The sequence below is a fragment of the Chaetodon auriga genome, chromosome 18 (genome assembly GCF_051107435.1).
Source record: "Chaetodon auriga isolate fChaAug3 chromosome 18, fChaAug3.hap1, whole genome shotgun sequence".
Classification (NCBI taxonomy): domain Eukaryota; kingdom Metazoa; phylum Chordata; class Actinopteri; order Chaetodontiformes; family Chaetodontidae; genus Chaetodon; species Chaetodon auriga.
The window spans coordinates 7,230,122-7,287,960 of NC_135091.1; the positions used below are offsets into that span (position 1 = coordinate 7,230,122).

At 41.7% G+C, this 57,839-nt stretch overlaps 1 protein-coding gene across 1 annotated transcript; it reads right to left on the reverse strand.

Moving 5' to 3' along the window:
• Positions 1 to 12,155: 12,155 nt before the first annotated feature.
• kcnk3a (potassium channel, subfamily K, member 3a) lies at positions 12,156 to 43,747 on the reverse strand. The gene is made up of 2 exons (XM_076755557.1): positions 43,360 to 43,747; positions 12,156 to 14,777 (listed from the first exon to the last, which is right to left on the reverse strand). Exons 1-2 carry the CDS (start codon positions 43,640 to 43,642, stop codon positions 13,858 to 13,860), a joined length of 1,203 nt encoding a protein of 400 aa, XP_076611672.1. The 5' UTR covers positions 43,643 to 43,747; the 3' UTR covers positions 12,156 to 13,857.
• Positions 43,748 to 57,839: the final 14,092 nt, after the last annotated feature.

Consider the following 57,839-nt stretch of genomic DNA (forward strand, 5'->3'; position numbering starts at 1 on the left):
TAAGATCACTGACTGTTTCAGAGCCCGAACAGAAATACGAGATAACACATAATGATGCAAACGTTGCTATTTTTATCAGTATGTGTTGTTATTTTTGTTGTTATCAGAATGAAATATGCTGCTGCTTTAGTCTCATTTGATTGCCCAAAACTGACCCCTTTGCTGAAGTTATGATTGAATCAGGTATTGATCGAAAGGCCATTTTGTCTAATGCAACAGTCGCAATGATACTTATTGTCCATTAAGAGATGCTAATGGAAAAACAGACAGTACAATCTTTACTTTCCCCGTATGACAGAAGATCCTCTCCTGGAGCTGACATCAAACCAAACTTCTAATAATTTAATATTCTGACTACTTTTTATTTTGCTACTTTAAGTTGGAAAGTTGCTGCTAATATTTTGTATTTTACTCAAGATTCTTAATGCACTTTTACCAGTAACAAAGTATTTTTACACCATGGCAAGATTAATATTTTTGAGTGTTTATAACTTACTTTAAAATAATGATTTAAATGTCTGTTTGTCCGTTATTTTCAGCTTACAATATTACTGTTTACTGTACTTTGGTTAATTATTTTAACATAATATTCATTAGCCTATTTTAATTGTTTATCCTTTACTTTTTGCTAATGATTTCAACTGTTTATCTGTACTTTTCACTGACAATTCAAATTATTTCTTCATTATTTTTTAGTAATTTCAGCTGTTTCCATATTTGTTACTTTTAGCTAACGATACCACCGAAATATTTATTATTTCAACTGTTAATTTAAATTGAAGTTATTTGTCCATCATTTTTTTGCTAGCAATTTTAACTCTTTACCACATTTATTTTTAGCAAACTTTTTAAACTGAATTTACATTATTTCATCTGTTTTCCACTACTTTTAGCTGAAGACTTCAGAGGTTAATCCACACATTTAGCTGTTTAAACTCTCCTGGTTGCTGAGTAGAGCCACTGTAGGTCACAATGAGAAACTGTCGTTCAGATGTGACTGTGGTGGCCTGCCCTGTTGAAAGAGTATTACATTTACTGGCACCATTGCTTCTATTGTTTATATGGTTTTAATGGGCTGAACTTTATTGCATGAGCGGTAAATACCATAATAGAATAAACAACAGCTACCCTGAACCCTGCAGGCACAAAGCAAGACCAGGCAGAGCTATTGCTTTAAATCTCATTCTTTCCATTTGAAAGATCAAATTAAGGCAGAGCTCGAGTTAATTCAGGAATAAAGTTGAAAAGGTTGCATATCTGTAGCCAAACTATGAATGGGAAAACTCATTCCCAGGAAGTTTGAAATTCAGATGCTTGAGATATTATTCTCCATTGCTCCATGACGGAGTGCAGCTCGCAGCAACACAAGTGAGGTCAGAAGCCCGAGTCCATATTTGGCAACACTAACACAAGGACAGATTCTCTTTGCATGAGGGTGAGCAGAGGAGGACATCACCATAATTTGCTGGACTGTAAATGTGTCTCAACAGCTTCCCTAATTTAAAAACACCTGAACGGAATAAAAGAAAATGCAGCTATCAAAAGAGACTCATTGCAGGAAGCAGTCTCTGTGGCAAAAAACTCAATGAAAAGTCACCAAATCCGGCGTAATTGCATGTTTTTTCATCTGTGACACAAACTGCAACCTTTTGTCTCATCGCCTGCAACAACTTTTCTGCCGGCTTCGCAGAATGTTCTTTGATTTGTTGTGCATTTTAAAATATGACTAAATGTCTGACGCAGACTCGCCTGACCTGTGAACCGCTGTCGTCCCCGTCTTCTCTCTAACTATTATCTACTGTATCAGCAGCACACCAGGACAGTTGTCGTGATTGTGCATCAGCCGCTGAGGGCTGTCATCGGTTACGCAATCGCTCTCCAGTGGTGCTCAGTGTGCTAGTAGCCGGAACCGGTGCCCTCTTAAGTCTCTGAGTGGCCTGAAGAGGCCATCAAACACACGAGGCTTTAGAGAAATTATAAAGTAGCTCGACCCTTTGAGAGATTTCAGCAGAGCAGGACTGAAATGTAAAGTATTCTTGACACAGAAAGGGAACACACCCTCCGATGACCACTTCCCTTGTTTGTTTTACCTTCAGCCCACTCACAATTAATGTCAAGAACTCAGAAGTGTTGTACTCATTGGTTTCCGAACCACCAGCCTCTCGGATCTCAATGCCAACCCTTACATGACCCTGGACGTCTGTTCTTCACTCACCTGGTTGTGGAGACATTTTCATGGATGAACTCTAACTTGTGCAGAGAGAGTTCAGGCAGAGTTTTTCTCCCCCATATTCATGCTTTAATACATCCTTCTCTTGTGAGATGTGTATAAAAAAAAAGTGATCAAAATAGCTGCATAAAAATGATCTCTCTCTGCACATTTTCAACCCATGGGGCGTTTGAGCTCACACACTTTACGATCCTTTGTTTATATGTATTATCTTGCACATAAAACCAAATCCTCTTCAGCATAAAACGAGATCTTACAGCAGTGTTTTCCTGTTTCACACATAAAGAGTGACCAGAATGTTTTGTGAAAATGTATATAGAAGGAAATGGGATTAAAGTTTGATGAGGGTTTTGCTTTGTTCCTTTTACTTTGTTTTTGCATCTTTAGGTGCAAATCTGCTACTGAGCTAAAATTGGCCCATTTCCATTAAAATATGTCATTATCGATTCATTTTCCCCAGTAAATAAACAAATAAACAACACGATAGTTAGCATAGTTTTGTGCCTCATGTGGTTTGAGGGTGGAGTGTTATTCCCTGAATTTAAAGTGCAAAGCAGGATGTCAAGGCCTCTTTAAATGCAACAGTGGACTTTGTTTTCTTCTGCCAACCCTCACGCTTCGTTACAGAAAGCTTCATCTTCACTCCAGATTTTTAAACTCCCTGAATGCAGCCTTTATTAAATCCAAACCCCCCTGTGGTTACAGTGGTTTTGTTCCATGAGAAATATTGTTGGATATGTTGATTTTGAATACAATTAAAAGATAAGTCTAAGAGTTATTAATATCACCATTAATCTCTCTACATTTCGCCGTCTGGAATCCATGTCACGTTCTGTGCTGCTGATCTTACACAAGCTCTTTGTATGGATTTCACAACAATCACTTCAGCTCATATCTGGGCTGATTATCTAACCTTCGAGGAGCTTCGCGACAGGGCCGGAGTGTGCGGGGGTACGGAGGGCCTGGCAAATTTTCCTGCAGATCTTCTTGGAGGACACCTAATCACAAGTGACACGGGGGCAGCACTGCAGATTTGATGTTAATCCATGCTGAAGTCAGAAACATTTCAGAGGCTCTCAGCGATTCCTTCTAGATAAAAGGGCACAATTGAAATTGCACCATGAAGGCTGTGATGTGATACCTATTTCAATCATTTACACACACATTAGCCTTGGAGTAAGGAGTGAAAAGACTGGACTGTATGCATCCAGGAAATTTGCTGTCTAACTTTGAAATCTGAAGCAGCACACGGCGGCTTGTATCTGCAGGGGTTCCCTGATCCTCTGACATGCATGACTTGAATATAAGGTTTCCTTGATCTCTTACAGTATCGTAACAGTATAAGGTGCTAATATATCCCCAAGATGCGCATTTCGCCTATTTCCTTACCTGAATCTACCCTTGACTGCTAAAATTGGGTATCCGCATTATAACAGCGAGACATGTGGCAGGGACGCTGAAAGAAAAGGATGAAACGGAAACACAATGAACTATTTTTTTGGCTGTCAAAGCAGAGATGAGGTTCCAAGGTTGACATATGACAGAGCCTCCCTGAAGCTCTGTCTACTCTTGTAAAAGAGGGTGTTGCTTTTTCAGTTTTGAACTCGATGCACTGTGACATTGGAGAAAGAAAAAAGTCTCAGAAGGAAAAGTACGAACATTAAATATATGGAGACTGGGTATGAATAAAAGATGAAATGTTGTTTTTTTTTAGTAGCAGCAGTGAAATTAGGCAACTGGTACTATCTGTACCAAACACCAACTCCTACAGGATGACTTAAAGCGAGACAGAAAATAGCAATGGACAGCTTGAATTCTTCCTGAACAGCCTCAGTCCTGAAGGGAGACATCGAATGACTGGCTTCAGGCGTAAAGGTTTGGTTAAAATGAATGTACCTTTAGATTGTTTTAATGCAGGAGGTGCATGTTCTCTGATGTGAAGCTCTTTTGATTGTCCCTCTGCACTGCTGCTGCTCTATCAAATCAACCTGGCAGACGTCCCCATTAGTCACGTATGAGCTGTGACTACAGAGGGACCCACTGATGATCCAACGCCAGATACTTTAATCAGCAAAAGTCTCACGTGGGATTCCGCACGAAGACCTACGCGGATGTTTTTCCACTATTAATTCAGCTTTTCTTCACCAGGTTTGGTGGGCTGAGACAGCAGCAGCAAGTTTAAAGACAGAAACAACACAGCTTAGTATAAACAAAAGATTACTGAACAAGGAGACAAGAGAGGAGGGAAGAAAGAGCAGCAGCACACACACAAACGGTCTAATCGCTCGTTCCCTGGTGTGTATACACGATTTTAGTCTTTTAAGTTTGAATAACTTGCAGTTGCATTGATTTTGTGGTTTTCTGAGCCTCTCCAGGACTGCCTCCCCGGCACTGAAGGGTGATGGTGCTGCAAACATATGTCAGTTACAAATTCAGTTACCTGCAGAAACAGAGTTCACGTACATTGACAAGTTCAGATAATGCTGCATCTTATTAAGACCAGTGCATGCACCAAATGTCAAGTCTTAAATTATGAATGACCCCCCCCCCCCCCCCCCCCCCCGTTTCGTCCAGTTATCTGCAAGAATTAAAGGCAAAAAAAAACAAACAAAAGGAAAGTGTGAAAATATCAACTTTATTTAGCAGAGCAGAAATTTGTTATTTCTCCTTTTCTATCCAGTTTATCATCCTGTGTGACCCTCTCTTCGGGATCCGCACCTCCATGGTTGGGAACTACTGTTTTGGAGAGTAAACTGACTGACACTAGCATACTGTCCTTTTTTTAGGCCAACATTTGGGATTAATTAGTGGCAGCTGTGGCTCAGGAGGTATAGCGGGTCATCCATTTCTCACAGTTTCTTGGTTCAGTCCTCGACTCTTCCTGTCTACGTGTCTTATCTAAGTGTTCTTGAGCAAGATGCTGAACCCCAAATCGCTCCGGATGGCCAGGCCAGTATCCCAGCTCTGCCGTTAGGCTATGAATGACTGGATAACTCAAGATATAAAAGCATTTTGTCTGCCAAGGTGGAAAAGCCAGCCTGTCCTCACCAGAAAAATGTCTGTATAGGTTGACATCTGGTGAGATGTTGTAAGGAAGAAGTCAGGTTGTGAAGTATAAAGAGCAAGAAAGTCCACATTTAGAGGAATCTGTGATGGATGGATGTGTCAGACAAACAGGAGTGAAAGTTTTAGCCAACATTATGTTAGATCACGGTGTGGTCGAGTTATATGAGGATATATAGAGATACAAACAGCAGCAACACCAGTGAAGTGAATCATCCAGCATTTTCTGCACCGAATGGCCACTCAGAGAAAACACAGTTCACTTCCTTATGATGGTAGCGGCTTCATGTTAGTCACAGACTGGAGATCAGAGGTCACCCATCTTCATGGTTTCGCTGCAGCACATCAGTGATTGTAGTGAAATCAGCAGCGTGGCTCCTGGTCTGATTCTGCATGCTTCGGCTAGTGTTCCCACTTGTTCTCGTCTCAGCTGACAGCATCAACTGATCTGAGGAACATCTCGGCAAGTGCCAACAGCTTGTTTGGCCATGAAGCCATGCAAGCAGAATGATTACAGGGGAGGGAGGGGAGGGAGGGGGAGAGTAGGGGTGGTGGGAGGGGTGAGGAGGCAGCAGAGCCTTGCCGGAGGTCACAGTTATGTAACAGCACTAATGTCAGACCATCACATAAGATGAGACCCTCCCCAGCATCCCTGTTGCTGGATGCCATTTTCTCTTTCCATCAGTTAAAATAATCACATTACAGCCGATCTGGATCGCAGGCACCGGCCAGCGTGTCCACTTGATTCAGGTGTAAAATGAAGATGGAACAGAGTCACTGTGTTCTGGCTCCAGTGGAAATCTTTTAGATTTTTACAAGTGTGCCATTAAATCCAATCAATCAAATCTGTAGCGCCTGTTTCTGATTGATCCAGACACGCACACACCCAGTTGTACGGCACATGGAAAGCATGCTGATTCCTCCTGTGATTCACCAGTAACAGGAAAAACAAGCAAGAAATCGGAGTAAGTAAGAGGCAACGAGCGAGAGGGAGGAAGTCACTTACCTGCCTTTATGGCAAATATCCCAAAATTTCATCTGCTGACAGGGAGAGAAACGCTCCAGGTGTTAGTGGGAGAAAATGAAAACGGCGTCAGTCTTTCTCAAATCTTTGTCTTCAAATGTCACCAAACAGAAGAGAAACCATCCCAGCTGAGAACACCTCAAATGTTGCCTCATTTTTGCCTCATTAAAAAACACCCGCATCCCTTCGAACATCCTGCTGTATATTGATTTTAGTTGTAATGGATGTGGTTGACAGCCCGCAAGCATGTGTTTACATTCTGTTATGTTGCTGATATTTAAAGAGTCTCTTAATTGCTGTATTGTATTAAGTCGGCTAAAACTGAACAGGAATTGAAATTCAAAGATACAGACAGATGAACAGCCAGAGCAGGGTTAGGAACTTTTTGGCTTCATCTCCTTCCTGCTTTGCTTTAGTGAAGGAGAGGAGAGGAGAGGTGTCTCTGCACAGTGAAATAAATCACATTCGAGCAGCTTTGGGATGTGAACAGACATCAGAAGCAGAGGACACTCAGGTCCTGATTTCACAGCAAGATACCGAGAGCACCGGAGGATGATACATCGTCTCAGTTTTGATTTGGCTTCATTTACGCTGGCTTTTCGTGTTAATGAGGGCTCAGCATCTGGACATCATCAACATGTTACAGCAATGCCAACATCAGTCAACTGTCAGAGCTTTCTGTCAGCAGACACTAAAACGGTAACACTAAACAGTAAAGCTAGCCCTTCTGTCATGGCTAAAGAATGCAGAATAAACCGCTCATCTTCACTCAAAGGAATACTTCATCATTTTGGGAAATATGCATATTTGGTTTCTTGCTTTGTGTTAGATGATAAGATCGACACCGCACTCGGATTGGTCCTGTAAATAGGAAGCGATAGCACGTTAGCTTAGCTTAGCATAAAGAAGGGAATCGGGTTAGGGTCAACAGGGCCTATTTTCAGCACAGTCGCCAGGATAAAATGTCGGCATTGTCTTTTCACGTGCCATCATATACAACCCTAAGCAAGTGGTTTTTGCAGCTGAACCTAATCAGACGTGAACCACAGCGATGTCAAAACATCAAATTAAAAACTGAAATGTACTGAAATGTTAAGTTTGAATGTAAAGAGGCGTTTCTCAGCTGTCATGGAGATGGTTCAGTTATCTATTTATGAAATTTGGGTCATGTGCTAACAGTGATGACTTTGTGTTGGGAGTTTTTCTGTGAAGCAGGACCCGGTTGGTGCTCTGGGGAAGGCCTGTATATCAGCAGTGATGTTCAAATGAGACGAATCTCGACAGACACTTTGACGATGTGCCACTCATTTCAACTTTTAACTTTTATATGACCTCTCATATGCTGCAACATTTACGTGAGACAGAGGAGAGTAAAGAGAAAAGAACAGAACATAGAAAATACGAAAGTTTCCAGCCAACGAGAAATAATGAAAAGACAGAAGGACACAGAGGAAGAGAAAGTTTCCATTTGACAGACTGGGATTGACGTGTGCAGGTCTGTTTGGTGGCTGACATCTTGTTGTTGTTGTTGTTTTTTCATAAGTGGAAACAATTAGTGTGATATTTAAGTGTTTTTTGCTGTCAACCTCAAGAAAGCAAATAAAGTGGCTGTGTGCTTGAAGGATCAAATACCGCACACTGACTGACGAGAAGAAAACAGGACGGGAAAGAGCGCAATTTGTAATGTTGACACTGACATGTCAGTTCATAATACACAACATCTTGTTACTGTCCTCAGGAGAGATGGTTTTCAGCACATAAAAAGACATTTCCTCTCTATGTGATTAACAACAGAGAGTGGAGCGGGCCATTAATGGCATTCTCTGGTTGTGAGATAAAGGTCCTGGCAGACAGGCGCATTTTCAGTTTCCTGTGAAAAATGGCTTGGCTTAATGCAACGCAATGGTACTGAGATATGAGAGGAACTGAACACCGGACATTCAGAGGTGGAGGTTCTGGAAAGATTAGAAAAGCCATCACCCACTAAACAACCGCCGTCATCCTCCCCACTTTCATTTATTCCTGTGAATATGCCCCGCTGCCCCTGAAAAGGCTCATTCTGAGATTAATCTGTGGAATAATGACGGTGTATTCCACAAGTTGCCAATCTCAGGAGACAAAGGAGTGACGGGAAAAAGCATGAAGGAAATGAAGGAGGGGGCGGCTGTGTTTTTAAACGCTGGTTGTTCAGTTAAGGAGAAAAATGAATAAAAGGAAGTACGGAGAATTCACACCTTTTCAGGCACCTCAGGTACCTCAGATGTTTTTCAAAAATGGCCTCGTTTATGAGGAATGTAGTGTTTCTTCTCCTGCCAGCCCCTTTCAAGCCTTCTTGTTAAGTTACAAACACTTGTGCTGCTTCTTCTCTCAAAGTCGGTGCCTTGATTTGACACCATGCTGATTAGTCAGTGTTCCACTTTAATGAGGTAAAGACCCTTTATTGATGGTTTCCTGGTGACAGAAATGGCTTTTTCAGTCCGATTTATAGCAGCAATACTGTAGCAGAGACCACTCCATATAGCGTAACGACTCTCTAATTACACTGGAAAGCATTTAGTCTACATGGATTTGGCCCAAAAGCATATCATTTTTCTACTCATCTGTCTCTTCCAAGAATCCCTACTTTTCTCTGATGGGAGGAAAAGCCTTATATAACAAAACAGTGTATCCACATCAATGTCTGCAAATTCTATTGAGTTGTCATTAACCTTTTCTGGAGTTTATGGAAGTTAAGAGTACAGCAAAGTACGTAACGTAAGCATCACTTCAGATTGAAATTTTCCTCAGGTTATTGTGTAATCCTTGGCCATCCAAGCACGAAGAACTGCAGCCTGTCAGATGCCATTTGCGTCGCTAAACTCATAGATCCATGCATTTTCCTCTGTCATTTTCTTTAGCTTCAGAAGAGTTGAAATGGTACTGCAGCACTTGCCTAAACAGTACAGAAACGAAAGTGACTGGACACGTCAGAGACTAGATGAACTGACAAAAACATGTTTGTGTTCAGCGCTGTGGCGATCAGGACAGAATGTTCTCAGGATTGTTTTTAAGGAATTTGGGAAAGCACATTGAATTTTGAACAAATTACACATTGTGATTTTTTTTGTTGAGCCAGTTTCATATGTTTTTTTTTAGTCAGTGTTGTTAAAGTTGACTGTTTCAGGCCAAAACCACTAGAATTTCATGATGAAATAAATGTTTCACACTGTTTTCTTAGGAGGGAGGGTTGCACAGGGGGACGTCTAACTCTTAGTTTCAGTATTTCCAAAAACCCTGGACAGAGTCCTGCCGATGATGTCTCATCAGTGAAGTATAACTGTGCTGAAAACATGTATGTTCATTAACCATAAAAGATAAATTATTGGTTAGAAATGCTCATCAGTTGAGCTCATCGGGGTTCAGGTAAGGCCTGCATCCTTTTCTTGCTGATGGCTACCAAGGTATTCAGTAACTAACTTAATGGTAAATTAATCCCCTCCACCCTGCAACAAAACATGCCGTGACAATATAAAGTATATATCTTGAGGTTTTTGTCATTTCATTATAGACGAAAAATGCGTTGTGTTTATCATTTTATCATAAGTGATGAAGGGAAACTTTTTTTAGCATCAGTGGGGCAAGTGTTTGTTTGCATCTGGATCACAGTTTGTTCACACAGTGTAAACAACATCAGGATTTAGGTCAAGAGCATCCAGAAGTGTCGCTGTCTTTGTTTGCCGTCTTTGTTCACACTTTGCAGAACAGAGCACGTCACTGAGACTGAAGATCATTTCCTCATGATTGAGGTTGTCTAATGAACTAAAATATACAATTGTTCGTCATCTGCATAAAAGTTGTAATTGAAAATCTGTTGCGTGATGTTGCTGACAGGATGGAGAACGCACTGTACAAAGAAAACAGAGCAGGGCCAAAAATGCTTCCCTGAGGAACTCCATAATCAATATAAAGTGTATGCAACATTTAATCCCCGAAGATAATGAAAAAATCTTCTGCCTTGGGATATCAAGTCCCAGGCTGAGGTCAGCAGCTACTGTTCGTGCCAGTTACTCATGTTCAAAGATAAAAGAAAAATCCTACAACTCTGGAGATTATTACTCCTCCATGGTCATGTGTGTGCATGTCATAAATCAGAGCGACAGGTGATGTACAGATAGAGATGAGCTGTAGGAGAACATTGTGTAGCCGCTGATCTGCAGAGCGCTGCTACACGTCAGGCCTCTCAGGGTGAATGATGAAAGGTAATGCAGAACATCGAGATCTCAGCTGATTGTCGGGGAACTTTCTCCTTGGAAGTGGAGCGGAAGAGTTTGCGGTTGGCAGCTATAAAGGTGCAACCGTGACAGTTATGTAATAAATATCATAACAGGGGTGAATAAACTTAGTCACCCCATCCTAATTTTGGTTATGTAACACGGCATCAAGGCTTCGCTGAAAAGTTAGCCGTGATGAAAGCTGTGGTGACACAGCCGAATATGAATCCAAAGATCTGCTGCAACAGTGTCTGAACAGGCCAGGTCACATAGCAGGTGCACGTTAGCAGAAACATCTCCTGCAGAAACAAATAAGAAAAAAAGGGTTTTTTTTTTTTTTTTTTAAGTAGAATTAGTAAAATGATGACTTCCAGGCTCAAAAATGTTTTCTGAAAGATGTGACTGCTCAGATCATCCCATATCCACCCAGGTTTGCTGGAAAATGCAAACAAAATGCATGTTTTCAGAAAAGGAAGTCTGCACCACAGCACCTTTCTAATGTAGCACCGAGATGGAAAACGTTTTTTGTTCGGTTTGTGAAAAGATGTTTTTATGAATTCCACACATCTCCAATTTTGAGCCAAATGAGAGTCGCTTCTGTAACGCCTGCGATTGGTGAAGGCATCTCTATTTGTCCAATATTAATTCCCTGATGGCAAAGGGCTGAGATTGCTCATTTCACCTGTAATCTGTACAGCGCTGCGTGCTGAATGTGTGTAGTGTGCCATACATAAACTGCAATCAGCAGTCTGTAATGCTGTATGCTATTACTGAACCACTGATGATGATGTTTTAGACTGTGTGCATGTGTGCAAACAAGGCAATGAGTCTCTTAACTGCTAAAGGCGAGCTCGACACCGCTAAGGCACTGTTTATAATGTGGAACACCTGTTTCCTACAAAACTCCTCTCTTGCTGAGTGTGTTTACATGTGCACGGCAACGCTGGTTTAGAGCCTTATCCCGGTTTTGATCTTGTCTGTGCAGTTGTGATTTTTCAACATCTCTGCCACTGTACCGACAAAGACTGGACGAGGTGTTTACATGCCACAGTATCCTGGTTTCTGTTGGAGCGCTCCAGGTAGCTTGTCCAGGTTTCTAAAATGAATATATGATGTTTACAAGTGGAACACATAAACAGGATACCAGCGCACACATAAACGCACCACTTTAGCACAATGTGCAGAACTTGGCTGTGATTATAGAAGCTCGACAGCGTCAAAATATTCTGATGAAGTTCGTGTTTATTGAAAAATGAGACAATACTAGAGAAAATTGGCGCTTTTTTTCTTTTTGTATGGCTCTGGAATAAGATTGACAGCAATCTTTTGGCAATCAGTGTGCGTTTATTTAGTAAACGACGGCTGACAGAATGACAAATGATTTAAACCTACATGTGATCAACGATTAATGCCAAATGACGTAATGCAAAAATGTCTGGCGTCCCCTGAATTTTCATGTAGTTTTCCGCAATCCATTTGAATGCCTGATTTCTACAGAGTGGACAAAATAAACTTCACCATATATTTCACCATTAATGACAAGATCGGAATCATCAGACCAGTTGACACTCAAATGAACTATTGTTTTAAATTAAACCGTATTTTATTATGCTTAAAGAAAAAAACAAACTGTAGATGTATAGCCACACACACACACACACACACACAGCCAACTGCAGCCCCTCTTTCAGTTTATGAGAGATGCTGAACACTGTTAACAGGCATAATGCAGAATTAAATGTTCCAGTAGAAAAAAAAAAAAGACGAAAACGTGACTGAAATGAGCGTGTTGTGACTAAAATATCCAGACACAGTCAAACTACAAAAATAAAATACAATAAAGATGATGTCAGAGAACTCCTTCAGAGGTCTAAAACAAGAACAAACACTGCATAAAGACCTCAGTTGGCTGAATCAAGTGTGTTTAGGTGGGGCTGGAGCAAAGACCCCCTAAGTGCATGAGGTGCAAACTCTGAGGCCATTTATTAGTGAGGTGTACTGCTATTATTCTCAATCATTAGTAACACAGAGTATCAAGTCAAACAACTCAGACTGAAAACACAAGTCAGAATTATTTAGGGCTGATCATTTACATAACAAAACATAGTGTGATCCCATTAAATAAAAAAACAAAGTAAAACAAAATAGTGCACTGATTTCCAGTGTCCTAAAGCATATACAACAGTTTTCTAAGGTGCAGCAGTGAATAAGATATGACTCTACTATGCACAAAGTGAGCTTACACGCTCTTAGTTAAACTATCAGAGTATAATTGTGCTATATGAAAACATATGACGAGCAACAAGGAAAGGAAAACTGTTCGATGTACAGGAAGAGACTACGAAAAGGAACTTCATAGTGATTTGTACAAAACACAACAGTGAGGTCTGAAAGGGTCGGCAGGGAGGCCTAGTGTTGAGAGACACCGTCACGCGTTTGATCCCCGCAACATTTACAAGTGTCCCCGTCCTCCAGCGAGACATTTCAGCCAATCATTCTCATTTAAACATTTAATTGCCAGTAATCAGAGTTTTCCCATCGGAGGAGAAAAGATGAAACAGAGCAGAAAGTTTGGCTTAAACCTGAACTTCAGTTACAGACACACAGGAGAAGACACTGAGAACATTTTTGAAAAAATAGGCTTTCCCTCAATAACTCCTACTGGTGTCCAAATATATACACATTTTAATTTCACAGAAGTGAGTGTAATACTTACAACCACAGAGTCCTTTTGGAAAGTCTTTCTGGAAAAAGTGAATTGAAGATTATTCAATAAAATATTTCTTAGCGGGGCATTTATATACAGTTAATATATCCCTCTTAAAAACATATCTCACAGTGTACTTTGTCCCTTTTCGTATTAGAACATGAAATTCTGTCTTATGAACAAAGAAAATCCTGAATTCAATGTCATGACATTTAACATTAGAATCCAGAGGTGCAGAGCGAGCTGCTCGTGTGGTTTTTTTTTTTCCCTGTCTTCTAACAGCAACAGTTTCTGAGTTGGTGTAACGAATGCTTATTAAACAACCATTAGCATTATTACTCAGTGACATCAGTAATGGTGCTGGTCCTACATGGTTTGTGCTTAGCTAATGGAGGTTAAATACACGGCTGGAGTCTGGAGGCTGCAGCACCAGGCTCTTCAGCGGCAGAAAGAAGCAAACGTCAGGAGTACTGCGTCTCTTTAGGACTGGAGCTGTCGCCCTGATGTCCACAGCTCATCTAGTGCCACAGAGAATGGCCCTCTCTCACCACAAGTGGGATTTGGTGCGTGAAGTCCTCCTGGATTAGATGGAGCTTCTGCGTTTATTGAGTCTTCTGTAGGTGTTGATGCTGTGCAGACCAGTGGAAACTGAGCTGATGCCCGAGTGGCGCTGAAGGCTGCACACGCAGCCGTTAGAGTGCAGGGGGTTGGAAAATGCCTCTCCCTGCTCCATGTAGGTGTCCGAGGTGGAGAGGTCACGCGGGATGATCATGGGTATGGAGTATTGCAGCTTCTCTCTACTCTTGTACCAAAGGCAGGAGCACATGGACTGGAAGTGGAGCACCTCAGCGTAAACGTTACGTAGACCCCGGCTCGCTGCCCCTCCCCCGCTACCTCCAACTGCACTCCCTCCGCCGCACCCAGGCGGCGTTGAGGAGGGGGAGGCTGGGTCTACAGAGCAGTGGATGTGTCCACCCGCCTGACCGTTATGAGCGAGCAGAGCCCTCTGCTCAGCATCCCGCTTCTCGTCCTCGGCGTTCATGGTCATGAACCGCAGCACCGCTAAGTTTAGGAAGGCTCCGATCACAGCCAGGCCCGTCAGGATGTAGATGAAGCTGAAGGCCACGTAGTCCGGCTTGGTCTGCAGAGCGTGCTCGTTCTGCAGCGCCACATAGTCCCCGAAACCAATGGTGGTGAGCGTGATGAAGCAGTAGTAGTAAGCATGAAAGAAGCTCCATCCCTCAAAGTGGGAGAAGGCCAGCGCCCCTACGCACAGTGTGCTCATGCAGGATATGAAGCCGATTGTCACCATGTTGGCCATGGAGACCTCAGTGCGCCTCATGCCAAGGCACTTCTTCAGGCGGTGGAGCAGGTACCTGACAAAGGTGTTAATCCGCTCACCAACGCTCTGGAACATGACCAAGGTGAGAGGAATGCCCAGGAGGGCGTAGAGCATGCAGAACACCTTCCCTCCATCTGTGCTGGGGGCTGCATGGCCATATCCTGAGGGGAAGAAGGAGAAAGGAGCAGGGTTACTGGGGCAGAACTAATTAAATCTACAGTGCAGAGGACAGGGGTCGGAGGAAAGAAGGCTGGAGGCAGGGGAAGATAGTCAAACCTGGAGTAGACAGATATAAATGATTTGTATTCCATGAGCAGCACTTCTGATAAATTCAAAGACTTTTCATTTTGCAGCGGCAGAATGCAATCGAAGATGAGAATGCACAGCAGTGTGGCGGGAATGGCCAAGTATTGATGTCGTGAATGGGAGAGAGAGCTTGAATAATTTATTGACAATTGGTCTCCGCAGAGTGGCTCCAACTAATGAGTACATTTGCACCTAATTAGTCCTCTACATTTTCCCAGACCAAATAAACAGGACAGCGTGAGCTATTTGCATATATCGGTGCTTATTTTGTTTATGCAATAAAATCACTCTTTGTCCTGCGGTCCTTTGAATCTTCAGAATGAGAAACCCCGACAGCATAATAGAAAAAGTCAGAAGTGTGGTTTGTACGTGCTCCACAGAGTCCTCCGAACAGCGACACAACCCCAAAAAATAATAAAAAATCCCCACAAAGCTCAGAGTTAATTAAGCATGTCACGTCAAAGCTCGAAGGAGGAGATTTTTATTCGTTTATTTCCCATGAAGCAGACAGCAGCCGATGAACCATTTACAGTACACACAGACTGTGCTGTCAGTGACACGTGCACATGCTGAAATGGCCGTGTGGAGAACACTATTGAGTGCTCACCTCCAGCCAGATTCAGATGTGGCATGACTCATACTGACTCTGAGTGATTTTAGATGCACTCGCACTGTAGAGCTCATGAATTTCGGGAAGGATTTGAGCTTCCTCCTGGCACATTTCAGACTGAGTGTCAACCTTTTGTCTCATAACGTCATCCTCTCTCTCGTCCCACAGAATACGGCGCCCTCGCATGCATCATCGTTACCACCTGAAATATATTCCCCACACGCGGACCTGTTGCGCACGGGAGCTGAGAGGTGATGTCCCTGATAACAATGGGATCAGCGAATGGAAAAGGCTGACTTATAGTTTGAATGTAATTACTCCGGGGGTTGATTTAATTCTTTGGGCTCTGGTTTTATTGTCACACTGATCCATGTGGTTGAGCCATCTGTCCATGTGGTGCCAAATCTGTTTAAAGCTCTCCCAGTTGTGCGGCCAAAATGAGACCCATTACAACTGATGAATCTCCTCGTGAAAGGAAAAACCTGACCCACTCACTTAGCAGAGACACACTGTGCTTCTTAGTATATACAGTAGCATTGCCTATTCTTAGTCTCACCCCCACAGAGAAGATGATCCCATTTTCCGATGACCGAGAGATGACTGATGAGTTCTGATTCCAGAGAGACTGATTCTCTGGACCTTTGGTTTACTAATTAATTGTAAGCTAACTATTTCAACTATTTATTCAACCAACTTTAAGCTAACTTTGTCAACTGTTTATCCATATTATTAGCTTTCTGTTTAAACCATTTCTCATTAGCTAACTGTCAACCGTGTATACTTTTAGGTACCATTTTTCTTTATGTTTACAGTTGACAGGAGCAATGGATCCTGCACACTGACTCAGACAGCAACATTGATTAACCCTTGCTAGCATATGATAGATGCCATACTAGACTAAGTGAGGGCAAAATCCCTGAGGATATTAAAATGAGCAAGGGTGAGTTATATTCCCGATAAATTGAACTTTTCACATTTAAGAGGAAGACAGTGTTATTTCTTATCAAAAAGGTTAATCTAACCTAGAATTTAGAGCTACATGCTATGTGCGCGCCTGAAAGTTCGTAAGGTGCATGCACTTATTAACCATTCATTACAGAAAGAGCAGGGCAGTGTGTTCAGGTGAGCAGAGAGGCTGAGCTGCAGGCCTGTCAGGAGCTGTCAGCAGCAGAGAGCAGCTTATCGAGACACGAGGACGACCGGAGTGACAGCAGCGCTCATCAAGCGCAGACGCAGGAGCTGGAGGCGACAAGGCCAGCAGTCCCGCCACCATGTGAGAGAGTGGAGAGGCCCGCATGACAAGCTATCCTCCCCCCTCCTCCCCGAGCCTCTCCCGCTCCCCACAACTGTGACAAAGTTATCATGAGACAGGACGCCTCCACAGCTTGTCCTGGCACGCAGGGGATAAAGCCACCAGGGCCACTCGCTCTGTTTACATGGATTACAGTCATTGCCACTGGCAGAGGAAAAGTGCAGCCTCATCACTCTGAGAGGTGAAAAAAAACAATGGACAAAGAGGTTTGATTGACATCTTAACAAAAAACCCAGACTCTGACGTATTAATATTGAACATGTGTGGCTGCAATTATTTACACATATTTTATTGATAGAAGAGGAAAAGCTCAGAGGACACATCTGGGAAATTACAAACTATGAGGTTTTTCCAAGGAAAACAGTTATTCCCTGTAAAATGAACTCACTTTCTCAATTTGTGTAAGGATTGTTGTAACATATAAAAGGAGTATCAAAGTCGATGACGCAACCCCGGGGCGATTGTCTCATAACCTAATCATCATGTGAAAGAAAATATGAAAACTGCACAACTTTGAAAGGTGATAAGAGCCTTTAAAAGACTTATTAGGCAAAACTAACTAGTAGGGGAGGCTTTTAAATGTCAGCAGGACACAGGTGGACCACACTCTCATAGACTCTCATTCCCTCCGCTGTGCTGCCTCTCATTAGGGAATCATTATTTACAGCCAGTCGTTTTAGCTAAAGCCTCTAGCAACAGGCTAGTCCTAATTTAAAAATCATTTCACAGATGGGAGAAATATTTCCTAATGACATATTTGCTATTCTGTAACACTGACAATATTTTGTAATTTGGGGATTTGATTTCAAGTCTTCAAACACATTATTACTGTCTAATTCATTTCATAATTTCGAATTTTCTTATTCATTTTAGCAGATGGGCGCATGGCTGTACCATATAAACCCTCACTCAGATTTTCTAAATGAAATGTCTGATATCCTCCAACACTGCTCATCTGTACTAATGCAAATAATGTCACTGGCGCTGGCTGTCGTTTCACCTGTTGATCCAGCGGTTGCTAATTTGTCTCCAAAGATGACAGCTCATTGTATACAGGTCCTTTCAAATGGCACAGCATCACCTACTGCATCCAAAGTCTTCATTATCCTGATTAATTAGGTAGGAATAAAAACAGGCTTTGAAAATACATCAAAGAATTGTACAATGTGCCCTAACAGGCGCATTGTACAATTCTTTGATGTATTTCTCTGTCACTCAATTAAATTTTCATTGATTACCAGGCACAATTTGTTCTCGCCAGCGAGCCGAGGACCATGAACCATTCATCAAGCGCGCCACCTCACCAAATGGGGCAGCATTCTCAAAGAGGTGGTGCATTTATCAGGAGCTAATTTATCAAGAATTTTCTAAATGGAGACGCTGTCGGAGCCCACGTGTAACTGAAGAAAGACCTCAAACGTCCACGACAAGCAAACAAAAGACCACAAAGGCGTAAAGTGTGTGCTGAGAGCTAATATGTGGAACTGTGATTACAAATCATTTTAAGAAACATGCCATGTTTCACACACACTGTATATCTAACAAGATGGAAAGTGTCCACAGAGTCTCAGGAGTCTCTGGAGAGGATACTTCAGGATGTGGACTCAGTAACAGAAATGCTGGTGGCAGCGCTGCTCTCTGGGGTTCAGCGGTGACTGATAATGTCCTCAGACATCTCTGCACCCCGGAGACCAGACGGTGCCACGCTGAATAATACAGTCATCAGCGTGCGTGGTGCTGGGTTTCACTCCAGACTGAGAGGCAAAGGTGAAAACAGTAGCCTGCTGGATTCTGTTGTCTTTGCATAATTGCACAGGTATAATGGATGGATAGCATATCATGTGGCTGATTACTTCTGGAGAGAAATCACAGTGTCTGCTGATGTGCCAAAGTGAAAAGGGCAAATAACTAATGATTTCTTGTACGTGCAGTTTTCATTGACATTTCAGTTTTTCACATTTTTAGCTGAGCTTTTAGGTTTTAACCAATTACAAACTCATACTATGGACCTTTCATATATTTTAATATTCCCATAGGTGTCCAAATATACCAGGGTTTGGTGACAGTTGTTTGAATGATGAGCAGTGTATTTAGGATATGTCCACTTGACTGAACAGTCCAACCACTGAAACTGAAACTATCGAGTCTTTGGCTTGAATATGCTGTACAACACTTCGTGAGCACTTAAAAATGGAAATTATATAGTGAGACAGTGAGGAAGTACATGAATCCATTCATCAGCAACAGTAAAGAAAATCAGTAATCAGATGCACAAATGATCTGGCTTATATACAAATTCTGATGAGATTTCTTTGCTTTTGCTCATTGCAAAGCATTGACTGCTGCTTGTAAAGCTTACTGCTGTCAGTGAACTGTAATACCTGAAGGCAACATTTTGATCAACTCAGAGCTTCTTTCATCTGGATTATGGCTTTTATATACTGTGAGGACGCTGTTTAAAGAGATTTAGGTGAGTAAATCACACTATAATCATAAAAGCAAGGGGGACAAAAGGGGAAATCGTGACCTTGAAATAGAAACACTGATGCTACATAGATTTGAAAACCAAAGCACAAAGAAAAAACAGAAATATAGAAAACACACATTCAGGAGAATCAAAAAACTCCGAACTTAAATTTTAAATACGAGCAAGCTCCTCGAAGCTCCTACTGAAGCAGAGTGACTGGAGTACTTGGAATAATTTACTGCTAATGATTGATACTGTGTGTATCACTGTAGTGGCCTGTAAACAAATTCCTTCTGCGATGAATGCTGACGTGTGCTCAGAGGTGTTAAACAGAATCACAATATTCAGCCGTATATGGCCAGCCCAGTCCTTCAGCATACAGGTGGCCTGAGCAGCCGGCCCGGCGTGACGTCACTCTTATCTGCGTCTGCGCCATCCCTGAAATGCCGCGTAGATCTGGGAATGTTCTGTACAACTGTGCAAATAAACAGTGATCATGTCATCCGTTTTGTACAGGCTGTGTTTGAGCAGCAGCCCACTCTGCTTCCCAGCACGCCTTCTACGCAGCTCGCTTTCATCTCCAGCTGTGTCTGGCCAAAGATATCATTACACGACCCGACAAACTGTAACTCTTGGCCACTTGTAAGCATCAAGCATTTCCATGGATGACACCCAAAGACGTTACATGAACAGTCGACTGTTATCCTGCATTTCCCACGAATTATGTCCCATCTCTATCTAAGATGTGGACCCGCGGACCCCCATCAATTCTAAGTCACAGACACCTCAAACTCCACATGACCCTGTGATTGTTTATTCAGGCGCTCAAACACAGCTCTGGTCCTCCAGCCTCCCTCCATTACCCCGTCCGGCTTTTGACCCAGAAGGCCTTGCTGACAGCTGCTGCGTAATGTCCATGTGTTTGAAAGCAACAAATTCTAGGAAAATGTTTTACAGAGGGGCGAAAAAATATCAATATTTAAAGTCAATGATGGCGTTCATGACGCTGGAAAAAAAAAAAAAAAGAAAAGAAGCATGGTTGATTTTTTTCATCTCAGAGTTATGGATTAGAAAGAAAGTCTCCTCTGTTCTTTTAATGACTTGATGTAATTTCAGTGCAGTATAATTCAGTAGAGAAACATATGGTATATGTTAGTACCATCAGTTAATCAAGTTAATTCATAAATCAAACAGAATGTTATATCTTGCTAATCCTTTTAACATATACTCAACTGAAAACAATATAAAGACAATAAATTTAATGTTTGACCTCATCAGCTTCATTGATTTTTGTAAATAAACGATTGTGTTCTGATTTAATTTATCTTTTACACAGAGTCCCTGCCTTTTTGGAATTGTGCAGGTAAAATCACCTGATTAAGGTTAGGGGACGATCATAGTCATAGTTTAAAGAAACCGATGCCATCAGTGCTCACCCACCCATTGTTGACCCTACAATCTACCCCAGGCCTCGCCCCAACAGTGAAGACCCACTGAGCATGATGCAACATGGCACAAAGTTTGCCCCCATTTGTTTTCCTTGTGACATTAGCATGAGCAACTTTATGCAGATGAATAAAAAAAGGAATGCAATGGTGGACAAGGAAGTTTAGCCTTTGGCAGGTTGGAATAAATATGGAGGAGAAGATTATTATTTCAGTTCCTGAGGTCCTTTTTATATGTCCCTTACCTCCAAGATTGCAGGTACAATGATGCACTTTGTTTTCTATCATTGAGCATTTGCTGCACTAAAACAACACCATGCTGCTTCTGCTTTTGCTACTGCATGACCCAACGTTCTTTGTCTCGAAAATGTAAATATAGTATTGTGTATTCAAACAAAGGACCAATGCTGCTGTTTTTCAAAGATTTAAAACAAGCTATGTTTAGATTGTCATGAAAGAAATCAAGGCCAGACATCATGTGATGGAAGAGCCCTGTCCTCCCAAGAAAGACGACAACAGTTATTTTAGCAAATGGCCAGAAACGTTTCTTACCATCAGTCAACTTTGGTTTCTTTTAGCCATGACCATGATCTTTCTCTAACCTTGAGCAGGTAGTTATTTTATCCCAAACCATTATATTTTCCTACACAACAGCTTAAATCTAACCAAGTTTCACAATGTGGCACAGTTAAAGTTGTTTTTATATTGTTTTTATTGCATAAAATTGATATAATGAGTATTTAGCAGGTAGTGCAAGCCATTAATAGCATGGATCCTGTATACGATGTGACATGATTAGGACGAGCCTGCTGCGTCTCACTGCCATTAGTGTGTGAGTGTGTGGGTGCAAAGGGGTGAATAACCTGTGGATATTTATCAGTAGTACCTCTAAATGATATTGGACATGAGCAATTTTGGCACTAAATGTATTGTCTTTTCAGAATATTTGCAAGGATGTCCTTTGTTATGTTCAACCTCTTGTAGTAATGTCAGCTATGTGGACGTCTAAATTATTCGGGGCTGTCAGCAGCCTGTAAAATAGTGAGAATAATCTCTCTAATCAGACTTTCATTATATGCCCTGGCAGTGAACAACGAGCCTGTCCAGCCAGTACAAGAGAGAGGAACACGGAGAGAAAGTGGGGGATACGGGACGTATTCATCACAAGCAATCTGATGTAATGCCAGAGGAGACAGCACATTGGCAAAGCGTCTGTCTGGGTTCACTTTAACTCAGTTACCCCCGTGTAGGCTCCAAATCGGGCCTGGGAGCATGTGCTTTCATCCAGCTCGCAGCTGAGGCCCGAACACTGAAGCATCACAAGCCTGAAGACCAAAGCGACCAAAGGTTAGACCAGAGAGCTGTGACTCGTCCTGCCAGTGCCCTGAATGTACCTGCGTTGTGGTAAAACCCTCTCATCATCACACAATACACCCACAACAGTCACACGTTATCTACAGAAGCACTTCATCCTCCATCAAAAGCACCAATCTCTGCTTGTGTGTGTCCGACCATCCAAGTCTTATGTTTTGCTTTTGCTGTGAAAAAAAAAAAATCCCTATCAGGGTCTATTTGCAAAAGTAGTCCTTAGGTTCCTTTTTAGGGGATATGAGAGGAAACCTTGGCAGGCCGCAGTTTTCCATGAGGTCAGTAAGCAAGGCATTCCAAGTGGAGTGTGAGATCTCTGGGAGGGTTGGCTAATTAAATAAATCACGTGATTTATGTACCTGATACACAGTTGATATGGACTTCTTTTAAAACTCACAACACAGCTGCACTAAAATGGGGTTCACATGTGCAGATACTGTACACAACTGGGGTGAGCAGGAGGGATGAAATATGGCAGGGAAATAAAAAAGATGAAAGCTTGAGAAATAAAATTGAATGGAACCGTAGATTCTGAATACATAACTCAAGCGCTATGCTGTACTACATTTATTAAAAAAGACGCATTAGTGAGGATAAGTCACATGTAAAGCTTTAAAACTTAAGTCAAATGGTAGGAAGTCTTTAATTTGTAGTCATTGCTAATGTAGGAACTCCGAGTTGGGATTTCTTTCCAGGCTTTTAGGAGGTCAACTCAAATAACAGACGTATCTGTTTCAAGTGCTCCATTTGGGCTATCTGCTTTAAAAGTGTGCCTGAGTGGGTACGAAGAGAGAAAAGGGAAAGAGAAAGTGAGAACATGTTTTGTAATACGATACTGGAATTTCAATTTGTTTCTTTTGGGAACAGATACTTATCGGCTGTGGTAAAAGGCCGGCAGGAGTGCAAAACATAAAAAAACACTTCCTTTCAGAGCCAAGAATGATGACATGTTAAGTCAAAACAAGAGATAGAGATACGCAGAATAATGACATGATGTCTTCATAATGAGCCTAGGCCAGTGAAAAGCTTTTGCTAAAAATAATGGATAAATAGTTAGATGGCTAGCAGAAAAATGAAACAGATGGTGAAAAGTATTGAACAGACAGTTAAAAGTTAGTTGGCAAAAGGCGCTTCACATTTGCAATAGTTACATTAGCTGAAAATGGTATATCAGTGGTTGCAGCAAGCCAAAAATAATGAATAAAGAGTAAAAATAGTTAGCAAAAAGTGATAAAGTAACTTTGGCAAAAAGGGCTACACAGTTGAAACAGTTACATTAGCTAAAAATAATGCATCAATGGTTATAGCTAGCTAAAAATAACGAACAAACAGTTAAAACACCTATATACAAGTAACGAAGCAGCCCATAGCTAAAAGTAAGCTAATGCAAATAGTAAAATGGATAAATGGATGGATAAATCATTTAGCTAAAAGTAATAGAAACCTCTGAAATGTAGCCTTGCTGAGTATTGGAACAGTTAGCTAAAGGCTAATGTTAATAGCTAAATAGCTAAAATAGCTAACAGAATTGAATAAACAATTGAAATCGCCAGCAATAGTTCTTGACTAATTGCTGCTAAAGCTAAAGAATAGTTTAAAATAGCTAAAAGGCTAATATTTGCATACATAGCTAAAAGTGTTTAATAAACAGTTCAGATAACTAGAAGTGTTGAAATAGCTAAATGTAGTGGATAAAGAATTGAAATGTTTAGCTAACATTGTTTGAAATTGCTAATGGATAAGCAGTTTAAAATTGCTAAAAGTAATGGGTAAATGGTGACAAAGCTAAGCATAGTGCACAAACAGTTGAAATGGAAAGCTAATAGGCTAATGCATAAATGGTTGAAGCTTTCAGGTTCTGATTGAAATCTAGTTTGAAATCACTTCAAAAGAACAAATTAGGAACATGACGTGGCATTAATGAAGGAGCTCAACCGACAGACAAAAAATGTTGGGAAGCACTTGCCTAGACTACAGTATGCATAATTAGACACAGATGTCACTGCTGGTGATGGTGGTGAGGAAGATGGGCATAATTTTCTGTGGAATATAAAAAGAGCAGAGACACACTTACATCTAGGCTAGGAAGTGGGCCAAGTGTGAATCAGGAGACGACTGCTAAAATTCACACACTATTAATCCATCTGCGCTCCAAACAGCTTTTTGTTTATGCCACACGTGACGGTGAGCAGACAGCTGATACTGGAGAACATAAACAACAATTTTGTGGTTGTTAATCCTGACGCCCTGGATGGGGTCTCTCTGGACGAGCATATGAGAAATTGCATGTGAAAATAGTCCAACTTGGTGTCATTAAAAAACAAAACCTATGTGACAAGCCTGCTATAATTTGACATGGTTATTTCACGCCTGCCTTGTGATTTCTGGTAATTTGGACTGCAGCCGGGAAATGTTTTATTCAGTTCAGTGCTCTTTTTAAAAATAGCTTCTGCTTGTCTTGCTATCTTGTTCCTCCTTTCCCTCCTCACATTTATTTTCTTTCCACTTCTGACTTTCCATCCTCCCCTCTCTCTTTGCATCTCTGTCCTCTCAGCCTCTAATTCAAAGATGCTCTTTCTTTGCAGCCTGTGCAGCACTGTCACCTGCCTCTGTCACCTGATTCCACTGATATATGCATGCACGCTCCAGCCCCCGTTCAGCTTGTTCTGCTGCTCGCAGGGAGCAGATGCTGTCCTAAACTGACATGCGCTGGTGAAGGGGTGGCATACTTAGTCTGGCACATAACAAACAGGGATCAGTTTACTCGGTAAAAAGGAAGACAATGTGAGAAAACCCTGGATTAAATGAGAGGACAGAGGAGCACACGGAGGCACAATGTTAAACATCAGTGCCCGGTTGCACAAAGAATTTTAATTAAAAAATATGACAAGAATTGACGTGTACATATTTCTGTGTGCTGTGTAACTTTGTCACCCGTATGCTGCTGTCAAATAAGTTAGGGCTTTCACCAATGTTTTTAAGAAAAACAGTGTGGGAAAGGTTTCAGAAGTGGGACCAGTTAGTAACGGGAAACTACCACACAGCAATGCCAAAGATATTACTGACGAAATTCACAAACAGTCCATCACATGCTTTGTCCACTGAAGACATATATCTGGATCACAATTCTTTAATACACCAGCTGATACATTGATTTTTAAAAAAAATCAGTCAAATATATAATGACATTGCTATTGGTTTAGAATTCAGTATCAGTCAGATTATAGCCTATTAGTGCCATTTGAGAAATTCCTGACCGAGATTTAGTCGAGAGGATTTTTGCCATTGCATCTTGTCTAGAGTAAATATGAAGCTGGAACCAGGAAATAGCTCACTTAGCTTAGCATAAAGGTGAGAAACTGGTGAAAACATGTCATTTTAACCCTTCAATTTTTCCATTGATGATGGATTGATGATCAATAAGCTTTACAGGTGCAGGTAGGCGGATTTTGTTAAGACAGAGTCAGGTTAGCTGTTTCCCCCTGCTTCCTGTCTTTATGCTAAGCTAAGCTAACAGTCTCCTTGTAGCTTCATATATACCGGACAATTCAGTGCAAGAAAGAGAATCAGTAAACTGAATCTAAAATTTTGAAACTTGGCAGCGGTCAAGTAAGGTCTCACTGTACAATGAAAACCATTTAATATTAACACAGTTAAGGTGCATTTATTGTGGAATATGTTGAATAGTTTTGTTTATTTTTGTGTTTCAATTCGATAACAGCTGCTCCCCTAAATGTACAAAAATATGATCATGAAATATGGTTAGATTCGGTTACATAAACTGTCACTGAAGATACACACAAGCACAAACCCACATGAGGAGATGTGTGGGCGCTCTCTGCAGCTCATCAGCACACAACACAGAAGTGTGTGTGTGGTCCTTTGACAATGGCTTTCTACTAGAGACATGAGTGCCCATAAAATGTCCCGACTGAACTGTCTAACCGGGCTTATTGCCACATTGTAAAGCTATCATGTGTCATGTCATGTGATGCATGAGACTAACACTGGCACCTGGCTTAATGACCAGATGCAATTAAATCAAGTAATGGATCTTATTAAGGTGTTATACGAACCCCTAACTGCCCTGCCTGCTGTCCCTGATCCTCCTCTGTCCTGAACAGAATGTTGCCTGTTGTTTATCTTCTCATTATGTTATTTTTCTGGTGCAAGTCTGACACAGCAGTCTGAACAAAATAGCAAAAGGCTGTTTGACTGAAGGCTGTTTCACAAGAGTGCTCCAACTGTTTTTCACAGCATGCACGCAATGCCTTGACTGAATTGGTTGCAAAAGCTGCAAAGTTAAACATTAAAAATAAAGGTGAGGCAGGGGTCAGCAATGGCAGATAGTTGATTTTTAAATTGCATCTTCACATTTTCTGTGATTTTGCTCTATTTCTTAAATTTTGTATGCATCCTTTTGAAGCGACGTTGCCCTGGCTGCTGTTGCTTTTCAGTCCATAATGTCCATCCAGTCCATGTGTAGAGTGTTGTAACTTTGTCCAAACTGTTACTGAATGACCATCCAGTTTTAACTGTGTGTCGGGTCTCCTTGTCCCCTCGGTGAGGTAACCGCTGCCTCGGGCTGCCCATATGGCGGGAGCAGACAGACAGGGAGCAGTGCATCAGCTCCACCTCCGCTCAATCTGCAGCTTCACCTTACCAGACATGGGTCACACAGTACCTGCAAATCCATCCGTAGCCTTTGTTTTAACCTACTTGGAAAACTGGATGGATGATGTTTATTGCATTGGCGCCATGGTGATTTTGATATATTTTACGTAGGATTACTATATGTGCCAAGCAGGTCATTTAATGCAACTTACATGTTACATTTATTATCATGTATATACACAGTAGTGTACACAGTAGAAATATCCCTGGATAAGTCTGTGTTATTCAGTGATAACAGTCATGTGGCAAACTCAGACAGTCTGGGACCTGCAGAGACTTAAACCGCCATAACAAGGACACAGAAATGTCACTCCACTCAAGTTTATATTCCAGCCTGATATTCATCAGGAGCCCAAACAGTCAGACTGTCCCACTGATTCACTAGATGATGGCAGTTCAGCAAAACAAAAGATAGTGTTGGAACTCATCTTTTGGTACACTCACCAGTTATTATTGGCAGTTTCTGTAAGGCAAAAGTCTTGCAGACGAGCTTGTGAAAGGACACAGAAGAAGCCCACAGTGGGTCACATTTTCCACAGACTGGCATCGTTTCATTCTAAGACTACAGACTGACACAGAGCACAATAACCAAAGACAATAAATATCACTCACTGTGACTTTTTAACATTGTAATGACAGCTGGTAGGTTTACTGGCAAGCTCGTGTAAATGTCTATTTGGTGACGTCTTTTTGTTCCAGCACCAAAGAAGGAGTTCAAAAACTCTCTGCTTTGTATTTGGAACGCTCCAAAGTGGGAGGTGCTGCCTCATTAGTGGAGTAAAAACAAATACATTGCTCAGAGGCATTATCAATCGAATTTGACCAAAATTGGACAGAGGAAAAAATATCTAATTCTTGAGTAGTTCTCCACGGTAAAAAGCTCTATTCTTAGTTTACATCCATTAAGTGAGCTGCAGCTTACAGGAACTGACTGCTGGGCAGAGATGAGTCCACTTTCAGAAAAAATTCTATTCTACTGTTCTGATGGTGATGAAAATCATCAGGATACCAACAACCACAAACAAGAAAGGTCCCTCACTGTGATGCTTTAATGTCGTCTACACAATGCTCGTGTTCTGCGCGTTCAGTTCCATTGTCCGCGGTGTAAACACCAACAATTTCCCCGAGCTCCGAGCTCTTGGACCGAGCAGACTTAGCAGTCAACTAACAGAGCCACTAGCTGCACGGCTAACTGAGCTAACTAGTTAATGACAGCTAACAGCTACAGCCATAGACAGATACAGCAAAGAGTACAGAGAGGAGCAGTTAGAGGATACTCTGGTGATATGCTGCCCTCTGTGTCCTACATCCACCACCGTGACTTCCATGCCCTTCGGAGAAGGTTATGCTAGAAAAGAACCAGTTTATACGAAAAGTAAGCCTTCAAAGTTGTGGCTCTGTCACTCCACCTTGACTTCCTGAATCATATTTCATGCCCCTGTACCTGAAGCAATAGTTTCCCACCAATGTATGGCACCTTTCAAAACACAGAAAGAAAGTGTTTTACAATTAAAACCAAACCAATTTGAAACACAAAGAGAATAAGTTTTTAAAAGAGACCAAGTTCACAGCCCTGATCTCAACCAGGCAGCTCAAAAAAAGCTTAAGAGCCCCAACTGCAAAGGCTGTATTACCTTCAAGCATTAGGATAACAATGCAAAAGAATGCAAAAGAAAACATGGCAGCCAGTGTCATTATTGGTATTATCAACACAGATGGCATGTTTAAAAAGCATCTTTGACCAATCCGATCGCTTAAGCACCCATTAGTGTAAACTGCCATGAACAATAAATACTTTGGCACTGTTTTCAACCACCACGCATCCAGCATGTGGATGGGGAGCAGACACATCTTTGCTGACAGCTGTGATATCAGGATGATTCCACAAAAAATAGGTTAGCAGCCTGTTGTTTTAGCCCAAGGCTGTCACAGGGTGGGTTTTTGTATGGATATTAAATGTGTACTCATAAGCTCACGCTCCAATCACAGCCCTCGGGGGTAAACATGACTCACCTATCACTATTATTGTTATTATCATTAGGCCCCAGTGTATGACAGTCCGCTTCATCCAGGTTGGCTTGTTGAGAGATTAAGCAGATGCTGCAAACAAATTGGAAAACAAATTCCCCTGGGAGACAGTATATATGCCAGGCAAGCCACAGTTGCTTGGCTCTGTCGGACCGAATCATTCCAGTGCTCTGAGCCAGTTTGAGTAGCGTAAAGCTAATACAACGCCCGGGTCACCAAAGCATTCAACACAATCCCCCTCTCTGGTCTCGTCGAAGGCTGGAGTCGCCAGCAGTCAGTGAGTTGTGAGAAAATCACTTCAGGTTGTTATCATAAGGATGGCAATGAGAGCGCTCTGTTTTGTCTGTGAACCATAAACACACAGTATTAACTTCTCACCTCTCACCTCAGTGTTTAGACACGTTCCACACTGTTGAGGAACCTACCAAGCTTGATTTGGAAAGTTTTTTCTTTTTCTTATTTTCAGTAAATGGACGTACAACCCTGATCTCCAAAACAGCTGGGACATCATTGCTTGTGCACCGCTGCTACAGATGCAACTGGGCCTGAGCTCATCTGAGACGGACGGATGCAAAGTGGGAAGGTGTGCATTGGTCTGACTGCTTTTGGAAATCGTGCACGTCGTGTTTTATGAGCTGAAGAGGAAAAGGACCTTCCATATTGTGAGCAGCACAAAGTTCAAAAGCCAGCATCTGTGATAATGTCGGGGTGTGTTAGTGCCCACATGAGGGGTAACTCGCACATCTGTGAAGGCTCCGTTAATGATGAAAGGTGCATACAGGTTAGGCAGCAACATATGCTGACCATCCAGACGATGTCGCTTTCAGGGACGTCCCTGCTTATTCCAGCAAGACACATTCTGCACCTGTTAGGACTGCATGGCTTCATAGTGAAAGAGATAAAAGGCAAAATACAAGGACCCCAGACTGTTGAGCTGCTGAAACTGTAAATCAAGCAAGACTGGTAAAGAACTACACTTTCAAAACGTCAACAATTAGTCTTATCTTGTGTTGTTAAAAGAAAAGGTGGTGTAAACACAGTGGTAAACATGGCATGAGCATCAAATTCAGAATGAGTGTATATTAACAAAAAACAATAAAGTTAATCATTTTGAATATTATGTATATATATAGATATTTTGCCCTTTGCATTCTGTTTTTATTCACGTTCCACACAGCGTCCCATCTTTTTTGGAATCAGGCTTGTCTTGAGGCAGGAAGGCTACTGAGGCTCCACCGTCTCTGGGCGCTGGGGAGTCAGCTCAGTGCTTTGGGCGTATAATCAACAGTCAGCTGGCTGGTATAAACCCCCCCCGCTCCCGTCTGAGAGAAACGTGTGTGAGAGCTGCGTTTCATGACATTGTGTGCTCCTCAGGGAGGATTTCTCTGCTGTGGTCGTGTGACTAGCTGAGTATCTACTTTTTATAGCAGGAGAGGCTAGATGTAATTTTGGTTTTTGTGCCCAGCAATGCAGCTTACATAGAGCTTCAACTAATCATTTGTGTTTTAAAAAAAGATGTTTTTGCTTAGATATTTAAGGATAAATGTTATTTGTCAGGTGATAGTGTTTCAGACATTGGTTCTCAGATTGGTTCTGCGTTGGTGCACTGGGCTGTTTGTGTGTGTTGTGCTGTGGGATTATATATACTACATCACTGTTGTGGCTCTATACAGTAGCTCTAATCAAAGGGGGTAAAAAGAGTTCAAACGCAGTAAAATATACAAGGACACACAGATACACACCAGACTTATACCAATGTACACACAATGAGCTTCTCACTGCAAATTTCCCATCAGCATTCAGACATTTCTTGATGAAATAAACACAGACAATTTGCGGCTCAGAGTGGGCTATAACATCGTCTCTGTGAAGCGTCATTTAGGAAAACGTCTATATGCTTTTTTCAGTGCCGTCTCCCACATTTCTGCATAATTTGCGAAACACAATGCACACAATCTCCTTTTGGTCAGTTCATATGAAATGGCTTGTTGTGCTCTCATAGCCTATGAACTGCAGCCGTGTTTAATTTCTGAGAGGCTGAATCTGTGGGGAGACGTATTGTTGACCGTCATAAGCGTGAGTTTGAGTAGCGACCTGAAGGCAGCGCTGTAAGATCTGACTGACACAAATTAATCCGAGCCTCAAACGGACGGTATTTTTTTTGCATACTGTTGTTGCAATAATGTAAAATTGTCTCCACAGTTGAACTGGATAGAATCACTTATGCGTCATTAAACGTTCTATCGCCCTGTTAATTCATTTAGAATATGTAACATTGCTGCCTTCATGTGTCTGTTTAAGTGATTTTGTCATTCAAATATATTGTAGGTGTATTTGACCTGAATGTTCCTCCTTCATTCAAACATTACAGCCCATTACGGAAGGAGCTGCATCCGGTACGATATTATCATGAGTTAGAAATGTTATGATAAGGAGGAAGACGACTGTTTTTTGTCCTTTCACACGCTTTATCAGTAATGGATTTTCAAATCTATTTTGCCGCTTCTCACAGTGAATCCGCTGATACATTTTCACATCAGTTTCATTGTTTAAAGTTATCAGAGAGCACCAAATCAAATACGCAGTATCCCATTTCAACGAGCACCTTCCAATCTGGCAACGCTGCTTATAGAAAAAGGTTTAGACTGTCTCTCTTCAGCATACTGCACCGAAAAAACAGAGCCACTACAGCCACATCCTTATTACCAGCATTGTTCCTGGAATCACATCCCAACTGAACTGTCTGCACACTGAACAAGTTTCCAATACCTTTCCTTTTCAGGTCAAGACAGGAGAAACACAGTGACTTATTCGAGAGACAGCCCCATGATACTTTCAGTCTGCTCTGCACAGACAGACACACTGCATATATCATCTTCCTTTGTGTCTCCGTCAGTGGGCGCTGATGATTTTTGTCACTGATCAGAGAAAAGATGTTTTGATGACGATTTAGACTGATCTCACAAAAATATATCATGTACGCAAATATAGACGATGGAAATAACCTCACTTCCAAACTGGTTGGGACACTGTGTGAAATGTAAATAAAAACACAAAGCAATCATTTTAAAATGAACTGTTTTTACTCAACACATTCTCCCTCCCAGCTCGTCACTTACAGACACCTCGTCAGGACCCCTTGGTGTCACTTTTTAAGGCACTGGGCAACCTTTTAACGCCATTTTTCAACATGCAAGGCTCCACAGTCAAATTAGCACTAAGTATGCAAACTTGTTTTGGTTTAGGAAAAGATCGCGGCTACTTACAAACGCTAGTTATGTACATTAACATTCTGTCTTATTTATGCGTTACACAGGATACAAACTTCAGAATGTACTCAAAAACATCTATATTAAAAAGGTAAACGTTGATATTCTACATTTATGCTTTCAACAAATCCTGCTACAGGACCAAAACCAACCATGAATCGATCCCACTGAGAAGCTCTGTCTCTGTAGTCGAAGCCTGGTCTGCTGGAAATGTGCCGTAGAGCTCCACCGTTGTCCAAACACTATTAAAAACACGTGACATTTTCCATCAACATGGGCACTGTAGTTTATTCGGAGTTAATCCCACGTACACCATCCTGCTGCTGTAAATACTCACGGGCGCAGCAAATTTGTGTTAATCCGCTGCTAAAAATAGTCCCCAATAAAAGCACTATTTACTCCAGTTTTAGGCATGTTTGATAAAAATTACAGTGCCCAGCTTTCCAAATTATATATTTGTGACTCGTTTTTAAATATTTACATCTTCAGGAGGAAATAAATGTGCTTGCAGGCAAGCTATTTGTCTAGAGACTGACTAACACATTGTTGGTTTCACTCTTTTCATGGTATTTGTTGACACCGGGAAAAATATAGAATAACAGAATTATCCTGATGTAATTACACAAGTGTAAACTGAACCAGTGTATTTCCTTTACACGGTTACAGCGCTGATGGAGTTGTAACACATATTTAGTGACTGGAGTCCTGGGACACATCTCAGTTAATCTCAAATATCCACGGGAAGGATTAGGACATTAATCGAGCGGCTGTGTTCGGCCCTCACTAAAAGCTCTGAATTGTCGAGAGCCACATAATTCAATATTCCAGGACATGAGATTATGGGCATTCTTCCATTCAGAGACAAAAATGGAGAAAAGTTCTCATTTCTAATCAAATAAACCACACCGAGTCAGTTTGCCACAGTATGGCTGAGACTTTGCATGTCCTGCAGCATGTATTTATACTCTGCAAGAGAGTCAGTAGGAAACTTCAGTGAAAGAGATTCACATCTCACTACTGTGTACTATTTTATTTGGTTAAACTCCAGTCAGCCCCTGCTGGATTAGTCTAATAAATATAAAGTCATGTTTTGTTTAGTGAGTCAGGCAAGCACTCAACTTTCCATTGAGGCAGTGGAGCATAAAGCAGACGTACAATAGGTAAACATTTGCTGGCCATGTGAACGGAGCAGCGGCAGCAGTGAGAGTCACTTCTGTCAACTTTCTCAGACGTTACCCCTTCAGATCCAGAACAGCAACAAGCTCCCTCTGCCAATAATAGCCGTGGATGTTTCTCTCTGTGCACCCGCAGTTTGTGCCTACAGCTCAGTGCAATTTGGGCCCGTGATGCTAAAAATGTGAGCTTTATTGTTGGTGCTTTTAATTAAAGCACAGCACTTTGTTGCAAGTGCTGGGAATTACACACAAAATCCATAAAACACTTTGGAAGTTTTGCTTTGTTTACTTTGTGTCTAATTATTTATACAACTGTTGAGTCATGGTGTGTTAAACTTCCCCCAGTGGCTCTGTAATATTTGCCCTATTCAGTTACCTCAATAATTGCGATTACGAAAGAAGTAACCCATTAAAATCTGCTTTACTGGAGCGCTGCTGTCTCCATTAATGTTTATGGCTCATTCTGGTCCACTCTGTGAACTGGATTTCTAACAAACAAATCAGCAAGACATCGACAAAGTTATAATCATTAGATCAGAGGAGCAAGAATTTCTTTTATAATTACACGCTTTGCGCAATATATCCTCGTGCCAACCTTTGTCCTCATGTTGTTAACATCACGAAACGATCGCAGTTTGGTCAAGTTTAGGCAACACAGCTACTTGGTTAGGTTTGCTGTTGCGTACGTGAAGTAACCCAAGCACATCATGCAACTTAAATTGGGTCAAGGTTGACTTTCGGCTTCATACGGGACATGAACAGCAGCCTACTGGGTGAAAATACTGTGCTGGCTTGAGGCATCCATTCACCCCACCTTCCTCCATGTGTAGACTTTCATGCTCTTTATACTACGTCACCTGACTTTCTCCTTTGCTGCTGTCATTATTATCGTGCATGGCCAATAAATAGAGGTCGCCGCCTGGCAACCTACTTGCAAAGTTGAACTACACGGCCTGTTTTCTGGTGAGTTCAGGGTCTCTTTACAACATCATGTGAGCAGATAAGAGCTTTTCCTCTAATTGAGACCTCATTGTTTGTCTTAATGCCTAGTGCATCGAGTTACAAGGTGCTTCACACGTGCATTCAACTCTAATGGCATGAAACGCAGCAAGAACTACAGGGAACAGTTGAACATGGATAAAACAAACTGGAAACCCATCAAAGCATTGGACTAAAGAGCTGCCAGCCTAAACAGGTGGGAAGCTTTTTGTTCAAAAAAGGTGCAGTTTCAAAGACCTGCACCCAATTTCTGGGAATTTGGCCAATTGGTCACTTAACCAATAAATGATGAGAGAACAAATGTACGGTATCTCTGTGCCTCCAGTAGTAATGATTGCCTTGTGTACACAAACACTTCAGGAAATATATAGTGTCTTATGTAAACATAGACAATAAGCATTGGCCACAGTGTGAAGATGACGCTTTAATTGTCCAAGTTAACGATGTTTATGGCCTGCTGATGTTATGGCCTGCTGAGAGCATAACATTTGTCTTCATCATGATATGTCTGTTAGAAATCAATAAGAGAAACAAGGAGAGTAAATAGGAGGCATCTTTCTTTTACTGGGATGATTGTTTATTGTCTCATTTCTCACCTTTTCACCCACCATTAAATGACATATTGTTTTTTATTGTTAGCATCCAAACAGATCTTAACTTCTGGACATATAGATGAGATTATGGAACTGTAATGTATTGATTAACTTGACCAAATGGACCAGAGGAAAAGTGAGAGCAAACACAAGGGGCCACAAGATCGACCTGGGGGTTAACGAGTTAAGAAATGTCTCTTTTTCAGTTTTTCTTGTCAGGTAGTTTTCAACATGTCCTCTTAATGAAACTATATGTGGTTTTAAACAACACATAGAAGCATTTTCTGATCTGACTCCAATATCTGCAGGACAACATCGTTTGTCTGTGTCTTCCAAAACCGTCACAAATCTTTGGTGAAACGTGAATCTGTGTCATGAAGTGACAACAGTCTGGTGGAGGTTTGGTTAGGTTTAGGCACAACAATGACTTTTAGGGGAAGGTTTAGGGGAACGTAATGGTTTGGGTTAAAACTACCACTTTGTTAAGGACCTTCGACGTCATGGGTACAATAATAACCATGTGATTCAGGACTGGAAACTCAAGGTCATGCTTTAAAAACTGAGCCTGTTTGAGACAGCAGTCTCCTGTGTTAATCTCTGATGTTTTATTAACCACCCCGACCTCATCCCTCTGTGGACGTCCCATAATATCACCTGACGTCCTCCTTTTTTCTCATCATATTTACTATGGCCACTCCAAGGCTTTTTACTTGAACACAAACATATGTGATGCGGTCATTCTTCCTGGGAGGTCAGTCTCATAGTTCTCCCTCTAACCAACCAAAATAAATTATTTTGGTTGGTTAGAGGGAGCTAAGATTATTTCAAATAATCTCTACTTTCATACTTGAAGTGCTCACGTCTCATGGAAATACAGTGTGCAACCTTTAATATGGGCTTGTGAGTTGACTCTCAAGGGTCACGAGCCAAAACTGGTGGGAACAAGTGTCCTGAAAAGCAGTGGATTAGCGCTCTGTGCAGAGAGAAGCTGACTTATCAACACAACTGGACCACTTGACCTCTGTGATCCCTTCTGTATGTGCATGCTGTGTGCAGTGACATTTACTGTCATTACAGTACATTTATCCAGGCCTGCCAACATGGCAACTTGTTCAGAGCTATTTTAAATAACTTCTGAAGAGCCACAGAACAACCTACAGAGATGCTTTTATGTGGTGATATTTCTCTTTCAACTTTTTGTGGATACCTCCCTCCCTGACCTCCTCTCCTGCCATAACCAGTGTGTCTTATTCAGCCGCACACTTATAACTGCCTTTGTTTTGAAGTCGGTAATCTTCTCGTAACCTTAGTGACACAGAGCTGGGCGACTCAAACAAAGAGAGCTTAGTCATCCTTTCAGCTCCTTAAGTTTTCAGTGACAAACCCGTGGCAGCGCTGACTCAAAGACCTGGAGTCCAATGCTAATTAACATTTTGCTAACGCACGGATATGTCACGCACCGTTTCTCGTGTGACCTTGGGACCTGAAAACCTGTAAAGTCTGTTGTGTAATTTTAGTAATACACTGGCACCAATTACAATGCCATCTTTCTTTTCTTTGTGTGAAAAATGCTTCTTTTTTTTTTTGCAAACAGCTCAATGTCACATTACATCTCAGTGTGTCTGCATGATGAGCGAGGAGGGCAGCGCCTCACTGCAGAGCATGACACTGGGTTATGCAAGGTAATTTGCTGTTTTGGGGCCCTTTTACGCAAGCACCAGGGAGAGTTACAGTTAGCTTATCTCCCAAAATCACTTAAAACAGCAGCAGCTCCACAGCAGAACCGGGATCGACTCACCCCCAATTCAATTAAACTGCAAACTGAAACCTCTCTGGTTGACTCTAAACCATTCGTTCTGTAAAGGCCGCATGAAGCCTTTTCACAATTTCAACAGTATTTGAGCAATTTTCAAGACTGAGTTTTGAGAAGTTGCACTGTGAGAGTAAGCCTGTTGTATTTCCTGGCTAGTTCAAATGAACATAAAAACCTCAATGAGTAGCCAAGCTCTGGTCTTCATCATGGAGCACCACAACAAACTGCACAGGGAACTTAAGAAAACAAGAGTCTAAAGTCGTGCTAGGAGCTCTGCGAGGCTGTAATTAGGTACAGTGGTGCTGTGAGCGAAATGGAAATGTTAGCATGGCAACATGCTCACAATGACAATGCTGAGGTTTAGTGTGGATAATGGTGACCTCCTCCATGTTTGTTGGTGCTGCCTTCATGAAAATTTCCTGCCTGCATTCGTGCCGTGCGGAAGAATGAAATAAATGATAGAGCATAATATTGTCACATGATATACGTTTTACTGTCATATCGCACAACCCTAATCTACATGTTGAGATTTTTTACAGATTGCAGTCCAATAAAAAAGTATTAGCTCCCTCTTCTTTGACTAAGAAATGATCTGAAGCGCCTCAGAAACCCCATAGAGGCACTTCTATCGTCTCACTGCTGCTGCTAATATATCACTAAATGGCTTGGTGCTGTTTCCATAGACGTGTATTACAGCTGTATATTTATCTTATTTCCACTTTTTCCTCTTTTCTCTCCCACCTCTCCTGTGAGAAGTGCCCGACTATCCATCTCCCTCTTTCTGCTGCTGATAGGTGCCCGTGTGGAATAGCTGGTCAGAGTTATAGTCCTTGGGCGCTGAACCACTTAGTGAACTAACCTCTTAAGATGACTGAATAATAATGATGATACTAATGTCAGAAATTACCATTAATAATTCAGGATGTGCCCTGCCGAGGATGCATTCGCGCCTGGCGCTAAGTCAGAGTCTACATCAGCAAATGAAAATCGAAAAATGATCAGATATTTTATTCATTGTTCGCACACATATGGAAACGTTAGGTTCACTGACCCAGAGAGGATTTGCTGAGCACGCCTGCTGTTTTTCAGGGACAGCAGGCTTCACATTCATACACTAATGTACTTCACACTTCACCGGCACATAAACAAGTGATGTACTGGTGGTGACAGAGCAGCTAAACCAGAGCTGGAAGGGCTTCAGCTCTCTGAGACGAGCCTGCAAACCACCCAGCCGATTTCCCCCACCAGTCTGAGGCTTTAACACTGACTGGATGCTATCTTTTGAGATTACAGCGACCTGTACAGATTGCACGCCCTGAACGCATTTGTATTCACTCCCTCTCTCTAGAACAGACTCGATAATCTGTTCATAGACTGCAGACGATGAGCGAGACGCTGAGCTCATGTCTACCGAATCAAGAGGCAAACAGCCAAATGATCTTTGAACAAAAACTATTTAACAAGAGGTGATTCAACAATAATAAAAATCCAAGCAAAGCAGGTGATTTTGAAGGAATGTTTTTTTCTAACTACAACCATATGGTGACTTTAAATGGTCCTGTTCCTTAAAAAAAAAAAAAGAGTTTGGTTTATGAGCCTAAGAGGAAGATTAATGACTTCAGAGATTAGATATTAGACTAAAGGGCACACATTGTCTCATTAACTTCTGGTGATTTCTAACTATTTTGGTTTTATTTGCCCAGTTTTGTTTGTGTTATATAACTCTTTCTGCCTAAATACAATGTAGGTGAATCTTATCTGAAAAACTGCCCTTCAGCACACTTTCAGTGTCCTTATTAAGATGGATAATCCACAGAACTCACTTTTTGTTAAGGACTATTTTTCGAGGGAAAGCATTTCTGATGAAAACTTTCACAGCAAGGCCTGGGATGATTGCAATTTTTCAATGCCGCGAGCACCACAAACAAAATTCCATTAACTGCCATTGAACTGGGGTGAAGACAGAAATCTCAGAGATAAATAAATTCAAAACCGTCTGCTTGGCGAGACGCCACGAGACACGACTAGATATAACAGAGATTTCTTCATGTCTAAACCAGGGTGAACCGAGTCCACACGAGTAAAACAAGCCTATTGCCACGCAAACATCAACACTGGACAACATGTTTCCTGGCAATCACAGTACAGTTAAAAGTAGGGAACAATTGCGGTTCTGGTAAGTTAAATGTATTGTTAAGGTATGGCAAGGTTAGTAAGAGGCTTAGTTAATGTCAGACAATTATCGTGGTTAATTGCATGTTTGTAAAAGGGCATGAACTCATCTCATGCAGACGTGCTACACCACCCTGACCGCTCCACCCTTACTTTCTGCCTTCTTGCAAAAAGGCCACACTCAGCGTTGAACGTTGGCGCTGGACAGCACTTGATGAGTGTGCACAATCATCCAATATGAATTGTTCGGGAAACTTGACCGCAACAGATTCTACAGGGACTTAAATTTCAAGAAAGCAGTTGCAATCACAACCAGTCAGAAGAAGGTCTGTTTCTGGAAAAAAAAAAAAAAAAAAAAAGTGCTCATGTTATTCTTCAGTGTTGTGAGCACCACAAATGAAATTCCATTCACCTCCAGTGCATTGAGGTAGAAAGAGAAATTTAAAAACCTGGCCAAACAAAATCAAAACTTTCTGCATGGCTCAATACTCCCAGAAGCGACAGAGTAAATATGAGCTCTGCGTGTGTGTGTGTGTGTGTGTGTGTGTAAACATACATCACTCACATTGTAAGGACATAAATCTGTTTACACAGTCACATTGTGGGGATTCGTGTTCCTTATGGGGACAAAACACAAGTCCCCGTAATGTAAATCATTAAACTTCAGGGTGAAGACTTGGGTTATGGTTAAGTTAAGGTTAAGTTAAGGTACAGACACACAGAAACTGGGAGGATGCATCTGAATACACTGAACCGCTGACAGCTTCGGCTGGAGGGTCCATGAAGGGTCCATCACCCACCACGTGGCCGGATGTCCTGCTCTCTACAGAAAATGAATAACTGTGTCTGTACCTTTAGGGTTAGGCAAGTAGTGGTTATGGATCTATTTACGGTTCGGGTAAGTCCCCGGGAAATTAATGTGGATCAGGGCTAGTGGTCTATGTAATGTCCCCAAAAGTGATGAAAGACCATTGTGTGTGTGTGTGTGTGTGTGTGTAATTTAGGTTAACTGAGTCTTTGAATGAGCTTGTGTAAACATACCATGATATCATATTGCATGTCACCCAAAGACTAAAACACACAAGCCAGCTGCCCGAGAAGAACAGCCACACGTTCCTGCCGTTATCAGATGTCACGCAGCCCATCAGATAACACACGGAGGATCTGAGACACGTCTTATTACTAAGAAAGTCTTTTCATGCTGTGTGTTTGTCCTCTACGTGCTCTGGATGACCTTGAACTGCAGCACGGGCGGTGAGTGCCGCGGTCACATAAACACTGACGTGGCACGTGCCCCCCCCCCCCCCCGGAGGTGGGTGACAGCGCTTGTCCCCACAAGGAGCGCCCGCCTTCAGCCCGAGACTTTTATCACAGCCGCTTCACCAGCTCTCCCAATCTCCCACCATCTTGAGAGCGACTGCTCACCCAAAGCTCATTTTTTTCCCCTCTTGTGGTGTTTCTCACGTTGCTTCAACCTTTCTCCCCCCCCCCCCACAGTTGGCGAGTAAATGGACACCCTGCCCTCCGCCTCCCCTTTCCTTTGTGGAAAGTGATGACTGATTACTGATTGCAGCTTCTCCTCCCTTCTTCACTTATGTTTAATTATTAGTAGAGCATGCTGGGGCCAGATCTTGTCGTGTGTTAGCTGTTTTCCACTGCCTGTTGTGCAGTTTACAAATGTGAACTGGATTGTATATTTAGTCTATTTAGATATACAATCAACAGGCTGTTTGTTACAGTATTTTAAAACAGCTGGCTTCAGACCGACTCGTTGCCTGTTTTACTCTTTCAATAAACTTGATTTTTTCACAGACAGAGCGCTGTTTTCACATCAGCTCCAGCGCTCTGGTCCTTGGGGGTGTCCTGTGTTGGATCTGACTGTCCTGAGTCCTCATTCCTGAAATGACTTTAATTATAATTTCAAAGAATATGACAGGAAGTAAGAGGTTCACGTCTATTTTTATAGTCCAGTTGGTGTCAGAGGCTCTTTCGTCGTTATGAAAAACTGACATGAATCACAGTTTTAGCTGAGATTTGGCATCGTAACAAATGAAATGTGTCACCTTGGTATTTGGACTTCACTGTAAGTCATGGCTGCGTGATACTGTGCACACAGTACGGTACCTACAGTGTTAATGTTGTGTACCAGGAGGCCAATGGAACAGCGAGGGTCTGGTGTTGTCATTAATACTTGATGGCAGGCTGAAACGCCAATCACTGTGTTTGTAGCAGCCACTGGGCTCACAATTACAGAATGCGGTTACAGACACCCGGGTTGGGTTAGTGTGCAATTAGTTGCCTGCATCTGATAGGGTTACAAGTCACAGGTCACCACTGACAACTGGCCCGGTCACTAAATACCAGAGGAAGGCTCAGATAGGAGATGGTGATAAGGACGACTTCTAAACAAATGAAAAGAAGATGTGAAGGAGGGACTGTGTGACTCTTGTAAGAACAACTCTTACAAATGAAATTATAAGCCATTAAATGCACCATTTCTCAATTCAATGCGCTCAGGTGTTTCTCCACTACGGCCTCATTTGGTCTGGTATGACCAGTAGCTTTTGGTGGCTAATGTGAGCTAATATTTGCAATAATCAGTACAATTCTTAACTTTAAGGCCCTAATGGTTAGATGTCACATAGTAACATACCGTTTTCAAAGTAACTGATTTAAGAGAAATTCAATGTGCAATCATCGTGTAATTACCAGTTGTGACCACAGTGGTCGCTGTTGGGTAAAAGTTATGCAGCATTGTTTTAAAGGCTCAGTGGGAAACTTTTATTAAAAGTACTTTTAGCCATTTTTGCTGAATCTGTCACTACATCCTGACAGCAGTACATGAGATAGATGACAGATGAAAAAATTTGGTTCCTCTGGCACCTCCTAGTGCTCCACATGGCAAATGCAATAATCCACCCGAAAGAAAACAACCAATCGGAGCCAGTTGACTGTCGAGTCTCATTTCCAGGTCGAACAGCTCATGAATCCTGTTCTTTCCTGTTTCATTTAAAATTTAAATAAAGTTAAGCTTGGAGTCGTATTTACAAGCAGAGTGTTATGCAAAAAGCTGAGAGGCTAATGTCGGAGGCTGTGTAATAAAGTGAGTAAAGAGCTGGGAGCCTTGTGTTGATGTAGGGCCTTTTGGAGCAGGAATAATGAGCAAGAACACGAGAGAGGAGGCAAATGAATGTCTCATAACTTAAGTTTCCTGGAGCGTCTTCTCTAATGGCAACCTTCAGTTATGAGCAGCAGCATTTCATATTTGGAGAGTCCTTAATCATCCCTCCGTTGGCTTCTACAGATTTGACTTTGAAGCTAATTACATTAAAAGTGTAAACAAAAATAAAAGTGCATAAACCACATTTTTCTCAGTGTTCAGTTAAGAAAAGGGTCAGTCTGTGGGAAGCAACACACACAATGTTTATTCTGCAGTAATGTGGTTTCAAGCTGCCACCAACACCTCACGCTGATGAAACACTGGTGTCTGTGACGCCAAGTATTCACATACAACTATCTAATTAATGGTATTTTTAACCGTCTGTACCCTCATTACAATAATCACATGATAATCCTGTAAATAAGGATTTTAAGGAAGCTCCTCTAAGACTTTATGGGGCATTCTTTTAATAGTATAAATACCTTAAAACACCTGTTCTATTTAATATAATACTCATTCATTACTCATCACTTTGTGTTCTGTACCTATAAGCATGTTTTGTCCTCAGCAGCAGTGGATCCACTTAAGTGCTGGACTTAAGTAAGAACTGAGGTACTTGTATTTTACATAAGTATTTCTATGCCATGCTTCTTTATACTTCTACTCCACCACATTTCACAGGAAAATACTGCACTTGCTATTCCTTTTCTAACTTCATCTGACAGCTGCAGTTACTACTTTGAGCAGATTTTACACAGATACCATGATCTTGTAAAATAAGAAGCATAGTTATCACTTAAAATAGCCAGGTATATAAAACTGTTAAAAGTACCTGCAAATGGACCAACTGCTGCAGCAAATCTGCAGTAAAATATGAATCCATCAGAAGAATAAAACCGTCTGCATTATGAGTACTTACATAGTATATTTTGATAATAACGTGTGCACACTAGTTAAATTTTCAACCCAGAACTTTCATTTGTAATGGAGTATTTTATATTGCAGTATTGCTACTTTAGTAAATGTCTAATATTTTAGTAAGCATCTATCAGGATACTTCCTCATCACTGCACAGTCGTAATAGTTGCATTTGTGATGTCACCTGTTGTACTTAATAAGAAGTATCCTCCCTCTCTGGTTATTACTCATATAATACTCTGATGTTCCTTTAAAGTATTTATTTTAAACCGTCGGTTTTTGTGGTACTGTGACAGTAATCCTCGTCAGTCTCTTTCAAAACAGCATGCTTGTAATTTCAACAGAAACCGACGTATGATCCGGTACAAGAACTTTCCCCCCGCAGCAGAATAACAGCCAAACTTCGCACAGGTGATGGGCTGATGCTGTCTTACCTATGGTCGTGATCACAGTGATGGCGAAGTAAAACGAGCCGGCGAATTTCCACTGCACCCCGGCTTTGTGCGGCTTCAGCTGCAGCACCACCTTCTCCAGCTCGTCAAAGTCCTCCGTGGACAAGTTGAACGTCTTGAGCAGCTCCGCTTTCCGCAGGTCCAGCTCCCGCCTCTGGCTCGTCTCCTTCTGGGATTCCAGCAAGTCGAAGATCGCGGCGCCGACGATCAGGTAGGTGAAGGTGCAGATGATGAGGGCGAGGGTCCTCACGTTTTGCCTCTTCATGGTGGTGTGTCAGGGGGACGGGCGGAGTGTCGGCGCGGGTCTGGAGGACGGGGAGCTCGGCTGGCTCATGGCTGGTGCTGCTCGTACGGAGCAGAGAAGCTGTCTGATTACTTTATGAGCCGCGGAGCTGTTCATTCAGCACCACCCCTCCCTCCGAGGAGTCCTCCCCCTCCGCCCGTCCATCCACCCCTGTCTCTCTCTCTCTCTGTCTCTCCCCTCTCCCTCCCATCTCACAAAATACTGCGTGTATCCCAGTTTAACCCTCATTGCAAAACACTGAGTGCTCTCTTCATTTACTGGGTTGTATGTGTCATAGTTGAGCTGCAGTGGAAGAGGAAGTACTCAAAAAAAAAAAAAAAAAAAAACTTCACTGCAAGTAAAAGTCCCTCTTAGTCCTACATTCACAATCTTACAGAAAAGTACAGAAGTATTATCATCAAAATGCACCTCAAGTAAAAGTACTCATCTTCAGTGGTGGAAGAAGTACTCAATCTTCTGTAAAAGTAGCAATACCACAAAGTAAAAATACTCCACTACAAGTAAAAGTCCTGCATTCAAACCCTTGCTTAAGTGTTCTAAGTGAAAAATACTTCTGTCAAAAGTAAAAGTACTCATTCTGCAGTAAAATGGTCACTGTCCGTGTTTTACTGCTGCGTTCATGTGCATGTTTCATTGTACTGCTGTAGATTTTTAATCGCCACCATTTGGACATACGTGGTTTTCGCTGGACAGGAAGGATAAGAAAAATCTGAAACTCGGAGTTGGATTGTCGTGACTGATGCATGCTTGTTTTCAGAAGCACTTTAATGCTGTAGCTTATATTTCACATGCTTCGTAGCTAAAAATCATCATTTGCAAAGCCGCTGTAGATGCCAGATAAATGTAGTGGAGTAAAAGTTTAATGTTGGAGAAAATGGGAAAAAAGGTAAAGTACAAGTACTTCAAACCTGCTCTAAAGGTGAGTAATTGTACTGAATTCCATTGCACCAGTGGGTCATTATTCACAGTTTGACATTAAGGATCACACCAGTGTTTGTGCATCTTTTAAATCAGTCACACATTTTTAATTACAACCCACCGAAGCCAAGTTGTTTTTTCACTGTTGCCCAAATCACTTCAATATGATGAAAAAAGCCCTAAAAAACTGACTCTTCTCTGCTGAGTTTAGCAATCCGTCACAGTGCACAGAGGCAGGGCAGCTCAACAGTGACAACTAGTGGGCAGGTGAGGGGCGGCGGAGTCTGCACAGACCAGATGTTCAGAGAAACCAAAGGAAACATAAAACACAGACGCTAACATGAGCTGCAGCCTGCGGGAGAACACAACCCTTATTTATTCATTCATTTAAGTTTAATCATTGAGGCCATTTTTCATTTAAATGTTCTCTTGTTCCAGTCTCTCAAATGTGAATTACAGAACTGAACATCCATCAAAACAAGACATTTTCACCTTTGATGAACATTTTCACTGTTTTCTGAGTGAAACAACAGACTAAATTGACTCTGAACTAACTTTAGCTCCCAAAAACACCATCTCATAGCGGGGTGGTCACTTTTCAGCGGCTATAACATGAAATCTTTTTTGGAGGAAAATCATACAATATCCCATGAGACTATGGGAACTACAGCAGCCTTGTTTTGGTGACCACCGAGCCAAATCAGCAGAGCAGCTGGGGGTAAAAAGCCCCCTCATTCATCCACATTCACTGCTGTGAGACCTTTTTTTTTTCAAACCAAAGGAAACATCTCCATTAAATGAGTGATGCTCTCGACATGACTCACCACAAAACTTCTACAAAATCCAGCTGTTACTTTGGCTCCAAGGGAAACTCAAACGTCTGCTCTTTGACCTCATCTTTCCCCCGTACAGCAAACTGGAGAGCAAATAAACCTCACATGAAACTTTCCAACCTTGTTAAAATATTTTATGTTTACACTGACGGGCAAATTAGCTGCAAGCGCGGGGTGTGTGGAGCGAATTAAATGTGTGTTTAAGACGAAAGAGAAACACGGGTTGATGAGGATTTGACACAGAGAGGCAAAATGTCAAGTGAAAGTCTAACTGGGGCCAAATTTCATAACCTTCGGTGTCACTGGTTTCCACTCAGTGGTTCCCTGATGTGTTGTATGTCAGCAGGAGATGGAGACTGTGTGTTTCGAGGATGCTACGAAGAGGTCACAGTAATCCCGACCGGACTTCACTGCTCTTTTATTCCTTCATTATTGCTGAATTTTCCTCACTTTCTTTCGTACAAACACAAATGGAGTCCAGGCCTTATTTTCATAGCTTTTTTTTTGCAGGTAGTTCATCTTTCATGGGTCATAAAATACTTTCATTTTCTGCCTTTGAGTGATAAAAAGTATATTTCCAGTTGTTAACTCTCCAGTGTGCCGGAGAGGTGCACACATCCTCAGCCTCCACCAGCCTGCGACAGTCGACATCCGTACTGCACTTCACCTGCTCTATCATTAACTGATAGATCCTGGCCAATCTTAAGTTCCACACTGTGAGCCGGGCCAAAAATAACTCTGGCTTCAATAACCAGGTCAGCCAAGTCAACCGTGACTGAGCCTGCATAAATCCTCCCTTTGCAAACTGAAGTGCTGCATGCCTCGGCCTGATCAATACGTCAATTAATCCGTGACACTTTGATCAAACATGTGGCCTTTCAAAAAAATGCTCTTTGGAGAGTAGAGACCAGGACTTGATACACAGTATCTGTGCCCCTTTTCGTGTCTGCAAAGGCTGTTTTTTTAATTATTATTTATACACAACAACATCTGTACGAGAGAAATGTTGGTTATAATCTCAACCAAGATACAATACAGAAGAAAATATGTCCCTTTTATTGAGTTATTGTGCAGCATACGTCAATAATAAAATCAAATTAAGATGACGAACAGACGTAATTATACATCAGCTGTTAAAGAAAGATACTGGTTAAATTCCATGTTTTTGTTTTAACCATGTATTAGTCCGTCTCTCAGAATCTGAGTCCGAATCCAGTGGGCTCCCACTGACAACATAAATCTTTAAAAACAGGTCAGAATATGTACTTTCATGTTTAAAAAACAGCTCAGGAATTTCACTGTAGGTTTACTCAAACAGGAGTAAAAAAGTGGATTCGTTGGGGACTATTTTCAGCTGCGGATTAATACATATTTGGTGTTCTATGAGGTATTCGAGCAGGACTGTTTGTGTGGGATAAACTTCAAATAAACTAAAGTGTCCATGTGCATCATAATGGAGGAACATGTCGTCCAGTGCAGCGGTGCGTCCCACTAATGTCTTTTTAATAGTGTTTGGACAATGGGGCTCATTGGCTAACAGGAAAAAAACTGTATCAAGCTTTAGACACACAGAAAACACTTGTTAGTAGAGTCAGTTTATTGTTGGTTTGGGGCTTTTCATGGGATTTGTTGGCAGTTAGAGAAATCCAGAATATTACCACCTAATCAATCAACTGTTGCAGTTACAATCTGTCAACATAAGACAACATAAGATCCAACCTGTGAGGCCGAGGCAGTTCAAGGCAAATGAGACAGCGCTTTCCAAGCTGACACACCATCAGACACAAAAACAAATGCTTTTAATATGGTGCTTTCTTTTGTGTGTGTAGTATGTTTTTCTCAGGTTGGGTCTCAATCTGAAAGAAAAGGTTTGGGCTCAGCTGCAGAGTCCTGCAGGCCTGCAGGCCTTTGGCTGCAGGCCTCTCAGTTCTCTGCATATCCTCCACTGCGTAATCACCGATACATCCTCATGAGCCCCGGCACTTCCTGCAGCCACTGACCCATCAGACAGAATTTTCCGGTGGCAGGTTCTGACCCCGGGCGGTGTGCGCAGGGGATCGAGCCTGGACCCTCATTACTGCGATTTTGGAGAGGCTGCAAAGTCCACACTGAAGTCAGAGCTTTGATGTACTTTCAACCTCCTGGGTGCTCAGAACGAAAACCAGCAAAAAGTACAGTGCTGCATAACTAAAGTTCCCAAGGGTCCACGTCCGCTGAGGCAAAATAAGTAGGTTAGATATTGATTTTGTTGTTGCTTTATTTATATGTCTGGTGCTTTAAAATAGGTGTCTGAAAACCAAACATCAATGTTTAATGAGTCATCTGAGGGAATCTCCAGGCTGCGCTCTGTAAATCATGGAAACTGCAACATGATATTTAGTAACCGCAAAAGTAAACCCCTGTGCAATATTTATCTGATCTCTAAAGGTATTGTGACTTCTACCTGAGACTACACAAGTCAAGTAAACAGGAAAACACAGCCGGCGTAATAAGTGCCACAGTGCATTTGCTGCGCATCTCTAAACTGTGATTTAGCTGTGATTCATCTCCTCTCACATGAACAGGCCTTCGGTTTGATGACATACTCTTTGAGATGTGTCCCCCGTGATATGCAAAGATGCTCAGATAATAAGGCACTCAGCGGAAAATTTCAGCAGGGGGAACAATGGATTCAGGCAGGTCACCGGCCGCCACGAGTTCCTCTGACTGAGCTGGAAGGAGAAGATAGACTGACCTCGCAGCAAAGTTAGAAAACCTTGTCTTTGCCTTACAGGACATTTTCCTCCCAGTTTGTAGAAGACGTATAGATGCTGAGGGTCAAAACATATTCACAGCATCATGGCCTCATTAACTGGCCAGTTCAGCCCCGTCCCCTCTTCCTCTTCTCAGCGTATTGAAGTATTTCACGGCTTTATTAGACAGCTGAGAAGAGACAGGAAATGAGGAAAAAGAGGGAGAAGCAAACTGGGGGCGTCACAGTTCATCATCGACGTCCTGCACATAAACAAATGCAACATAAATGTATTCAGGAATAAGTGGTTTTGAAGTTATTTAATCAACGTCTCAATCAATAGAAAAATAACTGAGAAGAGCTTTGGTAATTGTCGTTCATGGTCAGTGCAGGAGAAATCACTGAGCACAAAGGAAAAAGACACAAGAGATCAGCGCTGGGAATTCACACGAAACAAAACTAAATATACACTAACAAACAGCCAACAATACCACGAAGCAGCGGAAACAATCTGGCAGTCCACAGTCTTTATGCTGTGCTTGATTGTGATGAGTCCCAGCTGTGTTGGAGCCAGCTCCCAAGCCACCTGGAGAGCCACGCCCAGCCTCTGCCAAAAAAGGACACACAGGAAACAAAGGCCCACCTCTCCACAGCACACAAGGAAATAACTGAATTTCCCAAAGAACCACACAAACAGCAGTTTCACAAAGTGTTCCTGAGCTCATGTAGTAATATCCTTCATCCAATCATGTGTTCACAAAGTGGTGAGCCTCCTCCATCCTCGCTTGTGAGCGACTGAGCCTTTCCAGGATGCTCCTTTCATACCCAATCATGATACTATCACCTGTTACCAATCAACCTGTTTACCTGTGGAATGTTCCAAACAGGTGTCAGGATTCTGATGCAGAAAGTTTGTCCAAGACTGGACCTCAATGCACATAAAGCCCTTTATCTTTTCCACTTATATTGTAATTTAGTGATGCATATTCTCATCATCACATTACCGCAAAGCAACTGGTACACAGTGACCCCGGGGCTTTCAGAGTCCCTGAGGGTCCTGAGTCCTGGGACTGCTTCCAGCTTTGCCCGGCGGATAATCCAGCATAAGACATCGATTCTGTCCTGAAAGATGCTGATCCTGTCTTTGCTCAGGATAGAGCATGTTGTTAAGATTGTAAAACCCTTGGAAGCAAATCCGTTTGTGCTGTATAAATCAAATTGATTTCATTCTTTTGAAAGAATTTTGAATTAGATGAATTAGAATAGATGGAGAGAACAAACCTTTGGTGTGTCTCTGCACACACTGAAAATATGCAGGTGTGTCTACAAAATACTAAAAACAAGTTGATTCTCTTCTGCAGAACAATTCAGCATCTTTAAACAGGTTGCTGACGAGTGATTGGGCCTTTTGTGACGTGTTCTGTCATGAATGTCCCATTCACAAATTCCCAGTTCTCTTTCTTTAACACTTTATCAGTAAACCGAAAAACTCGGGGGTACAAGAAAAATCCATACCGCATGTAAAAATGATGCACATCGATTTTGAGACCATCCAGGCAAAAATAACTCCAAATCTATAACCAACCTATGTGTACATGTACACACATACACACACACACACACATAATGTCCCCCAGATGCACACACGCATGTTAGCTACACATGTTAGCGCTTGTGCTTGTTAGCAGGGCTTGGGGTGTACAAGCCTGACTAACCATCACTGGAGAACACATTACATAATGCCATGATATGAGGACATCATTAAGGCAAAGCCAGGGAGACAGGAGCCATCCCAAATGCCCCCTCACCCCACCCCCAGTCTGCACCCTCGCCTCTTCCATACCAGCTGGGAGGGGTGCCCTTCAGCTGCCTACATCTCATTACACGAGCTTCAACGTGGCCTGCAGCTTCCCGCTGACATTCAATTAAAGTCTTTCATTTTCCCATCATTTGCTCTGCCTCCGTGACTCTGCCGCTGCTCCTGCTGTCATTTGATAATTATTCCAAACATCCCTCCAATTAGAGGTGAATCTATTTATTAGCCCGGGCACCCCGGTGAGGACGATACACCCTCGCTGCTCTTCAGGATGAGAGGATGGCAGACAGGGATGTACTTTTTTTAGAGCTGGGAAAGCAGTACGAGCGGTAACCTGACGGGTCAGAGGGTGCTGGCTCATGAATCTTCACCTTTGACCTCTGGGTAGTTTGTTATGGTTGAGTTGTTCCATTGGACCATATGAGTTGGGGTCAAACCTGAAATTACTGTCCATGAAACTGGATCATTTCAGAATTGATTGCTTTATCTGAAAGGTTACACGTACTTAACATCACAGTATCACTTTCCACTCCATACCATAATATATATAATATACCAATAAGCATTCTGTATTTACTCTTCATAATTGTGCCTATTTTGGTGGGTGATATCCAACAAATTTGCCTAATATTCATTTAAATCTAAAGAGAAATGTAGATGCTACATGCTTCGCCTAATCTGCGAACTTAAACCATGCTTGGTTGTACACAATCAGTATATTTGGCCAATTTAATACAATTTTCATAATTAGGAAATTGTACAGCTGCAGTTGGTACAGTTGAATACTACGGTGTGTACAAAGAAACGTCTTGTTTTGTGAAGTTAATTACCACATAAGACAAAGAAAAGCCGAACCCTATTGATTGATTATCAAACCAGTTGCTGATTAATTCAACACCCCCTCCTCTGCTGCTCTGAGGATACACTTGTTTTAAATACAGGTAGAAGAATTGACTTGTGTGCCAACGCTGGCCTGTCATCCCACAGCGTGTCTCAGTCTGTCCCTCCTAACAAGTCATCCCCGCTGCCCGCGTTACCACCATCCACTCTAATGAACACTGTCACATGTCTGATGTGCCATTACATTAGACTTGTCCCTCTATATGAATATTTCAGCGGTGATTACTCACCCTGTCATCAGCTTTTCTTGCCATCGATCAACAATAAACATTGACAGCATGGCCCTCATTAAACCTGAAGTGTGAAAGGTCACATATTGGCTCCGTCTTACTGATGTAAATGGCACACAAAATACCAGGGATGTATTTATAAATCACCGGTACATGAGGACACTGGGAGCTCTGTAGGAATGATCAAACCAAAATATAAACTGACCTCAAAGCAGCTCGTTCTGCAATTAGATATAATTAATGGAAATGCAAATTACAGCAGCATTGCTCTCAGTTAAGGTCTGGATGTCAGTTTCAAGATGCTGCTCTTGATATTTTCCACATTCAAAAGTCTAAAATAGCTTAGTAACATAAAAAATAAGAGAATAATTGCACAAGAGAGTGAGTGAAAGCCTTGTCCAGCGCCTGATGAGGTACTCTGAGGTTACAGCATTTGATCAGCTGGCCCTCCTGTAATATTGATGGATGCTAATGATCGAGAGAGTAAACTTGGGGTTCCTGCTGCAGTTCGGTGTCCCACTGAGTGACACATCTGACACACGGTAATGAGACACTTAACGGCTCCTTGGATTTCCAGCTGAGCTTCCCGCCGACTGGACATGAGTCTGTCCGTTTGTCCGGCTGCCTGGCAGGTCATTTATCTTTCAGACTAACAGAACTGTTTGTTCTTGTTCAGATGCTCCTCGGACATTTGTTGTTAAGACATTATTAAAACAATTTATGTGAATATCAGAGTTAAGAATTCAGATTAATTGGTGGAAACAGACCGTTTTCAGTAACTGATGTCTGTCATGTATCCAGCCACTGACTCAAATTACGTCTTTTTTCTTCCGTTTTTAAAAAAATGGTTCATGTTTCATCTCCGTCCTGCTGGTTCCATTAAAAACAGTGAAATTAAAATAACACATTTTCCAAGTATCTGCCATTTAAATCCCAAATAAATAAGATTTTTAGCAAAGCCTCTCTTACTTACTTACTTACTAACCCTCTTCCTGTGTATCATTTAATATAGTTTTTTTGTGGGCTCATCTTAAACTTTTGTACATACGTTTATGAATCGGCCACCGTATGTTGAACCCACAGTTAACATTATCGACTGACTTGATCTCCAAGGATTACTGGAAGACAACTTGCACAATCGACCTCATTAAAATGAGAAGAGGGACTTTTTGACGTTGGACTCAGGTTGGGTTCATGTTTCCAACGTTGTGCTGAATTTCAGAAAACACTGTGCAGTCAGCTGTTCCACGGCAGTATTCATTTCCACATTTTTCTCAAGGATGTTTCAAGTTCTCTCTCGGTTGCTGCTTCTCGTGCATAATGACGTGACCTTCTCTCACATCCAGCAGAAAGAATTTGTCACAACTTCTTGGATGACTTGATGTTTTTCCAGTGGAAGCAAAAACTACTGAAAATAGATAAGAGGAAGTGGGTGGTTAGCATTAGCATGACAAGCCATGTGCGTCTGGCAGTGCAAGTTTCTCTAATAAAATCTGTGCATCTCTGTGAGTTCAATACTGGCTGTGTGTTTAGAGGCACTGACCTCTGTTCCCACAGTCTGGCTGTCAATCTTCCTACATGTTCTTTACTTTTGCATGCACTGGTCATATGGGACCCTGTGAGTGAGTCACACTCGTTAGCTTGACTGCCATCTGCAATTGATTGCACTGCTGTCCTTTTCCCCCTCGTGGAAAACAAGTTCAACGCGCTGCTTTTTTAAAGAGCATCACCAAATGTTCAGATGTTTTTGTTTAGAATTTTGACTGAATCGCAGGCATTAAAAAAATCATGTGACCCAAAGGCCACTGTTGGTCTCTGATGGCTGATGGGATGGAAGACGTTGCCTTAACGCAGGTTCAGGTCCAGACGACAGAGCGCTGAAGAAGCTGTACTGAGAGAAAGAACACAGAGTCTGACTGCAAGGTGTAAATAAAAGGTTACGTGTTGCTGATCAGGGTTGGCAGGCCGCATGATAGAATTTAATCCTGGGCTGAAAATGTCTGCAGCTGCAGATGCTGACCGTTACGCCTCCACAGACGTGGGCACTCCACTGTCTGTTGGTATGTGTGCTGTCACTGTGCTCTGTGTGGACGTGGTGTCCTGCTGTTCCTCCTGCACTGGGGCACACATCCCGAAAAATATCTTGTTCAGAGGTAGAAAACGCTCGTGACATTCGCCTCTCAAGATTCTCTCCGGTTTATTTTAGTTTTATTCTGCCATAAAACAGCATCTATGTTACATTTCTGAAAATATATACACAATGTGCAAAATCCATGTGCATATGTGCCTCAGATAGACTTTAGTGTTAACGCACTTAGCAGTGGTGCAATAAGTGCAATTATTGAAGCGCTGTATGACAAATTTGAGTGGGTAGAAACATGTAGACACGATGTATTGTTGTAGATTAAACTACAACAGTATATAAAGTAATTAAAATTAGCTCAACGTGAAACAACAGCTGTAAAAATGCAACATACACATTAATGCAGCAGTAAAATTAATTAATAATAAAATTGACAAGGAAATTTTTTCTGCAGAATGAGTTCTTCTACTTTTGATACTTAAAGTACATTTTGCTGATAATACTTACACATTTTTATTTAATTAAAGTTATGAAAGCAGGACTTTTACTTCCACACTGTGGCGTTAAATGATCTCAATACGTCTTCCATTACTGACGCTGTGAAGGTGAACATAGTGAACATTACATCAGCTCCAAGTGGGTTACCGTTGTCACTGTGAGCATGTTAGCATGCCCACGTTAGCATTTAGCACCTGTGCAGCCTCACAGAGCAGCCAGCATGGCTGGAGACTCTATCCTGATATAAAATACATGACATGAAACACAGACATAAAACTGAAGCATGACAAGCTGCCAGGAGGCAAACTTTTAATGGACGCCTGAGGAAAACTTCCACAACATTCCTAATCTTTTCTTACGTGTCAAATGCCACCTCAGCATATTCACAGCATCATTAGCAAGACTAATGTTTCATCATGAAGCTGTAAACTGCATGCACCAGAATTCACTCCCCCATTATGTTCTTCATCAGACTCATGTAGGCGTGAACAAGCTTCTTTTGGGATTCTTCCATTACGCAGTCCAGTAACTGTATGGAATATATTTATAGGACATAGCGGTTAGATTTGTGCTGATTTTTTACAAATATAACAAATGTAAAGTGTTTGTACATGTCAAAAACATGTAAATCTTATGTTTTACTGTCACATGCTGTCAGTCCTTACATCAAGAGCAACAGTGGACAAAAATCAACATACAGTATATACACAAAGTCAGAAGGTGGGCAGCGTCGTTCTATTTCCCGGTTGTGGGTGAGTGTATATCAAAAGCTTTGAAAGGTGCTCATTATTTCAGGACAACAACAAAAGCAAACAGCAGACCAAAGACATCCAGCTCTACTGTAAATCCTGGTTGACAGGTAGTCAGTGACAGATATGTCTGAGACGACAGAAGCTTTCAACATAACGTGCCGAGGATTGCGTCATGTTGAATTAATAATTCATGGCAGATTTACAAGCGCCTACAGAAAATCTCATGGTGAAGATGTGCCTGTAACTGTCAGCTGATGAATTCTTTAAGCACACCTACTGCTGCTCTTCCTCAATGTGTTATTCATAAGTCACGGTTTGGTCTGGGTTCAGGACACTTCACTTCGAGTGTTGCCGGGGGGCTTTGAATTGTTCCAGTCGTGACGCCAAAATTGATTTGAGAGCAACAGACTCAAACGGGAGAGACTGTAAAGCTGATGAAAAACTGCATCACTTGTTGCTGTCACTTGTTGCTCATTAAAGAAAGGTTCAGCTGTTTGTTATGAGTCGTCTGATGAGGAACGCACTTATTCTGGGCTGTACAGGCAAGAAATAAGAATATCCAGTAATGCAATAGAACAGTAGAATGCAGAATGCAGTCTGCTGAAGCATGCATTAAGGTGTAATTTAACCTCTCAACCTTCAAATATTCCAACATATACTTCAAACCCCACAGACTCAGCAATGGGCCAATTATTTTTAAACACGCTGTTCAGCTTAGCACTGATCAAATTGCAACAATATGTGTGTAAAATTATGCTTAACACAACTCCACTTGATGCAGAAGTGCAGCCATAAAAACTGCATATTTTAATGTTTCCCTGCATTTGCTGTAAGTATGATGTACTAGTTTCAGTGGCGTGTTATATATATGGTACTGTCATATACTGTGGGGAAAAACATCATGTTTTTTTCTGACTCCAAAGCTCCTGAGAGGAAACTGTGTGTTGTGGCAGTTGGACTTAAAATTCAATAAAACATGTTTTTCCTCCACAATATATACACTAGTATATTCTTTTTCTACCTAAGGTTCTTTGAACAATAAAATGCACATACTGAGTTAAAAAAATAAAAAAATAATTAAACCCTAAGAAGACCAGAATGGAATATCTCCTGACATATAAGATGTGGTGAGGGACATGGGATGAGGACAGTAAGTGCTACATGTGGAGGTCAACATTAAAGGTCATATTGTAAGGTCCAGCTGGGTTGGGGACAGCTGTAGGGAGACAGTCTGCTGAGAGGCATACAGTTCACTAAGCAGGGGACACACACGCACGTACACACACACACGCACACACACACACACGCACAAACACCCTTGCAACTCAAAATGACAACACAAAATCAGGTTTACTTTCATATTCAGGCACACACTCATCCACAAAGGGCCAAAGATAAACAGGCAGTGAGAGCAGTTAACCCTGGGCTGTTTATGAGTTCAGGACAAGGCAGAGGTGAGAGGTCACCAGTTCCAGCCACATGTGATCTCCATTATCACACCACAGGACACAACTGGATCTGAGGGAAACCTGGACCTCACAGAGCTGAAATGTGGCTCTGTTAAAGCTGTCGGGGATCAGGAGCAGTATTAGGTTATATTAATAGCGCTTCTTTTAGCTTCATGAAAGTATCAAAGGGAGGGCAGCGTCACTTTCACCGTACTGCAACATCACCATCTTGTGGATGCTTTTAGATAGTATGTTCTGATTTATACTGACAAGCAGGTTAATTAGGAAATGAGAACAGGTGTCAGGTGACTGGAACTGAAGGTCAGTGCTGGTTTAAAGGACAACAACAGGATTTGGAAAGACAAATAAACTGGGGGTTAAATCTATAACACGCTGGCTTTTCACTCTCACTCAACATTTCACTTAGGTCCATTTCACAAAAGTTGATCTCAGCACTTTTGTTACAAGGACAAAAAACAGGTAAAATGATCCATACTACCAAGCAAACAGGTTCTTTTTGACCAAACTATGCAGGTTAGGTGTGGCAGAACTGCTCAGGAAGCAGGTAGGCTATCATTTTAACTGGATGAGGCCAAACTCACAGTGAGGCTTGTACATGAAGCTCAACAGCAAAGCTTTGTTTACAACTAATGTCATATCATTTTCATGATAACTGACAGGAAAGGAAGCAAACTTCATAAATATTTATGACTCGATGGTGCTAAGCGTCACTTAGTAAATGTCATGTTCAGAGCTCTGCTGCCTTTGTTTTTTTGTTTTTTTTTAACCATGACAGCTTGAGCTTTGCAAAGGGAACAAATAACTGAGAACTATGACACACAGGATCTGAAACTGCATGGTTAGTGGTAGAGATAGAAGGTGTTGACATATCATTTGGCTATACTGTAAGATGATCAAGAAATAAATAAAAATTCAAGGGATATACTGCAAACTTCTCAAAGCCTAATAGGACAATGTCCCTGGAGGATATTACGCAATATGAATTATGGCAGACAGTTAATTAATTATTTGAGTAGACAAACAGCAGAAAATTCAGAACAATCAGATTAGTAATCAGAAGCTCTAACATTGGCAAATATTAGATTATTAGGCGTGTTTCAGTTTTCTGGCAGTTTATGGACCAACTTAAATGGAATAGATGGACAATTTCATAAATACACTTATTAGCTTTCTGGCTAAGAGTTAGATGAGAACACTGATAGCATTCTCTTGTTTGTACAGTAAGTATGAAGCTACAGCTAGCAACCTGTTAGCTTATCTTAGCATAAATACTGGAAACATGGCAAGCAGCTAGCCTTAGCAGTCACTTCCTGGAGTCTCTGCTGGTGTACTAGCATTTGCTAAGAGCCAGGACACACTCTGGAGCGCGGATAAAATAAACAAGATCTGACTTAATGTGTTAAATGGTGATCGTTATAGCTGCAAGTAGGTGGATTTTGCAGCCACTGGACAATGCCAGGTCCACTGTTTTCCCCTTCGCAGTCCTTTTGCTAATCTTAATTAACCGCAGCTGGCTCTAACGTTAGCCGTTAGCTCGCTAATAAGCTAGGTATCAGTCATCTCAAGCTAACTCTCAGTTTCTGTCGGTGTCAAACTAATCAATGACACTAAACAATGTGAACTACTCTTGCCGAAAATGTATCTTTGAATCAGTCGCTGATTCTGTAACGTTTTATACTCAAAACTAAAATCTCAAATTGTGCTTTATTGGAATTGGAATTCAACCGTTTAGTCCAGCGCACCGCTCCAGTCTGACCACAAGATGGCGGCAGCACTCAGTCACCGTGCAGTAAATCTTCATCTAAGTTCCTTAACAGCTGTTGGTTTGTTTTTGCCTTACAGCTGAGAAATCAGACCGGAGCCAGAATGAGTTTGGCCGTTTATTTTTTTAATTAAGGCTCCAGCTCCCCCTCTGAAGTGGCCAAGTA

Bases quoted from the DNA above. Each gene is read 5' to 3' on its own strand.
- kcnk3a (XM_076755557.1), bottom strand. From the start codon at position 43,642: ATGAAGAGGCAAAACGTGAGGACCCTCGCCCTCATCATCTGCACCTTC. The intron at 14,778-43,359 runs GTAAGACAGCAT...TCTTCCCCTCAG, and splicing joins CACTGTGATCACGACCATAG to GATATGGCCATGCAGCCCCC.